The 61,949-nt window shown below is 40.6% G+C and overlaps 6 protein-coding genes across 6 annotated transcripts; 4 read left to right on the forward strand and 2 right to left on the reverse strand.

The window, feature by feature from the left end:
* Window positions 1-13,895: 13,895 nt before the first annotated feature.
* chn1 (chimerin 1) lies at window positions 13,896-22,914 on the forward strand (the record flags this gene model as incomplete). Its single annotated transcript, XM_079276352.1, has 7 exons — window positions 13,896-14,147; window positions 15,473-15,557; window positions 18,579-18,752; window positions 20,161-20,238; window positions 20,968-21,105; window positions 21,887-21,992; window positions 22,406-22,914. The coding sequence occupies 7 exons, from the start codon at window positions 13,896-13,898 to the stop codon at window positions 22,575-22,577; spliced, it is 1,005 nt and encodes a 334-aa protein (XP_079132478.1). The 3' UTR covers window positions 22,578-22,914.
* A 4,151-nt stretch (window positions 22,915-27,065) lies between these two features.
* On the forward strand, window positions 27,066-34,682 carry LOC306783145 (acetylcholine receptor subunit alpha). Its single transcript, XM_079276674.1, has 9 exons — window positions 27,066-27,242; window positions 28,399-28,541; window positions 28,625-28,669; window positions 29,405-29,514; window positions 29,926-30,121; window positions 30,993-31,230; window positions 33,437-33,660; window positions 33,864-34,103; window positions 34,199-34,682. Exons 1-9 carry the CDS (start codon window positions 27,200-27,202, stop codon window positions 34,325-34,327), a joined length of 1,368 nt encoding a protein of 455 aa, XP_079132800.1. The 5' UTR covers window positions 27,066-27,199; the 3' UTR covers window positions 34,328-34,682.
* Window positions 34,683-36,603: 1,921 nt separating this feature from the next.
* Window positions 36,604-45,133, forward strand: gpr155a (G protein-coupled receptor 155a). Its single transcript, XM_079276498.1, has 16 exons — window positions 36,604-36,786; window positions 36,919-37,438; window positions 38,263-38,662; window positions 39,122-39,290; window positions 39,398-39,553; window positions 40,074-40,157; window positions 40,265-40,385; window positions 40,484-40,568; window positions 40,716-40,806; window positions 40,917-41,112; window positions 41,689-41,769; window positions 41,880-42,010; window positions 42,653-42,748; window positions 42,837-42,901; window positions 43,060-43,197; window positions 43,423-45,133. The coding sequence occupies exons 2-16, from the start codon at window positions 37,003-37,005 to the stop codon at window positions 43,616-43,618; spliced, it is 2,445 nt and encodes an 814-aa protein (XP_079132624.1). The 5' UTR covers window positions 36,604-36,786; window positions 36,919-37,002; the 3' UTR covers window positions 43,619-45,133.
* Window positions 45,134-45,143: 10 nt separating this feature from the next.
* Window positions 45,144-48,191, reverse strand: scrn3 (secernin 3). Its single transcript, XM_079277201.1, has 8 exons — window positions 48,116-48,191; window positions 47,730-47,902; window positions 47,441-47,622; window positions 47,040-47,239; window positions 46,079-46,291; window positions 45,822-45,984; window positions 45,530-45,710; window positions 45,144-45,433 (listed from the first exon to the last, which is right to left on the reverse strand). The coding sequence occupies exons 2-8, from the start codon at window positions 47,883-47,885 to the stop codon at window positions 45,272-45,274; spliced, it is 1,257 nt and encodes a 418-aa protein (XP_079133327.1). The 5' UTR covers window positions 47,886-47,902; window positions 48,116-48,191; the 3' UTR covers window positions 45,144-45,271.
* A 346-nt stretch (window positions 48,192-48,537) lies between these two features.
* cirsr (corepressor of RBPJ and splicing regulator) lies at window positions 48,538-53,670 on the forward strand. Its single transcript, XM_079277622.1, has 10 exons — window positions 48,538-48,698; window positions 49,352-49,446; window positions 49,664-49,737; window positions 49,852-49,865; window positions 49,978-50,030; window positions 50,129-50,177; window positions 50,474-50,594; window positions 51,396-51,502; window positions 51,804-51,889; window positions 52,232-53,670. Exons 1-10 carry the CDS (start codon window positions 48,627-48,629, stop codon window positions 52,926-52,928), a joined length of 1,368 nt encoding a protein of 455 aa, XP_079133748.1. The 5' UTR covers window positions 48,538-48,626; the 3' UTR covers window positions 52,929-53,670.
* Window positions 53,671-55,003: 1,333 nt separating this feature from the next.
* On the reverse strand, window positions 55,004-57,172 carry sp9 (sp9 transcription factor). Its single transcript, XM_079276347.1, has 2 exons — window positions 57,038-57,172; window positions 55,004-56,576 (listed from the first exon to the last, which is right to left on the reverse strand). Exons 1-2 carry the CDS (start codon window positions 57,056-57,058, stop codon window positions 55,278-55,280), a joined length of 1,320 nt encoding a protein of 439 aa, XP_079132473.1. The 5' UTR covers window positions 57,059-57,172; the 3' UTR covers window positions 55,004-55,277.
* Window positions 57,173-61,949: the final 4,777 nt, after the last annotated feature.

Consider the following 61,949-nt stretch of genomic DNA (forward strand, 5'->3'; position numbering starts at 1 on the left):
GCTGTATATTCCAATTTCTTCAGCACTAATTTGAGTCAGTCACCCTTTAATGGGATTTCCATAAATCTCCTAAATGGGTTTAAAAACAGCCTCACCCTGATGTGGATTTCAAAAATCCTTAAGTGAACTTTAAAAATGTGATCAAGATGCACAAAGTTCTCGTGGTCTCGCACCCATTTTCGCAGTCGTGTCTGAGCTTGATGGAGTTAATGGGATTACAGAAGAGGCTCCTTACCCACGATTTAACTATCAAATGTTTAAGAGCGGTGCCGAGCTAATGAGGGCACTTCTCATCACGCATGAAGGGGAGTGGAATTACTGCGGTTTATCAGATGACCGGGGACTGTGAGGTCACCGCTTTTATTGACGGTATTAAAGTCTGTCTTGTGCTCATAAAGTGTATTATAGCGCGGTGAAACAGGGATCGTGTCTGCCTGACAGGCCAACAGAGACAACATAAAATCCTCAGCTCTGCTGTGCCAGCTGTTGACTAACCTGTGAATCCAAACACTGAGCTGTTAGAGGCACAGACGTGATTTCATCACATATATCGTCCTCGGTTGTCATGCAATGAGGATACACTGTAATCAGTGATGCCAAAGTCTAATATATTCTATTTCTTTATGCCATACAACTCCATTGTTGTCCATATAAATGAAGCACTGTTTCTTTATTGAACACTGAATGTGTATTAATCCACTGCTAAAAATAGTCCCCAACAAATTCACTATTTAGTCCTGTTTCAGCAACTTTCTTTATAAAAACTACAGAGCCCAGGTGTCTTAGGAAATGACTGAGCTTTTTTTAAAAAAAAACTACACTGCATATTTTGTGAGAGATTTACATTTTGTGTAAATCTTAAGTGTCACAGACAGAGTTGGGAAGTCAGGAAGTACTGAGAGACCAACCCCAACTTGGAGAGACTTTCATATTGTTGGTGTTGGTCTTTTTATGACAATGACAATGAAAATGATCCTTTAAGACTCACTCTTAAGTTAAATGTCCATTTACAGCAGACATTAAGGTGTTACTAACAACATTAACGGTGGCTTAATTTTATTTAAGTGCCACTGTGTCAGCGGGGACAATAGCAGGGCCCTGAAACTGGTACTTGTGAGTGGAATGAAGTCGTTATTGTTATTAACTGCACCACTGTTTTTCTTGCAATAACATGTCAACATGTCTGCTTTCACAGGACAGGAATGAAAATCAGAGAAAATGATGTACTGCGTTTTCTTCAGATTCTTTTTTAAATCAATATTACGGTCTCAAATTAATCGTTTTTCCTTTATTGATTCATCATCATAATATTGTCATGCAGATGAGAGCAACTGGGTCTGTTTACTCAGCTTTGTTAATTAGATCAGCCAGTATAAAGAGGAAAAATAACACCTTATCCACAGACATAAATTTGTGATCATGCACCATTTGTATTTGTTTACAAATAACATCTTGCACGCAAAATAAGAAGAACAAGAAGACACATTTTATGAATAATAATTGAAAATGTCTTTTGAGATGCTGGCAGTCGCAGAAACGCACACGTAGGAGCCTCAGCAGCTGCATCACGCTGTGGTTCGGAAGCTGCACCGCCTCCAACCGCAAGAGCCTGCAGCGCATTGTGAACTCTGCCCAGAGGATCATCGGAGTCTCACTCCCTACACTACAGGACATTTACAACACCCGCCTCACCCGCAAAGCACTCGGCATTGCGGGTGACCCCACCCACCCCTCCAACAGCCTCTTCAGCCTCCTGCCTTCAGGGAGAAGGTTCCGCAGTCTCCGTTCGAGCTCTACCCGGCTGAGGAACAGCTTCTTCCACCAGGCGGTCAGGATGCTGAACTCTCTCCCTCCCTCTCTCCTCTCGCTCCCCCTCTCTCCCCCCCTGCCATCTCTCCCCTGACCTCTCTACCCTCCCCCTCACCCACCTTTCCCCACTGCCTCAAATGGAACATACCAGGACATCTACTCCCCCTCACACCCCTTCCCTCATCCAGCACCAGTCACTTTTTCTATTTATTTATTTTAATTTTTTATTCTCTGCTGCTACGAACAAATACCCCCCTCACACACCCTTCCCTCATCCAGCACCAGTCACTTTTTATTCTCTGCTGCTACTTGTTAATCCTTTATCTAGGCCCTTATGTTCTTAACTTTATTCTATTTTATTCTATTATATGTTATATGTTCATGTCTATATTACACTGTGGGACTGCGAGAAACGGCATTTCGAATTTTCTGTATGCATAACACATGTGGAAACTTTGACAATAAAGTGAACTTTGAACTTGAACTTTGAACTCAGATTGTCCCCAAAGTGGTGACATGAATGGGTCCTTTGTTTTAAATGACACCAAAAGATGACATCTCTTTAAAGAGTAACAAAAAAATCTCTCATCAAATCCTTTAAAGTCTTTCAGGTCCTTCAAATTTGGAGGAGTAGGCGTATGAGGATTTGATGCGCAAAAACAAAACAAATCAGTTTATCAGATGCAGAATGACTCATCTTCTTCCTGTACTTTTACTCCTTTGACATCTTCCATTTCATTCCGTTCTTCGGATGTAATTGGATGTAACTTTTGAATAAATTATCCAGAATCTATGTGAGTCGGTCAAGCTGTGTAAAGCATAGAACAATCTAAGATTAAAATTTGAAAACAACAAAGACATCATCACCATTGCTGGCATATGGAAAAAACATATTGAATCACAGGTTTTTCTCTAATAAACCCTTTCAAATTCCGAGCTTTTGTCCTGAAATCATGATCGATAACCAGGCTGCTGTGAAGATTGCCTTGTTGTGATGATTGTTGCCACTGATTAGGAGACTTGCAGCTGCTTTCTTTCCAGCCAGTGAATTAATTAATCAAGACAACAAAGACGAGCTAATCACTGTTTTAACATTCCTCCATTACATTAAGTGAGGGCTAATTACTGCTTGTGCTTTAAGACGGGCTTTCGGGAAATTACGAATTGATTTGAAATCAGATATCATCTTTGTATGATTTCTAAAATATCTCCTATTTTAACATTGCACTGATGCTACAGCATCTTTTTTCTGCTGATGTGCACAGAAATACAATTCATTTAATGTGTCTTGCATAAAACTAAATTCTCCCATACAACATATACTTACAGTATGTCAGAGCTTTTGGCGTGTTCTAATGTTAGTTTACCTAAATTACAATAAAACATATTGTCCTGCTTCTGTTCTGTCTGGCCAGGCATATTGTTTTTTTAGTTTGTACAGGACATATTTTGCCTCTTACCCTTTATCTTTCAACAACAGTTTCTACATGAAACTGCTCACAACATGGTGTGTTGCTTATCTAGAGCAACCCGGTCATGAATTCTGGAAGGAGACATTGCTGTTGACTTTTTCAAATGTTTTTTAGTTTTTGTTTGGCGAGCCGAGTGCCATATAGTCTGCTAATATCAGACTATCTCTACGGCCGATACCTCCAAAACCAAAACAAATCTTCTTTTTTTTAATATTGTCGGGAAAAATGACCTTTTTAATTGATTATCAAACACAAACATTTATTTACTTACAGGCAATGTTGCACATTCTGAACTCCAGTCGTGTAAACATACGGCTCTGTCGGCCATGACAGATATTGATCGGTCCACACATGGTGATATCTTCACCCTTTTATTACATTTAGGTCTCTGTGCCAACAAACCGAATGCCTTTCTATTGTGTGTTGAATCTAAAATTGCAATTCTCCACTATTCCCTGGTCAGGGAAGCAATATTGGGGGATTTAGAGCGACTTCATCCACAATCTCTCTGAACCAGGCTTTGTAAAGACTTTGACATTGTATGCCACAGAGTACGGCCTGATCAGTGCACTCGACAGCAGCAAAATGATTCAAGGGAAATGCTGTATCTTTACTTTGCATGCATAACATTTTGTTTATCTGCTGTATTCCTCTATTTGAATCATTCATAATCAATTCAGCTCTCAAGCTTTCTGACTGGCTGGTTGGTAAACAATCAGAGTGTGATCAATGTCGGTCCTTTCTGTTCATCATGAGGAGAGGCTTACCCGAACAATCACAGAGAGAAGGCCCCGATAATCAAAATGAAAAATGCTTTCCACATCACTGCCTCCAAGTCAGTGGCTTCCCACCAGAGCGATGTCAGTTCACAAGATACAAAAGTCTTAAAAAAATGCTTTATTTGTGATTTGCTGCACAGTCGTACAGGGGTTGTATTCTCACACAGTAACATAACGTGTTTTGTCTTCACTTGCAAACTGGGACTGGATATGCAAAGCAAAAGAAGTTCTCTTGATGCATAATGAAAGTTATTTTGGGAAATGATGTAACAATGGCAACAGGGTATCCATTTATCCACATGAAAGATATTGTACAGATGTTCCAGATATTTGTGGACAAGTAAGACCGTAGCTTCTTTATCCTGAACCTTGACACTGACCTATCATGAGTTGAGTGCAAGTTGTTTACTCATCCGATGGATACAAAGGAGGATGAATTAGTTTGTACTCTCACAAAGTCAGGCCTCTGGAGAAAAATGCAGCCCTCTTAAAACAGACAACCAGCCAGAGGCAAGCAAGGCACCGTGTGGACAATGAGCGAGTTTGTCCTTGCTTAACGGCGCAGGAAGAGATTGCGTAGAAACTGACAATCTCACATCGCTTTGAAATAAATTCAGCGAATGGTTCAGGGCGGTACTTGGAGCTGAATTACCTCTGCAGCAACTCTCCCTTTCTTCTGTCGTGAGTGTTATGTATTCCCACAGTGCAGGGGACGCCTGAATAATAGTGGTGGTGGTGCTGGAGGGGAGTTCAACTTCAAAACAAAGAGAAACTCTGTTTGAAAATCCTGGCAGATTACATTCATTATCCCGCTGCTTGTGTAATGTCTTTCTGTGGGTATTATGTAAAGTGAAGGTGTGTTGGTGTGGACCAAAACCTCCAGACAAAAATACTTTTACAGCTCAAATGATTATTTTTGTCTTTGTCTGTCTGATACATTTTTTGTGTTTGATATGCTAACCAGCCGGTTGCATGGGGAGAGGATCATCCACAGACACCGGCTGACCAGATGTCCACCAGTCTCTCTCTGCTCTGGATCATTTTGAATGATTTGCTATTCATGGATGGCTGATTTGAAAACCGCTCAGAGCCAAATGCCTTGGATTGGACAGATAGAAATACATATATATTCATTCGTAACTGCTGGTTTGTTGTTTATTCAACAATCAATGTCAATCACTTAGCCTTTGGCAGCTGCCATGATAGCGCACGACTGCCATGCTGTTTGACTTTGGTACCTCTGTTAACAACATGTTCTTTTAAGAAAGGCTTTTGTCTTACTTTCATATATTTGGAGATTGTTTCTATTGGTTATTCAAAAATTACACTCAATTGTTTTTGAAAGCTGAAATCAAATGTATCTCGATCTGATTTACTTAGTTTTACAAGTCACATACACAGCATCCAGTGCACAACTCAGGAAGTCTCTGTATGTCGAAAAGACACATGCTGGTTTGAATGGTGTTTGCTTTTCCTGTCAGCACTTATTTGAAACGTGTGAAAACCAGAAACTGACAAACGATAATGAGAATCACACGCAGGGGCGTCATTTTACAGCTGATTATAGTGAAGAAAGCTGTCTAGTGTGAGCTTGATCTGATGTGTGAATATCACACAATGTAGCTGTCTGCGTTTCAGGATGAAGTATGACACGGTCCTGAGTTCAGCACCAAAGACTCCATAGAACAGTAAAGCGATCACATGTCAGATGTCAAAGGTCGATGCTTGTTCAGTGCTCCTCGGAGTCTGACACCAACACACCACACTTTCAAGTAACTCCAATGTAAACCCACCCGCGTCATTAATAGACGCTCAGAGCAAGAGCAGATATTTGACATTTCGTCTTGTGAGTTGTAATCACTTGTTAGTGACGTGAGTCGTCAAGTTAACTTGAACCACGCTCTTTTCCTAAACCTAACTGAGTGGTTTTGTTGCCTGACCCTAACTTCCTGTGACATCAGAAGTTTATTTTGAAAAGACACTGATTGGAAACTGACTCGCTGTCAGTCTCACGTCCTAAGCTGACGCCAGAGGGGTACGTAATGTGAACTCCATGAATTCAAGTTAACCACAGCCGCTGTTCTCTATGTTGGACAAAACTACCAGCAGCCTTTCGGCACACAGGGAATGAGTCATTAGAAGGCGGAGTTATTTTTACTCAACTGTCTGCCTCCTTCCTTACTCTGTCATTCACTGCAGAGGTGTTCGCGCTGCTGTTTCTAATACTGTCTGGCATTTTCATGAGCTTAGCACAAAATATTTTTCGGGATGATTTCGGCTGCAGGCTCCTTTGCCACAGTTTTGGAGGGCTCTGCGCTCTCATAAAATGACGTTATCAGGTCTCATTGTGCTCTCTGATTATTGACTTTTAATCTTTCCTCCTGGTGCTAGTTACAAATGAGAGAGGCATTTTATGAAGCACTCATTTGCAGAATGCAGTATGTTTGCAGTGCAGTGTAGTATAAAAAACACGAATCAAATTATTCATACATCAGCACCTCTAAAATATCTATTAACACTTCCTCCTCATGGGACCAGTCAGCTAATTTCAGCTGGTAGGATATCCAGGAGAGTATTAAAAAAGTCCACCGCCTCAGAAACATTGTTCTCATGGGAAGCTGGCACTGTAAACAGATGCTGCTCTTCTGCAGTAAGTGATACACAATAAGATACAATATGGTCAGCACTCCACAGGTTTGTGTCCTCCTCAGCGCAGAGCAGACAGCGAGCAGGTTACCGATCAGGAAGTCGAGCCCCGCAGCCACAATGTGACGCTGGGCCACCTGTCCGCAAACAAAGAAGCTCGAGAAGCAGATTATTTTTGAACGGAAACATACCTTTTTTACATTTCTTTTATGTTCTGGATGCTGTTTGAATGTGTGAACACAAGGGACTGTTCACAGGTCATCAGTCTGTATACAGTGTAGTACAGGTCATAGTCATGGTGCAAAACCAAAAGAATGAATGATGCAGCATTGAGACTACACATAAAGTAAAGCATGAAATAAGGTACTAAAAAGTAGTGCAACACGCAGGACAGCCAGTCTAGTTCTTCCACAACGAACGCACAAGACCATCCAGCTTTGTGTACATTTAACACAACAAAGGGTCGTTCCAATAAAATCAAATTTCAATCAGTGGCATTTCCCGTAGTTGAAACTTCTGGGCCTTGCCCACCATAAATAGAATGCTAATGCAAATTAATGATTTCTTGGAAGTTTTCTGGAAAGTCCTATGTCGTTTGGTGCTATATTTGCAGAGCCGAGAGAATAACACACGTGGTTGTGTTGTGCAAATCAAGTAAATAATCATTCATCTTTGATTATTATTGGAATCTTAATTCTTCATGTTGAATTTGTATGCTTACCTTTTGGTTACACTAGCTTTGCAAAACAATTTAATTAATTAATGTGTCTTAGTTGTCACTGTCACAATCTCTTTTTCAGCTGAATACATATATAGCACCAAACGACATTATTGTAAAAACTTGTAAAAAAATGATAGGGAATTAATTTGGAATCACCGTCACCAAGACAAGAGAACACAAAATGAACGAGTCAAATACTTTAGATCATAGAGTGTATGTGAATCTTTACTTTTGTTCTATAAATCATGTTTAAATCGTTCTGGTGTATCATATATGTGAATATTCCTTTGTCTTGATTCCTACACGATGAGGACATAGGACCACTGACCTGGTGTCTGTTATTGATGAGACTCAAACTGATCGTGCAAGAGCTCATTGTGGAGTCTCGCTGTCCTTCAGGAAGCCCCGGGGACTTCTGGCCTTATTCTCCTCAGGGATGTGGAGGAGTCAGGTGCAGTTACATAGCTGATATAGCTGCTCTATCCATCCATGGTTATCCATGGCCAGCGTGTGCACTCAGATATTCCAGCCTGGATGCTCACACAGGGAGCTTCTCAATCATTTATAAACCATTAATACATTCGAAGGGCTTATTTGCAGATATCATGATGTTTTTCTCTCTCTTTTTCAGGGTGAATGACTGTATTTGACACCAGGCGGCTGTCTGCCACTCTAAAGTTTATACAGTTCAACATTAAAAAAAAATACTTATTAACTCTTGGAAAGATACAGAATACCCCAAAATGTTAAACTATTCCTTTTAAGAATACGTGTGAAAAGCTGTTCCGTTTAAAAAGTAAACGACCCCTTTACAGATCAGGCATTCCTTTGCTGTTCTGTTAAAACACCCAAAGACTGTCCAAATACTTCAGGCATTAACACAATCATCCTATCCTGTTATCGTCACCCTGTTGCCAAAATAGCAGAGGCACAAGGAGCCATTCATCATGCTCTGAAGCACTGTTGTTGTGGAAAACTGCCTCACCGCAGAACCACACAGAGATATAAGACCATTCAAGCCTTTTAATTATTCTCCACAGCCATTTGTCATTCCATATAATACAGTCGTTCTTTATAAAAGTAGGTGATTCCCAAAGTAGATGGCTTTGTGGCAACTAAATTGATTCTCAAGACAGGATTAATGACAGCATTTGTACATGGCTGCCTGCATTTACTTTTTGTTATGGGACCTCCACGGTTTTCTTCTTTTCTTCATCAGGAGCAAAGGCAGACATTCCTGGCTCAGACAAACATAGAGGAGATTTTCTTTTTTTAAGCCAGTTGATAATATAATGACTAAAATCTGTACATCATTTGGGAAAAAACATGAAAAGCTGCCAAGGAAAAATAAATCATCCTGTAAAGACTAGATTTTATTTTGTATCTGACTGTTCTCTCACTGTATTTGTCATTCTGAAATCACAACACAACTAATGTTGAGGATTCCACTCCTGCCACCAGGAAAGAGGCCACATTTGTCTGATGTTACTATTTTTAAGTTACATAACATACATAGAGGTAGAGTAGGAATTTGACGGAAAAAGCATCACTAATCTTGAAACCTATTTTTGTTCTACTATTTTCTATATTTCCCATTAATAGAACATTTGCACGATTGATTGCCCGTCAAAGAGACTGAGGGGGAATAACACAAAGTTGAAGGTATTTTCAAAACCTAAAAGACTTCTTTTTTTTTTACCAGCTAAGTATGAGCAGAAACTACAACTTTTAAAGGATTTGCTGCTCATTGTGAGTGTGAAACGTGACAGCAGTTACGTGATCACTGATTTGCACTGAGTCACGTTATGTTCAGTTGCTGATATTTTCAGACACCACTGTTACTGTTAAGAATTAGAATCAGCAGTGGTTTATTGCCAAGTAGGTTTTCACATGTATTTGTGTGCATAACAATGCATGCATCTATCAGGACTGGCTCACTGAGAAAATATTCCTCTATTTAAATGGTCCGGTGGCTCGTGTAGGTTTTTGCTTAAAAACCACACATTGAAGATTGTAAATCTACAGTTTGAAACGCAGCTATGACTATAACCACACACTGTATTGTTACTATTGCAAAGAGTGTGTCGTACGTATGCTCTGACCTTGCTGTGTGAATCGCGAAGCGTGATAGCAGCCTCCCATACATCACTGTCAAAACGCAGACTGTTCCAGCCACATCCAGGTAATCTATTTATCCTGGTAATTTGTTCCACGTTTCTAGCAAGCTCAGCAAAAAAAAAAAAAAAGCAAAGAGCTGCATATATCCTATGCTTATAATGTGGTATTTCCCAGTGCTGGTGGTCGAAAAATATATCGCCTTTCTTTGCCAGGGATTCACATTGTCGTCTTACCTTTAGGTCCAATGATGGATGATTGTAGAATGAACGTGCTAGGTGTTGTTTGCTTCACTATAAATGGCAACAAAATGTTAAAGTACGGATACTCCTGTCACAGTGTGAACAGCTACAATGCATGACAAGATTCAAATTGCTTTGTTTAACAGCTTGCACCGAAAGCTTTCAGTGTGGAGGCGCCGTCATTCTGACATCAGTCCTCTGTGTTTTTTAACTCTGCTGTAACATCCTGGCTCTCACTCTCGCCATCATGCTGTAGCTTGCTGTAGCTTTACTCAAGGATGAGGTTGGTGGATCTTTTACATTCATTTGAAGCCTTTCAGCATTGGATATGACTAAAACGACATCTCTTTATTTTGTCATTTGCTTATGGTTATGAATTCTGATTTATGGATTTAAGATGAAGACAACTGTTATGTATCTCAAATGAAGAGTGTTACGTGAGTGATAGAAATCATAGCCCTGAGAGTTCACAGATCACCGGAGTGAATATTGCTGTCCTCTTAATGGGTCTTTATGCCGATGCTGGGTCAGCAGTGCATTACAGGAACATTTCCTTATGTAACAACCTTCCTAACCCACATAAGTAGTCATACCAACAGCTTAAGGGCTTACAAGAGAGGGGGAGAGGTTGAAGAAATAATGTTTTAACAAAGAACAGTTTGAGATCTGAGATCAAAATCAAGTTAAATAGCAAGATTGAATTGTTTGAATCCTAGATCCTTTTATTATTCATCATGTTACAGTATGACAGAGTGCTTATTATTGGTGATTTTAATACCCATGTTTGTTGCCCCTTTTTTATATCTAATTTTATTAAACTTTTAGATTTTTTAAATTTGAACCTGATTTGTGAAGCAACTGAGCCGTGACAAAGGACACTAGACCTTGTGCTCTGCATGGTTTTTGTGTGGATGATGTGAACTTAACTGATTTTGCAGTATCTGATCATAAGACAGTGCTTTTCCAGGTTGCAGTCATCTCTCCTACACCCCCCCCCCCCCACAGTGATTTGCCCCTTAAATTATCTCTGTTTTTGCTTCTGCCATACTTTTACCGAATCACACAAACCTTTTAATATCAGTGAACAGTTTTCATTCCTTTCATAATAAAATAGAATCTCCGCAGCAGTTTGATACTGAACTTGTGGAGCCTGATGCTGACTCCTGCCCACCTTCAACACTAACCCACTTTACAAAATCTCTCTGTCACCCTTGGAATGCACTGTTGCACTTTCAAAATCATCCACTTGCCGGTTAGTCTGCATTCCCACTTGGTTTTTAAAAGCTGTATTTCAGACGGTTGGTCCAGACATTTGAGCCATTATTAACTGCTGTCTGTCAACCGGTAACTCAACTCTAATTTTAAACATGCTACTGTTTACCCCCTTTAAAGAAGCCCTCCTTAGATCCCTCGGTTTTAATTGTAGACCCATCTCCAAGCAGTCATTTTTATCAAAGATTTCAGAAAAGACAACTCAATTGATTTCTTTTCTGAACAACAATGAAATATTTGAGAAATGTCAGTCTGGCTTTCCCTCCCGACACAGCAATGAGATTGCTCTGGTCACAAATGTCCTTCTGCTGTATTGCACTTGAATTCTTCTGGACCTCAGATCAGCCTTTGACATAGTGGACCACCAAGTCTGAATCAGCCATCTGAAGAACTATATGTGAACATCAGTGACGTATAGGGCTGGATTGGTTGATGTCTTATCTGTCGAACAGGTCTTTTTCTGTAGTGCTTGGAGATGCTGCTCTCTTCAGTGGGGTCCCCCAGGGGTCAATATTGGGTCCCCTCCTGTTTACCTATGTTACTTCTGGGACACATCTTGTCTGACTGCTGCCCGAGATCATCCGGCAGGGACGTATTAACAGTTGTTTCTGGATCTTATTTGCTTTTATGTTTTTATTGTGAAGCACTTTGTTTTGAAGGTGCTGTATAAATAAAGTTATTTTTATTATTATTAGTAGTAGTAGTAGTATTAATCAATGTGGCTGGATCGAAACATTCAGAGAAACTCACTTTTGCTGGCTGGACACGGATGGACATCACAGAGATACAAAAGATAGGATACTGTATACTTCCATCCTCAAGAGTCCCATCCCTGGACATGTTTGGGAAACAAGCAAATCAATCAGAGTCAATTAGAGCTGCGTTCAAAGTAAACCACATCCTGGGACTCAGACTCTAGTTCTGCACTTAACAGCAGGCAACGCAATTATGCTGCAAAACCCTCTAAAGTGCTCAGGGTCTGAGAGGATGAACGGGTGCATATAAAAGACTCTTACTGTCTTTTATCTGTACCACTCCCAGGTACCCTCCTGAGCAGAGACTTTTGCCAGAGCATGAGAGAGTAGAGCTGCACACATCTGTTTCATGTGTTTCATGTTGTGATCTGAACTCCTTCATACACCACAGTTTGGGCCGCCATTTCACATAAGTACACTGATCTTCAAAGGCTCCTTTTCTGCTCCCCTCCTCTGTTCATACTCTCATTTTGATACCTCTCTGCTGAGGGGGCATGGGGGTCCTTATTGATTTCCATAGGAGAGTCTGTACAGTCACTTCCTGCAGCTGCCCTCTGTTAAAAGGTGAGAACGCTGCACTTTAATAGCTGAGTCTGAATTACACTCCGAGCCGTGGGAGCATAATCACATTTGACTTGCAGTGTGAATCACAGAGGCAGGTTGCGGGTCCTTTCTCCCACCTTGCTGTCTTGATGCTATATTTGATACTTCATTTGCATGCACACAACACAACGCTCGCGTCAGTGTAAACCTCAAGGAAACAAACATTCAGACAAAGACTGCAAAGAAAAAGAGAGAAGGCTCCCAGCTTCCAGACAGACGTTGTTAAATTCTTTATTGTATATTTTATCATAATGTAAGAAGATGCAGTATGCTGCTGGTAACGAGGAACATTGATACGATTCATCATACAAATGATTAAACTGGATAAGATTTCATACAATTTAAAATGTCTTGTTTAATTCCTTTAAGGTGATTTTTGTATTGTTTATTTGTAAGACAAGGCAAGTTTATTGATATAGCATATAAGGCAATTTAATGTCCTTCACATGATGCACAAAATACATGAAATACAACATTTAAAGACATAACATTCCAAAGCTGTTTCATCATGTGTGGAGGATTAAAAACAAGGCTCAAACTGATTTTGAGTTGCTACATATTTCTGTTTATTCCTCACCATTTTGATTTATCATTGATATATTTGGATTTTCTTTTAATTTGTAGATCATCACTTTGTATCAAAGCGTGCATTCAAATCAATGATCCCATTTCTTTTTTTGCTTGGTGCTTTTGTGTTTGTGCTCGTCGTGGTCCCAGCCATGACCGGTTTCTGTGGCAACATGATTTTGAAAATAGCTCCTCTCTAACGGCCCACTGCTGTCGCACGTTCTGCAGGCAGTATCCCGCTCTTGATGCATGACTCATTCATTGCTCATTATCATCCCACCCTCATTTCATCCTACCCAAGGTCCCCATGCTTGGATATCTGATGGAGACGGTTGTGTGGGGGCGGGGTATAGTGCCTACCATAGAAGCTGGTGTGTCCATGCTGTGATTGGCTGGTGGGATCCCTTTAATCTGCTGTGACTACTACAGGGTCCGCCCCCGTACTCCTCCCCCTCGCTCTCCCGCCCTGACGGCATCCATACACAATAGTGTGCTGTTTCTGTTCCAGGGAGAATATCAGCTCTGCACAGGGAGGAGAGGATTAGCACGACCACTCAGCTCATCTGCATACACGTTCCCAGAGAACCACATGAGCACCCAAGGCTGCACCTCTTTTGTATAAAACCTGGCACTCCTATCACAGAGGCTCCACTTCATCTACTGTCATAGCTGTGAGAGGATTTAATAAGGACCACAGCTTTTTCCCTTTTGGATTCTTTAAAAAACACTTCAGGATCTTTTTTACCATTTAAATTTGCAATTTGTTGTCTGTGATGTCTCTCTATAATTGGGACAATGCAAGCAATATCATTTGATATTGTCTTGCTCTGAGCATCACACAGTTTTCCCCTCCTTTTTGGGACTTTTCTACTGAGGCTGTTCCTTCCTCTGGTTTGGGAGACTGTAGCACCAGAATGCCATCTAGAGAGTCCTATGAGGTTCACAAGGAAGAGAAGTCCCTGGTGCAGAAGGCCAAGCGAGAGGCCAATCAGGAGGATGTTCTGGCGGCAGCTCTGGGGATGAGGATGGGGCCACAGAAACCTCCAGCCACTTTCTGGCAGCCACTTAAACTATTTGCCTATTCACAGCTCACCTCACTGGTTCGCAGAGCCACTCTGAAGGAGAGCGAGCGGACACCCAAATCTGAGAAAGTCCACAACTTCAAGGTGAGACTTAAATACTTCTTATCAGATGTTGCCAGAGGGCTGCTTGGTGTGAGAGATGGGAGGAGGAAGAGGGGGGAGAGTTACAGAGTGGGAGAGATGGGATGAAAAACAGAGCTGTTTTGGTCTGTCTAATGAGGCTTTATCAAAAGAAAAATCTGTTGGGTGGTCTGTGGACCACTGCTGTTAGTTTGAGCTCCAGATGGAGAGATTAGGCCGATGGAGAGGGCAAACAGTGGAGGAGTGTCTCCCTATTTGGCTCAGGCTCACTCAGCTAGTTTGGCTGGTTAATGGGATGAGAGCAGCAGGTGAAATATTACCTTCAAAGCATTCAAACCAATCTATTTCTGCTGCTTTGTTCGTTAGAATTAATGAATGTTGCATTTCAACATTTTAACAGTGTATAGTTCCTGTGATCAAAGCTCCCACAACTAAAGGATGATGTAATGAGGTGAGTATCAACAACATCTGTGTGCTAAAAGAAGTCTCTGAATTTTAAACTCTCTAAATTAAGCCCCCTGGCAGTTAAACGTCACTTTTATCAAATAAACTACAGTTTTACTCCGACATTTTCATAACCTTCTGCCTCTAAAATGAATTACTCGAAATAAATACATTCACCGCCTGCTTGTAGATGTTTTTCTTGCCAGTAAACCGAAAAGGAAGACGTGATGCAATACGTATCACAAACCAAACAAAGAACAATCATATGGTCATATAAACAGCACAGATTGGCTAGAGACAAATTGTAATGCCAATATTCTTTAAACATGAAAAGAAATGTCACATGATTGAGATAACCATCAGTTAATATTCATTTAGACATTGATCAAACTGCACCGTGTTATGCCAGTCAGAAACTAGCAGTTCTTTATCAAAGCGGCTTGTTTGTCTGCTGTATCTGCTGTTGACTTAATCGGAAAACAGGGAGAGCTGTGGCTTGCTCGGGCTCCCAGAGGCCTCCCTGATTGGATGGGCTGTTGCAGCCTGGTGGATTGTTGGGACTTCCTTTCCTTCACCAGTGAGGTGGCCTCCCACTGTTTCCATGGCAGGCTTCCCTGACACCTTGCACCTTCAGTCTGATTAAAAGTCAAATCCTACTGTGCCATGATGGCAAAAAGCCTGAGTATTGTCAGTTTGAGGGTCTGTTTGAACAACAAACCTCCTCCTCCTCCTCCTCCTCTGCCTCATTTAAAGTGGCAGCACCTACAGGTCTCCTGACTACAGAAGGCGATGTGGTATCTATGGAGCGAACGGCTGAAACTCCCCACTGTTTTCTCACTGCGCTTCATTACTAATGTCTGTCACTGTCCTCCTCTCTGTTGTAGGTCCATACCTTCCGAGGGCCTCACTGGTGTGAACACTGTGCCAGCTTCATGTGGGGACTGATGGCTCAGGGGGTCAAATGTGCAGGTACATCTTGTTCTCAGGCTTATATAAACTGCCTTCATGGCACATTCATGGTATACAAAGGGGGCATTGCTGTATATGGGTTACTTGATTATTAGTGCAACTGGAGCTGGATTATTGAGTTTCAATCGAAAATCCCAAAAGTGGTTTTATGGATTAGTTGTATAATAGAGTGAAATGAGAGCTTTATATGATGTAACATGTACTTTACACTATGTTAAAACCTGATTTTGACCTACTTTTTTCCCACTGCTTTGTGAATGGATTATCTATACAAACCAGCAGAAGAATCAGTTTTAGCACCGTCAGCCATCACTGACTGCTTATTTAAAAGAAATCTAAAAGTAGCTCTTTAGTCTTTAAATAATAACTACGTTTTTTAGTTCAGGACTTGGGTTGTTCTCCTTGTCATTATTACAATAACAAAGGCACTCTGTGTTTCCACTTCCATGGCTTTAATGGTTAAACATTTTCTGCATCATAAACTAATAAACACACAACAGTAGGCTCGCTACAGTAGCAGACAAAAGTAATGCGATTAAAGGTATTTGTATTTTTCAAAATGCATTTTGTCATTATATGCTCCACAGTGTAAGCATATTTTGAAAAATATTCACCTTCAATCTGTAATAATGTTCACACTTTGTGTATGTAACATTCACACGTTGTTATTGTGAGGTGAATGCGTCTGTTGAATTTGCCCGTTTGCTTGTCAAATGCTCTGACGTGGTTTCTGTTTCACCATAGCTGTTGTTGGAATTCGTTTCACATCCCAGAATAGTGCCGTAATATAGTCTGAAGTGTGTCTTTGATGTTTTATTGATGAAACAAAGTATGTCACACAAATCTGTGGGAGCTCTGGCGTTAATTATTAACGTCCTGATTTTGAACACTGGCAATAACAAAAAAGAAGGCGGATGTGTTTGGAGCTAATCTTCACAAACTCTTATGTTGCCATTTCTTCAGTCTCCACCACAGCTACCAGAATCTAGGGTAGCGAAGTCTCACATGATGCTCAAATTTGCATGCCAAAAAAAAAAAGTTCTCCCACCCCCTTTTCTTTTTTTGTGTGTGTGTGTGTGTGTGTGTGTGTGTGTGTGTGTGTGTGTGTGTGTGTGTGTGTGTGTGTGTGTGTGTGTGTGTGTGTGTGTGTGTGTGTGTGTGTGTGTGTGTGTGTGTGTGTGTGTGTGTGAACTGTTTTGGCCGTGTGCCAGGAAGCCAGCCTCTGCTTGTGCTTGTTGTGCCACATTTCCTCATCAGAGTACGCCCCCCCCCCCCCCCCCCAGCCTCATCCCATCACGCCCATGAAGGAAAACAAAGCTGGCATGTCTCTTTAATGAGGAGCAGAGCTCGGAGCGTGGGGAAGGACCTCTGTTTCCACACACATTAAAATTCAGCGGGTTCAACCAAAGATAGGTCAAGCAGCTCAACCTCTATTTAACTTAAAAAAAGAAAAAGACACAGACCATCCAACAAACACGGTTGGTACATTTTGCTTTCAGTTCCAGTCAGAAAAGGACCGGTTTTAACTGGTCGACATGGTGATAGTGTGCTGATTAGAAATGAGCAACCAGCCACCATTAAACCTTTTCTCAGAGCCCTTTAGCCAAAACGGAGCTGCAGTCTCCTCTCCATAGCAACGGAGACGGAGCTGACAGTGCAGTAATGCAGCATCCCCTGTCGCTTGGCTCCCAGTGTCCCTCGGGCCCCCTTCTCACCCTCACCCGGCCCACCTGGGACCCGGGGCCGTCAGTGGGCTCACATGGCCACCAGGAGCTCAGTGTCTGATGACAGGCCGTCCTCCATTACACTGCCTGTCTCATATCCTTAAGAGAATCATCTCTTAAAGTAATTACATTTCTGCATCAATGCATATAAATGCAGGCGTTTCTCCAGGGATCCATATTAATCTCAATATTGTCTATGGTCCTCCAGAAGCATATAGGTTATTTGCTCTCAGATGTATTTTTTATCTAAAATTTTAAAAAGTAGCGATTCTTCAGAGGGATTAAAATGCAATTTTTTATGTTTTTGGAATCAAAAAGCAGACAGCATTTGTCAAAAAACCCTATCAGTGCTTGGAAACGACTCAAAAGATCAAAGAGCATGAAGAGCTGCCCTATTTCAGTCTCGGAAACTAGGTCTAGTGTAGCCCGCAGCGCCTCAATTGCTGCTTCCACAGCCATTGTGCGTGAGCTTGGATTTGGAAAAGAATAGAGCACACAGCAGCAGCGCCCTCCTCCAGGCCACAGCGTTTTCAGTGTTCCTCTAATTCCCTCCATGCGCGTCTCTGTTACAAAGCAGAGCTGCAGTCTCTCTCTCTCTCTCTGCATCTGCTCTCCACGGGCTCCTCTGTTCCCGACAAGGTGAATCCTGCCCTGAAACAGCTGTGCCTCAGGCCCCGTCCGCTGTGACTGAAGACAAGACGCAATGTGGGATACTTAAACTGACATCATGACTAATATGCCATTTAAACACCCAGTGTGGTGTATCCTGCGCCTGGAAATATCATGTAGGGAAAAAAACTATAGAATGCCCCCACTTTTGATGATTCTCTAATGCATTTGTTTGAATGCAGTGAATGCTTTCGTACAAATTGAAATTAGACACACACAAACATTTAACAGATTACTGTCTTGTGGTTAATCATTGTTTTATTTTACTGTTCTTAATAAACTCTGGAGGTGACTTTGGATCTGTCCGGCTTCTCAAAGCCGTGTGTGGTGGAGAGAGAGAGGAGCTCTCCAGTGGTCATGTGACATTTAGGGGGCAAACATTGATCAAGGGAATTAACACTCCTCTGCAAGCCAAAACACACACCAAACCAGCCGACCAAATCCAAATGAACCTGATGTTGAATGTGAATTTGTACTGTAGTCCTCCGTTTAGAGATAAAATGGCTGACCTAGGAGAAATAACTGATTTGACTTTGTATTGGCGTTGACAAATGTTTAAATGAAATAACTCTTTTCAAGCTACAGACATTCATGAACTACACCTGCTGCTGTATGTCTCTTTCTGTAGATTGTGGTTTAAACGTCCACAAACAATGTTCATCTCTGGTGCCCGACGACTGCAAACCGGACCTGAGACACATCCGTAAAATCTACAGCTGTGACCTCACGACCCTGGTGAAAGCTTATAATACAGCGCGGCCCATGGTGGTGGACATGTGCATACGAGAGATCGAGTCTAGAGGTCAGTTTAAGATGTGTGTGTGTGTGTGTGTGTGTGTTTCATATGTATACCTCAATATAACACCATTTTCCCCCAAGATGTAGATATGCAGTTTAGTTTATATACGAATTGAATACATTTTAAGCCCTAACAGCTGTAAAGCTAGACTAGTTACTGACAATAATTGGCTGATTGGAGGCTTTCTATTGAAGGATTGTAGCTGACAAACAAACAAAGAAAGGCGATAATAATTGAAGTCACCATTGCATACTTAATCTTTATTCTCATTTTCAATGCAGCCTAATTTATAATGTATATAAAACCAATATTTACATCTATATCCATAAGAAAACATCTTGTGATTTCTCTGAAATTTTTTAATTCAATTTCAAGTTTTGGAATTTGGAAATTCACATAAAACAATGAAATGTTGAGCATTTCACAAATTCACAACTTAGATTTCAGAAAATGTATTTTTTGACACAACTAAAGTTTAGATCCTAACAAACATAGCCAATTTAACTGAAGGACTTTGACATTGGACACTTACATTTTCTATCTGTGAAACCAAAAAAATGTAAACATCAATTAATATACAGTTATGGAAAATACATAAATCACCCCCTCGAAATGTCTACATGCAGACGGATAGTTTTCAAAGTACTGTTAGTGTTTCAAAGCCATGAATTAAGTAGCATTTCAATATTAAGCATTTAGTAGTGATTCAACTTCATAAAAAGGTATTCTATTTCTCATGAGATCCAAACCTGTACCGCCTTTCTTTGCTTCCATGAAGACAATTCAATTACTTTTAACGATCCCTTTAATAAAATACCATTTGAAATAAAGTGTATGGATGCTGTTTACTGTATTCATGGTGTTCATAGGTATTCATAGCTTTCCTCTCATTTTAAAGATGCGATCTACAATATATACTATTGTTTGAGGTGCTTAAAGTCTGCCTACATTACTAACTGAGGTAATGTTTTTTGGGCGGGGGGGGGGAATGACTGAGAGGAGTGATGAGTGTTCTGGTAGTAATTGTGAACGCGTAATGAGGAATACATTACTCTGTTTCCTGCTGCCTTATTTGATTGCATTTCAGTTAAATCATTCAACTATGTAGGAAACTCATTGCTCCCTCATTGTCTGCCCGCTAATATATGTCTGCAGCTAAGTTTGATTTATGTCTTTATTATTTTGCCCAGTGATGCAGAAAAGTATTGGCATGAGCCCATGTTGTTCTATTGTGTGACATTGTGGACATTTTATCCTTCATTTCATATGCATATTTAAGGGTGTTTAATGGGATTTCTTAAATTACCCAAGGGGATATATATGCTGGTGAATTCCTCTACATTACTCATGACAGCCCTGATGATGTCTAAAATGCTGTTTTTTTTAATTGTTAATATGTTTGTTTCTCAAGGACTGATGTCTGAAGGCCTTTACAGAATATCTGGATTCAGCGATTTGTTGGAAGAAGTCAAGATGGCGTTTGACAAAGGTATGTGTTCCTTTATTGATTTCTGTCAGCCTATTCCATGACGGTTGACATAGCGTGCTTTCATATGTTTACATAGAACACACAGAACACTTCAGATTAATGGGAAAGTGACACATTTGTGGAGGATTACTGTCCATCTGGGAGTGCAGATCCCATCCTGACATGTCCCTCTCACGCAGGCTTTCACAGTGTGGACAGACAGCGAGACCTCAGGGGATACAAACCATGGATGTACTCTCACTGCCTCAAACATAGCTGTAAAAACACACACACAAAAAGACTTCCGCTGTGTTGGGATTCAGCAGTAGACTTAGTGAGAATGAGCCTGTCTTTGTCCAGTGCAGTGTGAATTTTAACTGTAAGAAGAACCCTGCAGCAGTGGGCTAAACTCTCCACCAGATCCGCATGTGGGAGATCATCCATGACCGAGTGTCACTCCAGCTCATAGCGCTGTGATGTTCAGTCTGCCAGCACAAGTAGGCCATGGCCCGCTCTGGAAGGCATGCATAACTGAAGGAAAGTCAGAATAAAACAGGCCAGGCGGATGATAGCTGCTACTTTGCAAAATATGAAGCGAGAGAAGATTTGTTTTTTTCTTTCCACCCACAGTAACACAATCTCTTTACTCTTCAATTCACACGATGATGTGAAAGTGTTGATGTCAACCATTTTTACAGCGTGAAAACACACTTCTTCTCATCTCCCTTATTCCATCACACATCCTCACAGATGGCGAGAAGACAGACATCTCAGTGAATGCCTATGAAGACATCAATATCATCACGGGTGCACTGAAACTTTACCTCAGGGATTTGCCTGTTCCCATCATCTCATACGACGCTTACCCCAGGTTCATCGAGGCTGCAAGTAAGTCACAACGAGACAAATTAGTCACAAACACACCTGTTTTACTGTGTCAGATGTTGCTGCAGTTAACAGTCACTGTTAAGCTTCATGTCGTTGGCTTCAGGTGGTCACACAGCGAGTCACATTACAGACAATAGCTGCAATAGAGTTTTATCTTTAAAATCTTTATTTGCAGAAAATGACAGATGACAGACACATGTCAGCTCTAGTATATTGGCTTCATTATGTAAAAAAAACAACATCTGTATGTGAGGGAATCTAATTAAATGACTTGCAGTAAATACTAATGTTTGATTTCTGTTGAGACTGATGCCATGAATATGTTTATAATGCATATATTCTGTAGTTTGCAGGGTTGTTGTGTTAGACTGTTGGTGTGCTGCCAGCACACCAACAGTCCTTTGCTGTTATTTAAAACTTTGCTTACACAGATTGTATGGTTGTTATTGAGAAAAGGGTCATTTTCCTCAGTTGCATTTGGAACAGAATTGTTAAAATGCAGCTTTATACAGCTCACGTAGAAGAAGTTGAAAACTTTAAAAGCTGAACAAGTATTCAACTCCAATTGTGCTCCTAATTTGCAAAACACGACAGTCAAGGACACATTCACAATGTTAATCTGCATTAGCCATCTTAAGCAGCCCCAGACTTCCTCTCAGAGACTAATGGCTTTTATTACCCCACAGGAAATAACTACATTGATTTCTGCTTGTGTCCTCTGAGGTCAGAGAGTGTGTAGTCTGGCCTCTCTAACTACACGCGCCTCTCTGTTTCTGTGCAGAGCTCACAGACCCAGAGAAGAAGCTGGAAGCTTTCCGCGAGGCTCTTGCTTTGCTGCCGCCATCGCACAGTGAAACATTAAAGTACCTCATGGCGCACTTAAAAAGGTGAGCAATGCAGTCGAACGCTGCAAGAGCTAAGGGACTGTGTGAAAATAGACAAGAGCAAGGGCTTCTGGAAGAGGGGGATGATTATTGTTTTGTTTTTGATGAAGGAGAGTAATATACATTGTATTTTATGATTTAAATTGGAGGACACTCAAATTCTTTGCACACTTTTAACTACGGGTGGCTAAATACCAAGATCAAAAGTGTTACATTATTTAGAGATTTTGTGGGGAGAGTGTTTCAAAAAGGTGAAGGTCTAATATTAGAAACACTGGGAGGGCCTTGCTCAATAAAATAAAAACATGATGCCCAGTCCTCAGCACAAAACAGATTTACATACAGTCCCTTAAACTGTTTATTTCCAGAATATGTCATTGTTTTATAATTTTCCTTCTTTTCATACATATTCGCAGGGTGACACAGAATGAGAAATTCAACCTGATGAACGCAGAGAACCTCGCCATCATTTTCGGACCCACCCTCATGCGCGCACCAGACCTGGACGCCATAACATCACTCAACGACATCCGCTACCAGAGACAGGTGGTGGAGGTGCTCATTAAAAATGAAGATGTGCTCTTCTAAACACAGATCAGGACTTTTACAGAACGGCTATCTAATCATTCTTTTGTGTAAAGACTTGAATGACTGTTTGTAGTACATTGATTGATACATGTTTTTTAAATGCCCTTTGTATGGACTAGTGCTGCCCTAACATCTCTCCTTTCCTGTATCGGGTGTGGACAATGAACTTTACACTTTTAAGTACTTTATGTCTCCCCATTTTTGTCGGGGGATTTTCAGAAGCTGACAGGTCAGCATGCATGGTGCAAGGTCTTTGTTGCTTTGTAGTCGTAACCCAGCATGTGTTAAGATCGTGTAGTGCTGAGATTTCGCTTTTGTCTGTTTTGTAGTAGTTATAGTCCACATTCCCAGCTGCCTGCTGTGCGTTTTCCTTTCTGTCACACATTGTATAGCTGGGTGTAAAAATATGCTACTGATATTTCTGGGGTAATTTCTATGATGCTGTATTTTTTTTGATCTTTGTAAGTGACCTGAATACCTGTAGTTGAATGCGCCTTTCCTGTTAACGTGTACACACTGGTGCATCTGCCTGACCGTAACATTTTAATGTGTTTACATTTTTTATTGTAATGTTTTTGTACGCAACTTGTGCATGATCACTTTAATTTATTAAACCTTACTCTGAGAAATGATGTGCTTAATGTGTCATCTCACTTAGCAGAATAAAGATCTACATCAAATTGTGTGTTCAAACTACTTTTTACGGCCACTTTTGGGCAGTAGAAACAAGCTGTAAACACAACTTCAAAGTTGATATGGTAAACATGTGAGCCTCATTGTAAATGAGAAATGGTTCTCAACCAAATCACTGATTCACGTGTGTTTGCCCTGAAGGATAAGTCCGGCAATGTAAAATATACGACATATTGTCATAAAGACTAAAACCAGAAATGTATTTATAATATTGACTGTAAAGCCAAAATGATGTTCTTTGAGCCATCGGCCTCCATTGTTCCACGAAACACGTCAATGCGCTGGCTGATGTTTTCCATTATCATCGTGGACAATTTCGGGTCAATCCGTAACACTCCATCCTCCTGCCATACATTCTCACTAGAGCACCAAACGTGTATTAACAAATGTACTATTTATTCCTGTTTGAGTAATGTTAGCTACAAACAGCAGTTCCCAGCTATTTTAGGTAATTAGCCTAATTAAAAAAATCTGTAGAATCTGATGGGCTTGGGGCTGAGTGCCACGGACAGCAAGGGGAAATCAGAAATGATCAAGATACAGACTCTTGTCTTTTCATGGGATTTGTTGGCAATAGTAAAAATATATAATAACAGCATCTGTATCCTTGAAAAGACTGATATATAAACATTTGATGCTGCTTAAAACATTTGAACTGAGCAACATTGTGGCTGCAGATATGACCAGTCTTCCATTCTGTATATTCAGAATGACATGTGCATAAAAGCCTCACGTCATGTGACTTCACTGTACATAAACCCCTCTAACAACACATCAGTCACACTGATTCATGGTGAGATTAAAACCAAACACACAACACCTAAGGCAACACCACTCGAGAGACTGTTAATTACTGGATATATGTGCAAACAATGCCACATCAAATTTATGCATTTTAGGTTTAATCACCCACAGGTTATGTCTTTCCAAGCAATTTCTATAAACCAGCCAGGCACAGCTATCAGTGACTCATTACACGACCACTGTTTCAAACTGTTTAGGCTCCAATATGAGTTATTTGGATAGTATCTTCATTTTACATTGCGTATAAATTATTTTTCTTTCTGTGGACACGTGAGGTGTCAGGTGTGATTATTATTGACAGATATAACAGCTGACGTAACCACAGTGTTTGTGTTGTTCGAAGCTTTACGTTCAGCTTTTCCCCGTGTTTAGGTTTTTGTGCTTTAAATATCACCACAAAGCATCTGAGAAGGAATCGCTGCTTGACATTTAATCACTGGGGTGTTGTGACCACATCACATTGAGTTAATGTAAGCCAAATTCAGACTTGTCTCTGGTGATTGTGTGGCAAAATTGGATTTTCATCCGACCGTTTATCCTCCCCCGCCATTATCAGCCATTTTAGATATATCATACCTTCATCTACATCAGGCACTGACTGTGAAAGGAGGTAAGCCACACCAATAAAGCTATCGAGCTTTTTCACCCTTCAGTCGGATGCTGTGATAACACCGTGTTGGAGTAATGTCTGCCAAATGCATTGTGCGGTGGATTTGCCTCATTCACAGTAATGAGACTATATGTGAAAGTCTGTGATCCATGAAAACTGACTTTTCACTGTTGACTGGATGCTAATGCTTTCCTCCAGCTGACCTGCATATTCAAATGCAGCAATATAAAGAAATAATCAGTTCACCAATGTGAAGTATTTGAAATCAAAGCATTTTATAGATATAATCACGATTTTTTTGTATTTCATATCGAATTATAGAACAGAGTAATAATCATATAAAAGGGTGAATTATGAATGTTGCTGTGCTTGAGTTTTATATGCAATGCTAATTTATATGAAGGGTGATTTTACCTTTTAACAAACCAGCTCCGTCAAAATAAGACTTGCATACTTAGCAACAGTGAAACCATATAATGGTTGATGATAATGTAAAGATGTGTCTTCCAAGGACTGTTACCAATGCTGTTCAATGTCAAACGTTGCTATATTTATGTTGGAATATCATGTAAAAAAAACAAACATTCAACACACATCATAATCTCTTTGTCTCAAATCTCTCTGTGAACACATTAATCCTCTTAATCTTCATCGAGGCATAAAGATCCAGCATGTTGTCCAGTTTTCATTCACCTCCCTGCAGATATTACATGGACGCTTTCATTCAGATTCAATGAACATTTAATCACACAGCGCAGTTATATACACACAGCTTATAGTCCTCCAGAGACTGGAATTCAAGGTGTTTTAATTAACAGTTGACAGAGAACCAAAACGCCGGGGACTACAGGTTGGCTGAGCAGATACAATGCTGGCTTGTCCCGTGTTACATGACAGACTTGGAGAAAGGCAAAGCGGTGCTTACATGGTGTAAGTTCAGGTTGCTTGAGTGATAGGAGATAGAGAGAGGGGGTGGGTTGAGACAAATCTCTCACAATTCAGACATTGCCAAAATGGTCATTGGTCCTTAAGTAAGATGAATGAGGCGGGCGGTTGAGTGACTGGCTGATTGAACGGATTTGGGGTGTGAGGAAATTGAGTTGCCTGACCCCTCACGGGCCGGCAGGGTGGGGTAGTGCAGAGCAGAGGAGGGAAACATGCGTTACACCTGCCCCCCCCAGGAAACACACAATGCTGTTTGAACATCTGAATCATCTGAGATTATAATATCATGAATTGTGGGGCAACTGGACATGAGAGACGCTGCCTTTCATTCAACGACTATTAACTAAATCACGAAACAATGAGCAGTATATAGTCATTTAAATGGTTTATAACACATTATAATGTTGTCAGCAGATATACATTTGTCAGACTAACCATGTAGTGTATTACATGTTATCACACAAAATTAAATAATGAATAATAATACAACTCAAATCACAGACTAATCATTCAACTTCACTAAAACTCTTATTAAGTTTATTAAGTAAAAGTATAAGTTCAAGGTTCAGCATTAATGTTCAAGGGAGCCTTTTATGAATATATATGAATATATTAAAAATGTACATATAAAGCATCCATTTCATATCATGTTTTTTCTGAAATTGCATACAGTTTCAAGAAATTCTTGATTTATTTTTATTTATTGACAGATATAATATCTGACGTAACCTAATATCTGACGTAACCACAGTGTTTGGCACACCATGTTGTTCGAAGCTTGACGTTCAGCTTTTCCCCGTGTTTAGGTTTTTGCGCTTTCAATATCACCACAAAGCATCTGAGAAGCAATCACTGCTTGACATTAAATTTGACTTTCAAAATTCATCACATGATCTTCCTCAGCAGATGGATATTGATCATGTGTGACAATTTAACTGCTACTAAATGGCCCCTGTGGAGGGATCATATTGTCATGTTTGCAATGTCAAAAATGAACTTGACAGAGCTTTATTTTTTAATTCTAGTTGAAATCCAAAGCTTTACAATTATACTAAATATGACATATGTCACCAAAATGAATTGGTCCATCACTCATAGAGAGAGCTTTCTTTGGGACAAACAGATACGGACTAAACATATGAAATCATTACTCAGTGTTTCAAGGGGCTAAACATTATGGATCTGTGGAAACAGATTTGAAAACAGACGGATAGTACCGGTACATCACTGTTACAAGAAAAAGAAACCGCAAGCAGCTGCCTCTCATCTCGAGGTTGTATTTAGTCCAGTTCACTATGGGATATTTCAGTGGTGGATTACTCCGGCATGTTGATCTTATAACAGATGACAAAGAATGTGGCCCTCTCAAATGACAAGCATTGGCAGCCAGTCAGCTGTCAGACAATAACAACGAGGCTGCCAGTGGAGAGCTCGGAGCTTGTACAGCGAGTCATTTGCCAGTGCTGAAGGAATGTTTTAGGTGGGTCAAACCTTTTCAATTCTCAAGTGGTCAACGGGCAGCGTGCGGAAGTTGGATCTTGGTTTTGGAAGCCTGCATTTATTGGAAAGAATGAATACTGTATTTTTCATTTTTCATCTGGTCATTCTAGCAGGTAAGAACGTATTTAAAACTGAAAATGTCTGTTTACTTTGCTTGAATTACTTTGAGTGGTTAAAGCATAAAAAGTCTATAAAGTCTACAAAAACAATCAGTTAACTCTGTTTGCGTTTATTATGTTTATTGAGACTCTTATTTTCGTGAAAGCAACAAAACTAATGAGCAAATTTAAATTCTGCGCAAACCAGCTATTTGATTGACAAGGGCATGTGTGCTGTTTACGTTTTGCCTTTCAACCTTCTGTTTGTCTGCCACTTCATGAAGTCACCTGCATAATTATATTGATGTGATTTGTTAGTTTACTGAGTTGACTGTGTGGAGAATCATTCAACCATTCAAACAACATGTTGCTGTAAAATCACCTTCGTTTCAAGGCCAGCTGCTAAATGAAAGGGGATCTCGCTCTCTGGCTTGTGACAGATATGCAGTGGAAAGAGCATAAGAGCATCGCTTTTAACAACCTCACTGGGGTGCTATTGCATGTTATCGCTACTAAATATCTTGGAACTCCATTTAAGTAAGTAAACAAACATTTTCACTTTTTTAAATCACCAAAATGTATTTAAAGCCCAACGTTTTGGAGCTTTTCTCCGTCCGCACAAGTAAGTGGGTCAGTTTGAGTTTGAGTTTACAACCGAGTGCATGCACATGTATTCACTTTACACCATAGTATGACCACATCTATTTTCAACTCATATTAAATTAAGTCACCTCAAGTATCAGATGTTCTTAAAGCGACATTCTACTTTGGCACAGCATGATAATGTTTCAACACACACTGCTTCACTGTTGTTTGCTGGAGTTGTCTTTTGCATTACTGTTCTTCACCTAGTCAGAAAATTCAACACCATTCTATTTCATTGTATATACTGTGCATTTTTGTTGCTTTATTTTATATATTCTATATTCTGATATTTTAATTTGTCCTACTCTGTTATTCTATTGTGCATTTTTTAATACTTAATATTTTGGTTACTCTGCTACTTTGCTAATTGGTGCGTCTTGCTGCTGTAACATACAAATTTCCCCCTGGGGATGAATAAAGTACATATCTATCTTTCTATCTTGTAGCTTGAGGAGTAAAGAAATATTGTATTGCCTTAACTAGAGTAACTGTAAGCAACAATGAGTGTGTACGGTGTGTTTTTTAGGTGCTGCCTGGGCCTCTTCTGATGAAACACGTCTGGTTAAAACCCTCTTCACTGGTTACAATAAGGTGGTCCGTCCTGTCAATCACTTCAAGGACCCGGTGGTCGTTACTGTGGGCCTTCAGCTCATCCAGCTCATCAGTGTGGTGAGGGCTCATGTATCACATCACCATCTGTATTAAGATTTTACTGTCATCAACTGTCTAAACACATTTATCTGGATTCACAGGACGAGGTCAACCAGATCGTCAGCAGCAATGTGCGAGTGAAACAGGTTTGATACATGTTGTTGTTTTTATGTCGATGAGATATTATGAAAGAAGAAGAGACTTATGCTTCTTTAGAATGCTTCTTTAGCTACAAATTAAAAAATGTCCCAAATGTGAAAAAAAGAAATCCTTACGCCAAGAAATTTAAGTATATGAACAAATATTTGATTTAGGAAATGTGGAAAATACACTATTAAGAAATAATGTCTCGATGAGTAAACCATAAAGACAAACCAACGGATTGACCACAATAATAGGCAAGCTATACAATAAGTGTACTGACAAGAATACTTGCTGGTACCATCGTCACAGAGTGATTACGGTACGGCACTCATTTTGTTCAGTTATTTCTGCAGTGCCAAAGGGAATCCTGATTGAATCAATTCACATACAGTTGCTCTATATATGAAGACACACCTCTTCAAACTGATTCTAAGTTTAGAATGGTAAGTGGGAAATATATGAGGTGTATCATTCTTCTATGAATTAATACAATATAATAATATCACTGATGAAATATAGGAAATAAAACTATGTAGCAATTAATGGAACCCTTTATGTAGAAAATTTAATTTTCCCTTAAAATGTTTTTCTGAACAAAATGTGTCTCCACTGTGAAAATGTAGTATTACATATTTGCTCATATTTGCTTCTTCTCAGAAAATAAAACATTAATAATGGATATCATTAAAGAAGCGCTGTCCATTGTTCTGGGTGTTTTCCGTTTGTTTCTTTTTCAGCAATGGAAAGATGTGAACTTGCAGTGGAACCCGGAGGATTACAGTGGAATCAAAAAGATCAGAGTTCCCTCCACTGACATTTGGCGGCCTGATCTGGTTCTCTACAACAAGTAGGTTATGTTATCAGGCTATATCTGATCCATGCCACATCTCTTTTCTATGAAACCTGTTTTTTCTTCAGTACAATAAGCTTTACATGACTGGAAGCATCCATACCTCTAGAAACAATTACCAATTTCAAAACTTTCCTATACTCCAGTATGCAGCATGTGAAAGCTCAGATTTCATTGGGCTAAATCTGGACTCTGCATTAACTCCCCCTCTCACCATATGCTGCGTCTAACATGCTGCTTCCCCCCCGACAACCAGCTCCGATGTCACAACTTGTGCCAAGCTGAGCGCTGGTTGGCTGGGGTGCGACACCAGCACTGACCCCACCTCAGGCACCGATGTCCCCTTGTGTTAACATTTAACTCATTATCTCCCATGTTGATGCTGCCTGGGGTTTTCTGTGCCCGCAGTGCTGACGGAGAGTTTGCCATCGTTCACGAGACCAAAGTGCTGCTGGAGCACACAGGAATGATCATATGGAACCCACCTGCCATCTTCAAGAGCTACTGTGAAATCATCGTGCTGCATTTCCCCTTTGACCTCCAGAACTGCAGCATGAAGCTGGGTACCTGGACCTACGATGGAAACTTGGTCGTCGTCAATCCTGTAATTTCATTCAGGCCATTTCTCAAGAGGAATAGTTCTATATTTTGCGAAATGTGCTTCTTTGCTTTCTTCCAAAGAATACCACTCTCATATGTCTACATGCGTATAATATAAGGTTGTAGACAGCAGCCAGTTAGCTTAGCTTAGCATATGCATTAAGAAGAAATAGCAAGTCTGGCTCTGTCCAAAGGTAAAAATCGGCCTGCCAGCACCTCTAAATCTCACTGTGTAGCACAGTACATCTAGTTTGTTTCATGAGCACAGAAACTGAAAGGGGGAAAACTACATATTACAGTTTTATGAGGTCTTTTGTGTCAGACCATTTCTTGGCCAGCAGCAGTGACTTTTTTGTGGTCCCATAAAAACACACAAACAGTACAGTTTCTGGACAGTTCCAACAAAAGAGATGTAACGTGTTAATTCATGCTGCTCTCCTTCATTGGTCGTACGTATACCAACAAAAAGTTCACTTAATTTAGCTTAACTTTTATTACATAACTTACTTAACACGTAAAATACCTAACAAACATAACCTATTTTAATAATGTTATCCTAAACCAATGTAGTTTTCTCGCCTAAACAGGTGCACTGAACGCTCGAGTTCCTGGGCATTTGTAGGACAATGCACAAAAAATTGCTTTTTGTAAGATATACCATTGAGGTTAAGTTGGTTAATTAATGAGCTTGTACCTTTCGGCCAGGCCAGAGTAGCTGTTACACCCTGCTTTCAGGCTTCACGCTAAACTAAGTTAAGCTAAGCTAACTGTCTCCTGTCTGTAGATTCATACCATACCATCAAAGAGTGGTATTGATCTTCTCGTCAACTCTAAATCATCCTTTACTCACCCTGTTTATTGTCTCTCTTCACCAGGACAGTGACCGCCCTGATCTGAGTAACTTTATGGAAAGTGGGGAGTGGGTAATGAAGGATTTCCGCAGCTGGAAGCACTACGTGTACTACGCTTGCTGCCCAGAAACACCTTACCTGGACATCACCTACCACTTCCTCATGCTGCGGCTCCCGCTGTACTTCATCGTCAACGTCATCATCCCCTGCATGCTCTTCTCCTTCCTGACTGGTCTTGTCTTCTATCTTCCTACAGACTCTGGTATGTTGACACGGATTCCACATCGTTGATTTTCACTGGAATCTAACCTGAAGTATTAGTTAACACCAAAATGACATTAATACAAAAATATATATATATATAGACATATATATGTATAGTTAAAAGCAATATCTCTGGCATTATAGCACTACACATTGTCCCAAGATTGATACCACTCTCATATCTCTACGCCAAATATGAAGCTTAACCCAGGAGATGTTTATTGTAGCACAAAGACTGGAAACGGGGGAAACAATAGCCTTGCTTGGTCCAACTGTTATTCACTGTTTAACATGCTAAATCTTTTTTGTTCAATCTGACATCTCCATGTCAGGGTTAATACCCCAGTAAAGACCCACACGCTGCCTTTTTCCTCTTGTTGCAATTCATTTTATATAAGAAATTGATTTTTAAATGATTTTATTGATTTTAAAATGATTTTATTGATTTAAGAATTACTTTATTGCTTCGACTAAAACAGAATAGTCCACTCACTGTGTAAGTCATATCAGTCCGCTATGAAAAAAATAGCAGACTGTAGAATGCAGTAATTGACCAATCAGAGTTGAGTATTCAACACAGCTAAGTAATTAGCTAAGCTAACAGTTTCTTCGTTGTAGTTTCATGTTCAGCCCACAGACATGGAAGATGTATTTTCTTATCTAACGCTCAGTAGGAAAGCAACTTATTTCCCAAAATGTAAAACTAGTTCTTGAACACGGAGGACAGTAAATGTCATTCACATCTGAAATGTGCCGTCAAGTACAGTAGTAGTGATGTACTACGACACGCTCAACTGATGCACTTAGATGCACACTGAATATTTATTATAAGGGGTATGCGAAAACAATATGTGCAAATTGTTAAGAACATTCTGTAAAAATTCTACACTTTTTTTGAATTGTCTTCGCTTTCATGATATGTGATGAAAACACAGATATGATATGATATGATAACCAACATGACAAAACCTTGTCCCTTATTCTGAGCCATCAGCTGCCGCAGGAACTGCACCGCATGTGTGCACATCTGGATATGTTCCCAGTGTGTAGGTCTGCCTCATTACCCAGGGTCCCTCTGTGTTGTCAAGTCTGAAAGCAGGCCTTTGCTTTAATGTATAATAGATCACTTGATCTCAGTTTCTGATACGACTGCTGACAGGAAAGTGTGGAGGAGGAGCTGGTGCCAAAAGATGCCCTCTCTGGGATAACTGCTCGTACTGAACAACAAAAACATGTCTTGCATTTTACTCGTGAAATGGTGTCAGAATCTGTTTACTTGTGCTATTGTTGGGTGAAAGAAACAACAACGACAAAATTGCTCACACTCTTTGGAATGTGATTTGCTGGTTTGGTTGATCATTGCAGTTTTTGTGTAGTTGTGTAACTATCCTGATTGGATGGGAAGGGAAGTGAAGTATTTACTCATAGCAACAGCCCTCCCCTGTGGCACTGTATTAAGATTGCATGTTATGGGTATCATGAGCTAACAAGCTGTTTAAAGTGGCAGCTCCACAATTCCCACACTGGTTTCAGAGTTATTTTCAATGTTTCTTTTAAAGTATAGGATGTGTTCAAACAACACAGAATGCGTTATTGTATATTCAATTTCTCACTGAAAAGACATCATGTCCTCTTTAACTAAAACTATTTTCTATTCGAAACATTTTGGGACGGACGTTGTGGTCTAAAGTTAACCCATCACAATTAAGGAATGATGATTTGTGAACCATCGTCCTTGCTTTCGTATTTGCCACAAGTTCAACTGAAGAACTATTTATTTTTGAAGGATTTTTCGAGTCTTCAAGTAATATTATCCAGAAATTGACAACAAGAAAAAACAAACATTATTAATAAGGTATTGTTATGCATTTTGTTTTCTGAGTTTATTTTAGTTAATCTGTGACCTTATGAACAATGCTTGAAAAACAATCACACGTCAAGGTAATTTCAGTGGCTGTTTTAAAGCTTTTTATCATATCACATATCACAAATGCTACGAAAAGAACCTTACGGTGAGATTGTTTGTTCAAATGTTACTCATCTGAACCCTTCAGCTTAATCCGACCCTTCTGATCATGTCCTGACCTCCTCACTGAGAAACACCGGTCTAAATGTTGATGGAATATTTCTTAGAACTGCATATTGCATGACGTCCTCTTGCGACTAATTAAAGAGCAGTGAGGATGTTATGTTGTGTCTCATAGGTGAGAAGATGACTCTCAGCATATCTGTCCTGCTGTCTCTGACTGTGTTCCTGCTGGTCATTGTTGAGCTGATCCCCTCCACCTCCAGTGCTGTACCGCTCATTGGGAAGTACATGCTCTTCACCATGGTCTTCGTCATTGCCTCCATCATCATCACTGTCATTGTCATCAACACCCACCACCGCTCCCCGAGCACTCACACAATGCCGGACTGGGTCCGCACGGTGAGCACAACAGCATTAATTGAATAGAAATCCATTGGTCCCATTCCCAAGCATGGCAAGCTTTGGAGAAGAATCCGTAATCATTTTTTTGACTGTGTTATTGTGCCATCTAGTGGGAGGAGATGGAAATAAATGTTTCCTCCAACTCCTCAGATGTTGTATGTCCCTTGACATTGTGCATATATTTTGTCTTTCTATGACAGGTCTTTATTGAAACCATTCCCAACATCATGTTCTTCTCAACAATGAAACGCCCAGGAAAAGAAAAGCAGACCAAATCTAGCATCTATGGTGCTGATTTTGACATCTCAGACATCTCTGGCAACCAGACCTCTTCCGTTACCTACCAGTCACCCATCACCAAGAACCCTGACGTCCGCAGTGCCATTGAAGGAGTCAAGTACATCGCAGAAACCATGAAATCAGATGAGGAATCCAACAATGTAATCTCTCTCACACAGAAAGAGGCACTAATATGGTCCTTTCAGGATTTTTGCTTTTGTGTATAAGTGACACGTTGTCCCTTTTCTCTTTCCAGGCGGCTGAAGAGTGGAAGTTTGTGGCCATGGTGTTGGATCATATTCTGCTGTGTGTGTTCATGGCTGTGTGTCTCATCGGCACATTAGGCGTGTTCGCAGGCCGTCTCATTGAGCTGAGCATGCTCTAAAGGCTTGCACCTTCTCAGATTTGTTGCTCAATATGAAACTTCTGACCTTTGTTTTTGAATCTACTCTATGTTGCACAGCAGCACTCACGCTGCATGTGGAAATCTCTGTTTGCTCTTTAGAGTATCGGTCCTATTTGGGATTGTGATAAAGCATGGTGTTTACAGTGTCCTCAGCATATTTTATGACACAACTGTTGTTTTTCTGCTTTTTTAGGGAATATATGTGTGCAATTTAAATGTTGAATTCATTCAAAAGAAAACTTCCTTGACATGTTTATAGGGAACAACTGAATTAAAGTTTTTTTTTGTCAGTTTTTAAGGTGATAAGTACAATAAAGCTATACATTAACTCTGATATGGAGTTTGGACTTTTCCCTGATATTGCTTTTGCACTTGCCCCTGATTTGTCAGGTCTGGTGGAAAAAACTATTCAATAGTACCGAGTGAGTCCTATGATACGGAAATTAAGAAACATTGAGGAAAGAAGTTTGTCTTTAAAGTCTTTATTCTCTGTGAAGAGAAGGTTCAATCGTCATACAGAATGCAATGCGGTCTGAAGGCGGAAGAACCAGAGTGTTGGTTGTGAACGACTTATAAAGGCTTTGAGCACATGGTGGGATAGGAGGAGCTCATCACCAGGACATCTGGACAACAGTGATCATTCACTGGTTAACCATTGAATGGTTAATCACTGAGTGGTCCACTGATTGCATCCCCATTCAGCCCCCTATCTAAGTTGACAGTAGCATGCCCTTGATTAAGACACACACCTAATATTACTCAACCTGAGAGGACCCCTACTGACCATGTCTGACATTGATTATTAACTTTGTGAATACAAAAAGGGCCAAAACACTGAGTGGTCAGACAATAAAAACATAGCTAAGTCATAGTGGAAATTAGCCATCACACAGGACATGCAGGCTTTGTTGGCCAATAGAAACACAAGCTTTCTGGAGCACTTATGCCTCTCTAATTATGCCTTTCTTCATGGAGCATTCTCCACGGTTTTCCACTGCACTCTTTAGATGTGTTTATTTTGCTCCATTTCACATTCAAATACAAATGCAAATTATGTTCTCTTGTATGTTCTCTTGAGTTATAGCTCAACATTTATATTTGCCTATTCACACAGCCTTGGGCTGTTTTGGATCTGTCACTTTGCTCTCATAAACATACATGTTTATGAGATGTTCATGAGAGCAAAGTGACAGATCCAAAACAGTTAAAGTTGCAGGCTGCAAAACTAAAACAATGAATTATTAAGATTAAAGATGAAGCACAGTGCAGACTTAGTTATAGTTCTCTGTGAACATATCCCGAAAAATGATCCCACATTAATGTCACAGTCATCTATTTTTAATACAGATATTGAATACTGCAGATTTAACTGATTTAACTTAATACATGAATGATAATGATACATAAATGTATGACCTGTTTCGAACTTACTTTTTGTTGGTTGCATTTGTGAATATTTAGATTTTGCGATCTGATTAGAAGCCTCAGTCTTGTCTACAAGTCTGTTTCCCTGACGATTTGTGTTTCCCCAAAAACTTAAAATAACTTTTGTTTAACAATATCGGTACATATACAGACATCTTTCACCTGCCAATTACATGCTTCTTTTTGTGCAAGCTTTCAATAAAAGTGACAATAAAACATATGTTTATAAAACTACAATACACATACACTACAATAATAGTATGTAACATTACTCAAATAAACAACTTTCCAAGCAACTCTTCACAATACAATGAGCATAAATGTTTTTGGTAATTCTATGGATAGATATAAAAGCCAAATACATTAAAATTGAAAAATGTTGCTTTTTGAAAAGTTGATTATAGCAATAAAATACAAATTTAGTTATTTCTTTACCCAAAATTGACTGCCCAGTTTAATTCAGTTTGATTACTATATTGTATATTTGTATGTGATGAGAGGCAATCAAGACCAAGTGTGCAACAGCTTCCAGCTTGTTAATAAAAATGCATATTATATATTTATATACATATCTAGATTAATATTCAATATTCAATATTCAATATTCAATATTGTATTGATATTAATATTAATATTAATATTAATATTAATATTGTATTCCATATTCAATATTGTTTCTTTAAGGCAGCAGAGATGAGGGTCTAAGCCCCGCCCCCTCCCACTGTCTGGCTAATGTGATTGGTTAAACCGTTGTTGAGAATCAGAGATTATAAAAGTTGCTGGGTGGGAACTAAACTACTGTTAAAGCCTATGTAACATACGCAGTTTGAGCAGCAAACATTGGCGAGTGAAGAATTATGTAAACAGTTTCCTAACAGTGGCTTTACAAGCTACACCTTTTCGACGACACCCTTACTCTCGGTTCACCGCTTTAGCTTAGCTGGCTAACCGCTCCTCCTGTGTCCATGTGACCGTAACAGCAGCGTTACTTGAGGGGGGACAACGCAAAGCAGGTGAGTGACTGTCATGCTCACACTGACATTGAAACAACGCTCGTTGGATATGGCAACAGTTTTAACATACGGATATGATGTTGTTTCGGTTAACTAACGCAGTTGTCGGGTCATCTTTGCACCGACCCGTAGCTCGTTTCCCTCTTTCAGTACCGCGGACATTGACATGACTTCAAACCAGGCGTGACAGGTCGCCCTGGAGGGAACGTTGGCATAATGGAGGCACCGGAAAGAGCCAACAACTTCAATTTTTCACACGAGGAGGGGGACGACGGGGACTCCTCTGCGCTCTCATCCAGCATGTCCATTGACAAACTCTTACCGGCTCTGCTGGAGTGCTTTGGGATCATATTGTGTGGGTACATCGCAGGGAGGGCGAACATCATCACGTCCACCCAGGCCAAAGGTTTGGGGAATTTTGTGTCCAAGTTTGCTCTCCCAGCGCTGCTGTTCAAGAACATGGTGCTGTTGGACTTTGGGAATGTCATCTGGCCGTTCCTGTGGAGCATCCTCATTGCCAAAGTGGCTGTGTTTTTCATCGTGTGCGTCCTCACGCTGATAGTTGCCAGTCCCGAGGGCCGCTACAGTAAAGCTGGGCTATTCTCAATATTTGCCACCCAAAGCAATGACTTTGCGTTGGGCTATCCCATTGGTAAGTATGATGACTTTAAGCCTATACCCACAGTGCCTTTTGTTCACTGCTGCAAATGTAAACATGCATGTTTGCCCAGCCGTCAATCCAACCTGATATTATCTTTACGTTGCACTGTAAACTACCTCAGCAAACACAATGAGATGGCTTTCAGGGCCCTCCCTTATTAACATTCATACAAAACAAATACAGAGGTTGTGATCTTTTCATCATCCTATACTTGCAGAAAACACATCTTTGATCATGCGTCTGCACAGCTACCTTTATTTTATTTGGAAAAGTTCACATTAAATCTGCCAAAACTGGCCCAATGATTAAAAAACCCTGTGCTTTATGGTCTGTTTGCATGTTTTAATAGTCTCAGGCTGTTATCAAATGAATAAACGAACCCATTTAAGCTTGACCGAATAACTGACAATTATGCAAATTTAAAATAGAGTGGATGGTAATTCCCGCAGTTCTTCATTCAAGTGAAGCAGAATTTCTAGCAGCATCAACTTGCTCCTAAGCCTTTCTCCCCCATTTGGTATGTTAGTGGTGACATTTCCAAAACGTATCCTTTGTTTGCTTTCACTGAACATTTGTTCCAATTCCACAAACTTCCAATTATCTGCTTCATTTTTCTCCCACTCTCACAGAGAATAAACATGTATCTAGGGTCATTTGTTTACACGAGGCGTCCTGTACACAAGGATCGTGAGTGTGAAATCTAGGCCGAGTTTTATACATTACTTTATTTCCTACTTTTTGTGACTCATGCCCCAACAAGTCAGATGTGCCAAGCAGGTTTTGTTGATGTTGAGCCATTTTGTCTTCATCCACAGTTAAGGCCCTGTACCAGAGCACGTACCCAGAGTACCTCCAGTACATCTACCTGGTTGCACCCGTGTCCCTGATGCTTCTGAATCCCATCGGCTTTGCCTTCTGCGAGATCCAGAAGTGGAAGAATGGGGCGTATCGCCAGCAGAGAAAACTCTTGATTGTGGGACTTGTAGTCTTACAGGTCCTGAAGAACCCTATAGTGTTCATGGTCGTCATCGGCATCATCGCCCACTTTGCCCTGCACCAGACTGTTCCTCCCTTCATGGCTGAATTTGTGGATGGCTTGGCCAACTCTTTCGGGGGAGCAGCTCTGTTCTACTTGGGTCTGTCCATGGTGGGACAGTTGGGGAAATTAACCAGATCCACAGTCGTGACACTGATATTACTCACTACAGCAAAACTGTGAGTGGGAGGAAAAAAAACCAACAACTTCACTGCTCCTGATGTTTGTGCAAGAGATGATTTAGTGTTATCAGATGACCTCTTTCTAATGAGACATGCTCTAATGGTGCGTTCACACCAAACGCGGTGCCAATAATTCGCGCGAGTAGATTACAGACAAAGTCTATGCACAGACGTGAATTTGTTGTGAACACGGCATTAGAAGTGTGGCGAGTCAGCAGTTGGAGCTCTGTAAAGTGCTCCCAACATGTTGTTTTGTGCTGATGGTTTTGGTGACTCGGACATCTCCCGCACCACAAAGCCTTTTACCACATGACATGCAAAGAGGTCTTAGGACGAGGAGAGTGTATCATGATAATAGCTCTGTAAATATTTTACTAGAACTGCATTTTCCAGTGTAGTGTTAACTAAACCCTCAAACAATGGTTCATGACGCCAGTCTTTGGATTTGACTTTCAGGTTGCTGATGCCGCTGATTTGTAAGGAAATGGTGGATCTGTTGGACAACAGCAACACCAGCTCTATGAACCACTCGAGCCTCTCCAATTACGCTTTTCTTTATGGCGTGTTTCCCACCGCACCAAGCGTGGCCATCTATGCTGTCTATTATAACGCAGAGCTAGAAGTTGTGAGTTCTATACATCTACCTGCCAACCTCTTGTGTGCCGTACAGGTTCTGAGCTGTTCATTTCTTTGTGTCGTACCTCCGTGATTGTGATTTGTGCTTCCTAACAGGTCACCTCTGGGATGGTGATCAGCACTTTTCTCTCGGCTCCAATCATGTTTGTTTCTGCCTGGTTACTTACAATGCGTTGGATGGATCCTCAGCGATTGATGAATTCACTGCAGAATGTCAGCTTTAACATCAGCATAGTGTCCCTGGTTGCACTGGTGAGTCGTGCGCTTTAGTGTGACATGTGTGAACTTGTTGTTAGCGAGTATTTTATAACTGACTTGATCAGCTGGTTCTTTTTTCTCAGTATGTGGAAACTGAGGTCAAAGTTAATGAAGTTTGTTCTAGCATGCTCCACTTCTTAACTGAAGGCAGTTTGCCCTTTTATGATTTCAGTTAGTTAGTTCCATAACATGGCACAAATCACCATTGGTATTACACGGACCATCTTTTTGAAAATACAAAACAATATGGCCTGTTGTTGGATGTTTTTAACCACCGTCATTCAGAGGATGTGTGGCCAAACAGATGCTTTACTGAATTATGGACCTACTTCCTCTTAATTTCTACTTAAGGAACCTGCAACGTATTGCTGTAAACAATGTCTCTTCTTAGTTGTGGTGAAACGTGTTCACATTTGAGTTTGTAGTCTTCTACAGTAATTGTTCATCTTTAGTGTTTTATTTAGCATCTCTGCAAAGGTTTTTATGAAGGTAAATATATATTTCTCTCTTCCAGGTGTGGACAATTACTGTCATGTTTTTAAGCAAGAAATTCAAGAGGCTACCTCACGTGTTTACAGTCAACCTTTTCTTTGCACAGGTGAGCACACTTGCACATACTCACTAAATTGATTTGATTATCCGTTAATTGAATTGACAAGACATCGACCAGTAAGTTGAACTTCACATCATGTGTCTGTTCTCTAGTTTCTTACTTGTATCGGGATGATATTGTGGAACTTTGTGGTGAAAGAAGACGACTTCATCGGGCAAAACCTGACATTCTCGTTGTTATGTACCTCCCTCTACAGTACCTTTGTTTGGCCAGGTATGCACACAATCATCCAGCCACATTAACCCCACGTTCATTCATCTTGGTGAGCTCTGAAATCTGAAGTTTGAGTGCTAATTCTGTTGTCGTTTTAGGTTTAATAGCACTTTCTCTTGTGCTCATAAAAAGGTATGAGGATGTGAAAGTTGCACCGGGCTTGTTCGTCATTGCTGGCTGGGGGTGAGTCATTTTAAAAAGGAAGACGGACCTCAGAAATGAAACTAAGCTAGTTTTGTCTGGTCTTTTAAAACAACAATCAGAATAACTGCCCTAAATTATAGTTCACATTTTGTCAGTGATTTCTTCATTTTTGTCTTTAATTAACAGGGTTCCAGCCTTAGTAACTGCTGTGTTGCTCCTTTCTGGGGTAAGAATGCCAGACACTATTGACTCGGCATTCTTTTACGGCAAACCACAGGTAACAACATGAGTGGAAATCATTGCTTTTTCTGCCATTTAGGAACTGCTATTGAACCCCCCCCCCCCAACGAATTACCTAAAAGTCTGCATGTGTGCCTTCTTTGACAGATCATCTGCACTACAGTTGTAGTTGCCTTCAGTATACTGCTGGGTGGGATCTCTCTTGTGTGTCTCAGTAGAGGAAGCTGGTCCCACAGTGACCAAAGCCAAGAGGGAAACTCTGCAGAGGATCTAGTGACTGAGATTGAAGCAGAAAACCAGACTCTGATTGAGCCAGTCAGCCCATCGGGAGATCTCAACAGAGGTACTTTCTCTAATGGAGACTATTTAACAGAAACATTTGTCTGATTGGGTAACCTTGATGGCACTGAATAAATACCAGGTTGCCAAGTACAGCAGTTATGATCACAGCGTATTATAATCACTTGATCATACAGAGGAAGTTCTGTTGTCGAAGCCCAAGTTAAAAGGAAAGGAAGAGCACAATCAGTCACGACTAATGCTTATCTTTAAGACGTCCACAGAAAACTGCCACGTAGGCAACGCAGCGTGTGTCCGATGTGCGTCCCTCCACAGATCATTCTCTATTACCTGATTAGAAAAAAAAGCTTCTGCAGTTACAAAATCATAAACTAAACTGTAAAAAAAAAAAGAAGAAGGAACACAACTTTCTGCACGTCATTATCTGGAGAACCACGATATCTGGAGTTCCTCCTAAGTTAAGTTAGTTATTTAAAGTAAGCAATGAACAGCAACACTCAACGGATCATCTCTCCATAAGTGGTGCTATTGAATGTGCTTTTTGCTTCCAGTGTGAATTGTGAGGATATGATAGTAATGTGGTAAACTAGCCCTCCCACTCTTATCACTTTGTTATCAGCGTGCCTCGTATGTGACTGTGCACCAGCCCAGCCCATGCCTGACATGATCACCAGCATAAACACTCCAACAACACTCGCAGGTAGTGTGACCAGCAACACAATTTAGAATGCATTAAACCCCAATAAGTAAAACATATCAGCACAGAACAACCATGACACTTGACTAACGTTCAGCTTTTAACCCCCCCAGGTCAATGTGAGAACAGCTGTGCGTCCTCAGACTGCCTGCTTGTCCAAGTGGAGGAGCTCAAACAGGGTGCAGATAGACAAGTGGCCCGTCATGCGCTCTTATGTCTGCTTCTGACTGTCAGCTCGCTTGCTGTGAGTAAACCACCACCTTTCACTGCTGCAGCGACATGAAGTCGGCCTTACTGCCTGCATCATTATATTTAGTGCATCACAAACCAAATCGGACACAAATGGCTGAGCCGTGCAATTTCCACCTCACTCACTCGGCATCGGAGGAAGCCTTCTCCGAAGAAACACCATTAGAAGATTCTTGTGTTGTGATTGGTATTTATTGGTCACAACAGATAGGAAGTATATTAAATATGACGAGTAAATACGAGTACAGTGTGTGTATTGTGGTTAACTGTTTCTGTGAAAAATGAAAAACGTGTAAATACACATTTTTCTTAAATGTGTATTTAAAAGGTACAGTGTGCAGCCTTAAGGGGGCTCTATTGGCAGAAATGTAAATAATAATAATTTTGTATTATTTCTTTAGAAAATAAGAACCGATGATCAGTTCATATCTCCATGTAGAGATTGTCCTCTTGACACACTTGACTCACGGGAGAAGTTTCAGTTGTAATCTGCAACCTCACCGCTGGATGCTGCGCACTAGACCGTTAAGGCAGTTCAGTACATATAGTCTTCTGTAACTCAACGTGTTCTATCTGCAGGATTTGCTACTTTTACACGTCACATAAACACAGTGACCCTCTGAACTCTCTCTGACAGAACCTGTCCAGCTGCTTGTGGCTGCTCTTGAATCAGGATCCTGGTCGACTCTACTTGGAGCTGCAGTTCTTTTGTGCTGTGGCCAACTATGGACAGGTTGGTGTTCCAGACAGACACTGTTGTACCAAGATTGTGAGCATTTGTTCTCACACAGCACCAGTCATGACATGTTTTCTGCCTCCAGGGTTTTCTCTCCTTTGCTCTGTTTGGGCTGGACAAGCATTTGATTATATTGCCATTTAAGAAGAGGTAAACTACATTCATCTTACGAAACTACTGCCGCACTCTGAAGCACTTTTGAAGTTGTTTCTACACATGGCATACTGTATGTATACCATATGTATACACACACACACTACACTGTACTCTATGCTTGTTTATATTTCATTTTTGTGAATGGTGTTTAGGTTGTACAGTCTGTGGTATGGAAAGAAGAAAGAAGAGCAGCCGCAGACTGATTTACCTGAGGAAGTCACGATGACCTGCACCCAGTTCACCAAATACCACAAGGACCAGTGTTTTCATGACATTGTGAAAAGGAGAAGGTGAGAGCACATCGTCTCGCTCACTGCTCCTCTTGTCAGAGGTTAATGAGAGAATGTCTGAATAAACATGTTCTCTGATGTGTGGGGAAGTCCTGGTAGTCATTCACATACAACATACCATTATTTATATTACTATTTCATAGTTCTGATGCATGTGGGCTCAGTTTGCGTCCACTCTAAAGAATCCATAGACCTTTGAGTGAATGCTTCTTTTAACTCTTTAAGGTGTGGGAAGAGGACTGTGGTGGACTGTTTTCTTGGCTGTGAACTGGTGGAGTGGCTCCAGCTGGTGGGCTTGGCTCAGGACCCTGGTGAGGCGGTACTCTATGGGACGCGGTTACAGCAGGGTGGCGCGCTCGAGCACATCAAGCAGGAACACGGCTTCCAAGACAGTCGCCTCTATTACCGCTTCCTGGCGTAAGACACAAGGGTCTTTTTTTTTTTTTTTTACCAAATGGCATTTGAATTGAGATAAAATGATATAAATACATCTTGAGGATGTAGAACTTCAAGAACAATACCGGCCTTTGCAAAAATACCTGAACATTGTGGCTGCACTGCCATGTGCTGAGCACATCCTGTACAGTGCAGCACTGCAACAGACATGACCATTTCAAACCTAAAATGCCAGCGCACAATGCATTGTGTGGAGTTGGTCTGGAAGGGAATTTTTTTTAATTTTTTATTAACGTTATTTTTTAGATCTTGTATTGCTGCAACAGTCAATCAGGACATTACCTGAGCTGTCAGATGATCGTACATGTACAGGGAATCCCCCGTTTAGCCTTCTTATCGTAACTATTTATTTCTAGGTAAAATGAGAATACCTGAAATGGCAGTTTTAATCCCTCAATGGCTGGAAAACTTACTACACAGCCACCACTTAGTACTGTAGATTAGAGTTTAGTCAGGAAGTCCTGTCTACAACAGACAGTATCATTTTAAGATTTGCCAGTTTCCCTGCTTGTTCATTTACATGTCAAATAGTCTGTCCTTGTGCTGTTTGACTCAGTTGTATTAATGTCACTGCAGCCTTTAATCTGCAACAAAGCCGGTGAATATAATAATAGCATAACTGAATAGGACTGATGGCCAAAACTATAAAATGAACAGCCACTCTTAAAGGGCGAGCCAAGACTTTGCTGATTTTTGTAAGAATTTTAATTTCAACATGATTTTAATTTTGTTTCATTTGGGGAGTGACAATGCACTGTCCCCATGAAGCAAATGATAGGTGCAGGCAAAAACACCACTCTTCAGCTGAATGTATCATTTCCTCCTCTGGGAAACTTTAGAGTGAATTATCACTCTTCACCCAAAGCACTTTCCAAGAAGGGAAGATGTGGTTAAATCTGCATCCATTTGTAGTCTGTCTTACTGAGGATTAAGTTAGTTTTACCAGTTAACTGGTTATAGAGCATGAAGCGCGAGTATTGTAGCTTTGACAGCCTGCAGTTTAACATGACTTTGCACTGATGTGAAGTAGTGGTTACACTGTTTACCAGGGCTGTTAGTGGGATCACAATTTCAACAAACAAAAGCAAACTGCCGCTTAAAAAAATTTAAGTTATTATTAATAAATGAGTGTCAGTACTTGGTGTTGTGTTTTCTGGAAAGTGTTGACGTTGGGAAAATACGATAATTCCATTTCTTCTCTCAGGAATAAAGTAATATAAGTAGAAAACTGCTTAATTAAACATCTTTATAATTAAGTGCAAAGTTTTGTGTTTATTATTACCTCACTTCATGTTGAGAACGTTTTAATAAAAACATACTTTAATAGTGTGTAGCACTGGCTGCAAATTTATGGTATGAATTTGTGTTAAAATAAATGTTTACCGAACCCTCAAATCATGTCTCGCATAATGAATTTATTCTTTCCTCTGCTTCTGGTCAATGATTCGATCCATAAAAGTCAACAGTATCCTCTGCTGCTTAGTTCTTTGCACAATAATTTTACTAGTCTGTTGTGTATTCAGGATTTATTATGCAAGCATGTTTGTACTTCTACCTGATAAAAAGTTAAAATGCAGAAGCTACTGCTACTTTCACCCTGGATACACGTTTTGTGGTTTCAGCTTTTTCCGTACACTGCCATCTCCTCCCGAACACAGCTCGAGAACAGATCCGCCAAAAAATCTGGATCCGTAATCCCGTTTGAAAGATTCTTCTCCATCTCTGTCATCTTTTCCTTCTCCAGCTTCCTCAAACTTTCTGTGATCTTCTTTCCTCTGTCCTATAGACAAAAAACACAAATATATATACTAAAAATATAATACTCAGCCAAGTGAGAAAGTTAAGTCAACAGCCGGCTGGAATTAAATAGTTAAACCTCGTAGGATTGAATGATGGCAGCCACCAGCTCATGTTTGACAAACAACACGTGTTTGCGATCAGGCTTGCTCTGGAAGCGCGGTTTCTTCTTTACAGGGTCATCGGCACCGTAACTGGGAGAAGACGTCTCCTTCAGCTCATTAACGTTCTTCACGAAGATGAAAGGCTTGAATACAGACCTGTTGTACAAAAACAAAATCTTTTTTTAAATGTAATCAAATCATTATTAGCTGCTGTCGTAATCAATTTAAAGGATGCAATATCAGCTGAAGTGAGATCAGGCGCTGCACCTTTCAGGGTCTGGAGTTGCTGTGAAATAGTGAACCCCGGGCAGAGCGGGATTCATGGGTATCACAGACACCATACTTCCTGTTGTCATGAACATGCCCTCCATGTTGATGCCACTATCTTTATCCCTCAGGATAGCCATCATCGTCTCAGCAGTGATGTGACCTGCAGTAAATACAATCAACACATGCATAAGCGGAGGTAAAAGTCATGGAACGTTTTCCTCCTGTGTGTCAATTCTCCACAGTGAAGTACCAACCGTTGCTCTTTTCCAGCAACTTCTTCCCCTCACAGTATCTGCTCCCAGAGGCTTCTATTCTGGCCGTAGTCGTGAAGGAGTAGACGGTGGCAAAGTTGAACTGAGTCTCTCCGTCCCACCAGCCCTGGCTTCGCGCATATTCCCTCATTTCTGGATGTTCCTTGTCGATCTTGGTCGTTATGCCGTACTGGTTCGAGATGTTCCGATGTCCAGCTAGAGAAGAGTAAAACAAGATGATAAGAACAGCTTCCTAAGAAGTGTAATGTGTTATTAGGAAACAAATAACGAATATAGTGTCCAAATGATTCTACATCCATCTATCGACTACTTCACATTGTTTTAAGCTGACTTTCGTTTTGAGTACAGTGAACAAAAAGGAGGGAAAACTTTGAATGTAGAAAACTGAAAACATTTAAAGGCATGACGATCATAATGAAGAATTGGACTGGAAGCTACTCGGAGAAGGACCTGGCTGCAGACAACCAGAACTATCATTCAATACGGGAAAGTATTTTACTTTGATTTTCTTCTTTTCTTTAGCTAAGAAATACCTGGAATGCTCTTAAATACAGTTTGTTAAAAATAATGATTTTCACTATAGCCCGACAAATACTGCTATTTTAGGCCAATACTATTATTGATATTTAACAGATTAAAAATCATTGTAACCAAAATGTTGTACTGATTGTACAGTTGAAAGAGTAACTTACCAGCGGCCTCTGGTGGACAAACCCGTTCATGGTAACACTGATTTTGAACTCCCTCAAACATATCTTTGGCATTTTATACAGCTAAACATTTCTAAGGGGGCATTTATACAGATACCAATATATCTGTGATGAAAAAAAATATTGAATATAATTAATCTGGCATTCTCTAATTTAAACATGTTTCAAATGTCCTCAGGTGCTTTCCCTTATATCAGATGTGCACCCAGTTTTAATACTATTTTCCCAATTACCTTCCACTCTCTCTGCTGCCCAGTGCTTCCCTGATGTTTCCAGCAGCCACGCCTCCTTCCGGTCTGAAATGAGGAAGCTGTTGTGATAGGTAAAGCTACACTCATCCTCCATGCAAGTTCCTCCCTGGCCATATTTCTCCAGCAACTCAGTGATCACATCTACAGCTTTCTCAGCTGCATTGGCTCTCTCAAGTCCAATCCTGGGAAATAAAAAAAATCATAGAGTCAGTTATGTTTTCCCTTGTCTTTGAGTGTTCCTCACAAATGTATTCTGAACTGACAACTTGAAGGGAAGAAAATGTACAAAATAGTTTCCGGTTAGTACGGTGTCACTAAAATCTCCCTTTTGCATCTCAAATTGGTGGTAGTTTAACAAGTAACAGAGGCTTAGGAAAACTAACCTGACAAGATCCATGCCAAGAAGAGCTTCGTCGCCATCTGCACTCTCTCTGCCCCACACTGCTTCATTTCCAATGCACACTTGATGCTCATTTGCACCCATTTCTGCACCCCACAGCCATGCTGGTTTGCTCAACACAACTGCATACGTGTGGGCAACCTGCTCAATCTCTATGTATGTGCACTGTTCACAAGAGGAGGAAAACACAGGGGCAAAAAAAACAGTAAATAGTTGTCCAACTGCCCTTTCACCAAGGAACAGTCACAATGTCATGTGGCTGTGTCAACTACCTCAACCCTCTCCCCTGCACCGTAGTCTCTGGCAGGAAAATAAACCACCTCCTGGACTTCATCACAAGGCCTGTCACTGTTTTTCCCAAAGATGATGCTTTGTCCCACCGTGGAGGGGGGCAGAGCCACGAAGGTGTCACAGGAGGATGGGTGCATTTTGAATCACAAACTCGCTGAGTTAACAGAAAGAACAATTGATTGGATGGGGAACAATATTCAACGAACAGAAGTTAAGATTTACTTGAGCATAAGCAGCCAAAACAACTTTACAATACTTCAAATTCACCCGATATGACATCAGATTTAGAGATATATGAATGTGTGCTGTTTAACACGTGTCATGTAATGATGTTACTATACTCAACATTACAATAAGTGAACCTTACCTGTCTGTAGGTCTGACGGAGTACTGTCACCGTAAGTTTCTGGTTTCATTTCTGTCTCCATATAACGTGACCTCATCGGTCAAAGGTCAGGTTCTCTGAAACGGAAACACTACAGTCACGTGACCGAGATGAAGTCAGTTTTATATTCGACGTTAAGCGTATGTCGGCGAAGGACTACCAATCAAATTACGTAGCATTTCGTTGATACAGTTAAAATAATATAACGTATGTAATTAATATTGTATTCCGTCTCTGGTGTGACACGGTGGTTTTGGCGTAAATACTTATGCATTTAAATTAATTTATTATCCAACTTTACTGACTTCCGTAGTTCAGAGGTCAAAACAGAAATGAGTCCTCCGGCTCCCCGTAGCACCATTATAGAGCTATCTTCATGCTGACGGACTTGTTTAACGTTATATGCGAAGGAAGCTACGCTATCGACTCTGTTAGCTAAACATAAACGCTACGATTTCCACTCAATTGACGTAACGTTAATAGGTGGGCAATCATGGGGAAGTCGTTTGCCAACTTCATGTGTAAGAAGGATTTCCACCCTGCGTCGAAGTCAAATATCAAAAAGGTGAGTGCTAGCTTCAGTTAGCGTCACTGCTTGAGGCTAGAACACATTGGATTAGCCTGCTAGCAAGCGAGCAATGCTAACTGTCATTTGCTTTTGCTTGCCTAGCTAGCTAATTAGTTAGAGCTGAATTTATGAAGTTAGTAGAGTATGTCCTTTTAATAACAACCCGAGCCACCTCTGGTAGGCTACACGTCACTTGTCTAAATTGATATTGTCCATACACGCTACAGCCTTTCAATTTTACTTAACACATAAATAAAATAATCAATTAATTCAATGGCTGAATGCTTTCAATAATTTTGTTTTTAGGCATGTCACCAACAATTCATTTTCTCGATTGATGAATGTTTGTGTCACCTCCTGATTGGTCTATAAGATGTAGATATTTTTTTTTCCACAATATCCAAGAACCTAAGTTGATGTCTTCAGTTTGCCATAATATTCAACTAGCAGTCCAAAATCCAAAGATATTACTAATTATGTATGTACAGGGCAGTAATTGCATAAAGTGCATTAAAACTGAACTTATTTGTAGTCAACTTGTTTACTACTTTATGCAGTTGTGTGTCAGGCAAGTAAGCTGTCCCAAAAAAAGGTTTTGGAAATGTATGAAGAAGTATGCGTGCAGTAATTCTCCTCACTTGATCTCACAGGTATGGATAGCAGAACAGAAACTGACCTTCGACAAGAAGAAGCAAGAAGATCTTATGCAGGCGTACATGAAAGAGCAAGACTGTTACAACAACAGGTCAGAGGTTACCTTGTACCTCCTAAAAAAACTGATTTTTTCATTATCAGTATTTTAAACATTTTAATTTTTTTTTTATTGATAAATACTTACTGTGTAAATGGCAAGGTTTTTATGAACAGTAACTTAAACATAATTTTCTAAATACCGCTGCTAACTTCACGTTGTGAATGTTGATAATCACCATTAAAATAACATGTTGTTTTCTCACCTCTAGGGTGTTGATGGGGGATGATCGTGTTAAAAATGGCCTCAATTTCATGTACGAGGCTCCGCCTGGAGCATCCAAAGGTAAATGATCGCTTGAGCAGCTCTGATCCCAAATAAATATTATGTTTAATCTGAAACACCTGATTCTTCAGTCAATTTTAACATTGTAATACTCTCTTGTCTTCTTTCCTGAAGAGGAAACAAAAGAGGTAAAGTAGAGCAAATTATGAATCTATACAATTCCACTTGCATTGTTTCCACTCATTTATATCCAGAGAGGTTGATGTACAAACATTGATCATGAAAATGTGTCTTTTTCAGGATGGGGAAGAAGAGTACAAATTTGAGTGGCAGAAGACGGCTCCTCGAGAGAAGTAAGTATTTTATTTTTATACACAATTCAATTTTTTTGCCATATTGTCCAGCACTCTTCCAGAATTTGCATTCCTTCTAATCCTTAACTTTCTCATAGATATGCGAAGGATGACATGAATATTAGAGATCAGCCATTTGGAATCCAGGTGATTATTTTTATTAGTTTGAAGCATATAGCCTTCACTAGTGGGGGAATAAATCTAAGGCGGTCACAAGTGGATTAAAAGAGACACTGATTTGTTTTTAGGGGTCAAAAGCTGAAAGGATAGGGAACCACTATATAAATAAATGTACTGTGTATGCATTGTTGTACATTCCAATGTTTCAAAAAGTAAATCGGTGTGCCATCATTTTAAACAACTATTTGAAGAGTTTTGTTGTGTTTAAATAATTATGCATACATTGCCACAATTTGTAGTAACGCCTGTTGTTAACTTCCCAGGTGCGCAACGTACGATGCATCAAATGTCACAAGTGGGGCCACGTGAACACAGACAGAGAGTGTCCTCTCTATGGGCTGTCGGGGATCAACGCCAGCTCTGTGGCCTCAGAGGAGGCACCAGGTATAGTACATGTACAATAATTGTCTAAAACTGACATATTAAATGCCTTCCCTGCAGTTCCTTTGTTTATGGATGTAATTAAATGCTAATTTGATGTCTGTTAACAAACCACTAGCATCATATACAGGTTTTATTTTGATGCTATTGAATTAAACAGGAGTGATTCATTAACTGAAATTAGCATCATCATATAAGTCCATGTTAACATTATAAATATAAAATTAAAAGTATGTGAGCCATCATCAAAAGTTTAATTGATATCTAGAGATTTTACTTGCTGTAATATATATTTCTGTTAAACATGGTTATTGTGGCATAATCATGGCAGCACAAAATGAACAAGGAGCCACGAAATGTTTGTGCTGCTTGATATTTGTGGCGAGTGTGTCCGCTTTAGTCCGTCACCGACTTTGCAGCAGGTGCACCGACTGTATCCTTCCTGTCGGGTTTCAGCTGGAGCTCCCAGTCTTGAGCTGATTCTGACTCCAGCAATCAGCGAGTTGAGTAAAGTGCTAATGTTTACCCCGGGAGAGTCCAGTCAGTGCACGGTGTTGATGGAGTGCTGTAATGGTCCCCTTCCTGTGGCGGGAGAAAGATATGTAATTATTGTGTATTCTGATTCCTCTAACTGCTGCTTTGGCAGAGGATGATATTGTATGATTTGCTCAGCCGGAAGTGGAGTGAGTTGATTCGATGTCCCATTCTGTTAACAAAGCCGCCCCTGAAATTCCCACTGTGGAGATAGTGGTTGGCTTGGGTTTGACATCAATGGGACTCTGAGGCTGTGATTTGTGCTAACAGGTCCGTCGATGCACCCCTCTGTGTTAATGGCGGAGATGCGAAACAGTGGGTTTGCCCTGAAAAAATGTGTTCTTGGTAGGAACGCGACTGTTTGTGATCCATCGCAGGTAATTGTCTTCTCGCACTCCCGTCTTTGCACACATAGCACGATATAAAAACACACATACAACTATTTAACTATTTATACCTTCAAGGGGGAAAGACAAACTATATTTCTTTGTGTCTCTAGCATACATTAATGCTGCAGAGCGGCCGGTTATTGGAGCGACTTGTCCAGTGAACAGATTAGATTCATTTAATTCGTTTTTAAAGGTGTTCAACTGATCTATTCAAATGTAGATTTGCTCAAATTTGTCTTCGAGAGTCGTATTTATTCGTATGTTTTCAATGTGCTCTGTGCTTCTGCAGGAATATGTTGCCAGTGATGAAGAGGAAGATCCCGAAGTGGAATTTCTGAAGTCATTAACGACCAAGCAAAAACGGAAGCTCCTTAGGTAAACAATGCAGCACAACTTACAAATGTTTATTCATGAAAAGCTTCAAGGAGTGGAGCAAAATTAATATTATTGAAACATTGTTTGAATATTTTGAAGGATATCCTTATGAATGATCAAGGAATTACAAGGTTACATTCATCTTTTTTTTATAAATCTATTTTAAATTTAAACAAAAAACTAATGTTTTGCCTTTCATTTTGATTAAGTATTTTAACTTGTATTTTAAGTTCCTTTGCTTAAAACATTAATGTGATTCATAGACGTTATGATGTTGATATTCTATTTTTTATCTGCTGCTTGGTTGAATGTTAATTGAACGTGTTTGCGCCTGTTTTACAGAAAACTCGATCGCCTGGATAAACAGAAGGCCAAGAAGAAGAACAGCAAAAAACAGAAGAAGAAGAGCAAAAGAAAACAAAAGAAAAAGCATGACAGTAGCGAGAGCTCGAGTGACTCCTCCGACAGTAGTGATAGTGGCTCAGATTCAGACAGTCACGGCAAGTTCAAGAGCCAAAAGAGAAAGAAGAACAAGAAAAAAGATTCCTGTCGGGATAACAGCTCTAAGAGCGAGCGGCGAGTCAAGAGTCAGAAAGGGGCCTCCTCTCCTCGAAGCAGGTCAGCGAGCCCTCACACTGGACACAAGCGGCGTGATGAGGAGTCCGGAGATTATAGACAAACAAGGACAGAGAGGGGACGGAGCGGCAGTCGAAATCGCAGCCCAGAGAACAAGATCAAGCTGGAGGGAGGTCAAGAGAGAATGAGACACAACAGCAGGGACGGGCAGAGACCTAGCAGCTCCAAGTCTTGCGTGGACAGAAGTAGGAGCCGCGACAAAGGCAGGGAGGACCGCGGTAGAGACGGGAGACACAGCAGAGATGGTGAGAGGAACAGAAGTAGCACAGATGGAAGGAGAGGCAGAACAGCAGATGGGAGGAGTAGAAGCAGGGAAAGGAGGAAGGAAAGGGAGGGCAGGGGAAGAAGTAAGAGTCTGGAGAGAAGAGAGAGAAGCCAAGACCGAGCAAACAGAAAGCACTGACTGTTTGTTTTCTTCCCTCTTATAATATTGTATACAATATTCCTCTTACAAAACGTGTTGACTGTTTTTTGCTGTGACTATTCTACGGTGTTCAAAGTGTCCCTGTTTTTAGAGTTGCAGATATTGTGCAGTAGGTCTCCCTTTTCTCCAGTAGAGGGAAGCAGTCCACATGAAATATGTAGACACAGCTCATGTTGTCCTGTACCTATGAAAGGGTCTAAATCATTGATTACCAGTCGAAGCAAGTTGCAGCTATGATCCGTTGGTGGGAAAATATTGGACTCATTTGTAATGGCTTCTAGAAAGACAAATTTCTGTTGCTGCAGTTTTTATTTATTTATTTTTTTTTTTAAATCTTTCTTTCATTATTGTGTCTTTTTGGAAATGTCGACATTGTAATGTGTAATGCTTAGGCGGCTGAAAAATCGGTTGAAAATGTAGAAATCTCTGGTGATTACCATCAGCGTATATACTCTAAGTATTTTAAAATTCTGCTCACTTGATGGCAAATTATTACTTTTACTGTGTTGTATTTTTCAGGCCGGTTTCCCTGAATGCCATGACACAATGTGTATTATCAATACGTCCTGCTGAGTTTTTGCTGGCGTCAAACTAAACCAATATGATTTCTGTCCAAATATACAGCATGTAAATACAGCCTATAGAAACTAAAGCTGCAGTATTTTTTTTTTCATTTCTGCACATCTATTATTTTAATTTGGAGGAAACTAGAATTTATTAATAAATAAATTATTATACCTCGATTGGACAATTCTTTCTTATTCACTTTTGTTTTGGCCGATATTTACACCTCTTTTGTTTAACAGTCTCTACAATGTAGACTCGGAAAAAACAATTTATTTTGAAATAAAAAAAACAATTTCATTTGATCTCAAAAGTTTAAATTTCCACATTTTTTACTTAAGTGTTAGCTTTTATATTTTGATGAAATTAAAATTGGCTATCTAATCGTTTTCACTATTTGGCCGTTTACTTGTAGCCGCTGTTGCACAAAAGGAAATGAAAATAATTCCCCTCTATTGCCTTCTGGTCAATTTAACATCCTCTTAAAAAAAAAGAAGAGGGTGTCTGGATGAGACGCTTTTCCTTGACGTATTCCCAGTCCTGGACTCGCGCTGTAATTATTCCCCGGCTTTTTTTCTTTGAGAGTCGGACGCTGCAGTGGGTAAGCACAAAGAAGTCGGAGAGCATCCTTGAACCCTTTCAATACGGGGCCACTGATATTCAAATAACATGCATGCACCGTTTGCCTGCGCTGAGCAAAGAGCATTTCTAATTCAAACATTTGCATGCGACTCTTCGCCCCTTCTTTTTCTCAAGTTTAAAAAACTGTTCCCATAACATCTATGTGGCTTCTGGCCAAAAGAACGACGCCGTATCCTTATTCTCGGTCCATCGATTGGTATGCAAATGAAAGCAGTTAATTTGGACAATTAGAATAAATATTCAGGGCCCTTTGTCGTCAAACCCCCCTGGAAACCCCCCGATAAAGTGAAACCGAACAAAAGATGTCTCGGAGATTAATTAGATATTTGATAAGACACGAATCCCTAATCGCAAATACAAGACACATGGGGCTGCCATGTGCTCCAAGTCATAAATACCATTTAACAAGATTTTCATTTGGCCATGAAATGTTTTTTTCCGGTGCATTAAACATTGATTTATTCCATAGGGGAAAGTCAAGGTATTATAGGTGATTTTAAGAAAAATAGCCGAAAAGCATCACTCTAAATTAAATGAAACTATTTTTGAAATGTAAACCTCATGTAAATAATTAAACCAAAAGAAATATATAAAATCTACATCACACAATTACAGCCTTTTTTAAAGATGTTTTAATTACGATAAAATGAAAGTCTTATACGTGTGACTTTATACAGGTAAACATTTATATATAGTTTTTTTTTTAGCAAAGAAATAAAATGGTTAACCAAAGTTGAAGAAGCTGTATACATACATATCCACAAAGTGCGTCGAAAGTAAACTCCCTGATTTCCAGGATACCAACACGAATAAAACAATCATAGCCTAACATTTACATGAAAATAACACATCGTTTAGTCGTCAATATACAAGATGTAACTCACATTGTCCAACCAAAGTTCAACAGGTTTCGCGCCACCTCAAACATCCATTTCATTTTGAAGTGTCCTGTGTTTTCTTTTGATGGATTTACGAATGAAATACTCGTTACGCCTGTGGAGAATACATTGTTTAGACTTTTCAATCGCTTCTGGAAATATTTTTTCTCCTTTTATTGTCAAATTAGACCCGTTTTCAATGCTGTGCAGTTTTGAATCTGGTTTCATTTTGGGTGAAGCCTCATTAGGGCTCGTCTTGAGGAGACTGATCCTTATTAACAGTGATTCTGGGATTCACCCCGTCCAACATAAGTTCTGGGGACTCGGACCTCGGGGTCTCCAGGTTACTGGTGTCGGTGTCACTGTCGCTGCCCCGTTTGCCTCCTCCACCGGCCGTGTGCGTTTTGATGTGCTTGCTCAAATGGTCACTCCGCATAAAGCGCTTGTTACAAACCGGGCAAGCAAACCTTTTCTCGCCGGTGTGGGTGCGAAGGTGTCTCTGGAGCTCATCGGACCGAGTGAACCTTTTGCCACAGAAAAGCCAGTTGCAGACAAAAGGCCGCTCGCCGGTGTGCCATCGCAGATGCGCTTTGAGGTGAGATGTCTTTCCGTACACTTTACCGCAGCCGGGAATGTGGCAGCTGTGGAGTCCCTTCCTGCGCAGGCTGGCCCCGGCGGGTCCCAGTCGCTCAGCCTCCTGGCAGTTTGGACAGTCACACGTTGCTCTGCCGGAGTACCGCCGGGACGACCTCGAGGAGCTACTTATTCCTGAACTGCCCCCAGAAATCATGGCGTTGGCGGCAGAAGCGTCTGTGTAGGTGGGGATGACCGTTTTGAACCCGTCCTGCGTTAACAGGTGCTGACCAGTGGACAGTAGATGGGACGCGGTGGGGTTGATTCCAGTGGAGCTAAACGCAGAGTGCGTCAGCGAGGAGAAGTCCGGGTTGTAGCCACTCAGCTGGGAGTGGATAGCTTGAGGCGTCCCGGTGTGCAGTGAGGTCTGGAGGGTGCTTGCAGGGTTCTGGACATCGAGCCACGACCCGGGATTGGTGTGGACATCCCACCACGAGGACGCGCCGTTGGCAACATCGCCAGAGATGGTCGAGTGGAAACCGGACTTGTACCACGATTCGTATGGGTGCGCCATCCCCACCCGGGGGTAAAGAGTCTCTGCTGATGTGTGGACTTTGGATATAAAAGCTGACTGTCCGGACTCTTGGGACGTGACTCCCGCAGAGTTGGAAAACAGACCGCTGTAGTCTGTGGAAAATGCAGACGAGGTCGGGGAGGTGGAGGCTAAGCAAAAGGCGCTGTTGCCTGTGCCACTGGGCGTTAGTCCTGTCGACGCGCGGCTTGTTGCTACTGTGAAACCGGGCAGACTGGATCCCAAGTTGCAGCTCGAGGAGGATCTTTTCCACGGATGAAATCCACCTTTTGAGAAAGCGCTCGAGTCAGGTAAAGTTGTAAGAGGACTGGTGTTACCAATTTTGTTGCAAGTTGCAGCCAGCATAGCTAGAGGTGTAGTTCCAAACCGTGGCTCTTCCTGAAAAACACACACAAATGTTGGAGTTAAAACAAATGTTGCTGAACGATTTTCGTTTAATCTGGATATTTGGGAAGCAGACAAAACAGGTCTTAAATAAATAGCCTAAATTACAACAACCGTTAAAATTGAAAGTGTCATTTGAGCTCAGATAAATGTGCTTGTAGAGAAAGCAGTAGCGTGTTTTAAAAAGCAAACATTTTTTGACAAACTTTCTCAGATTATGAACTGCGTCAGACATTCAGATAGTGACTATACAGTGAGCAAAAACACTGATCTAGATGCCTTTATCGTCCCTTAACTGTTTGTTTTTAATAATACACGAGTAGGCAATCGTAATTAATACAGTATGAAATAACAACAGCAAACTTGAAAGCAAGCATGTTTATGAAAGCTGCAAACAGCAGCAGGCTACGATAACTTTACGCACAACTTGTTCGCAGAAACAAAGTCGGACTCACCCCAAGTACAGACGTTGCCATATCCAGGTATGTGCTGTGATGAGAGTGTTCGCGATTTCAATGCTGTAGGGCTCCAATTTGATTGAGACTCACCGTGTTTGACTCAGGTCACACGGTTTCTCTCTTGGCTCGCAGCTCCCAACAACTACCTAGTTGTAGAGAGCGTGTTCTTTGAAGTACAGCTGGCGAGGACGCGCAGCCAATCTGATAGCCGCATGCATGGCTGTGGACGAAGTCAGCCAATGAGAGCCCCGACCGCAGACAGAAACACCACAAACCCCGCCGTCAATCATCTGTTTTGCAGCCTCTGCTCAGACTGTCATGCAAGACACGATTTGGCATTTTTTTTTGAATGCATACAGTTATTTTTATGTCGTGTATTCTCATACGAAAGCTCAATGTCTCCTTTCATTGCAGAATTGAGTTCTCCAAGAGGTAAGCTTTTCAATCATTTGAAAGCGTTTGTGGATTGTGGTGACACCGTGTAGTTCCAGGTTTCCCTTCTGATTTTCAATATTCAGATCATGCGCAACACGTCATTGAGAATCGTTGCCGTTTAAGCACAGAGTATCCTGAAGGAGGTGAGGGACGCTGTTGTTGCCGATGCCTTATTCAGAACAGTGTGTGTTAGGCACGGTACAGTTAATGCTCGTGGGGGAAACAACTGGGGCTATATGTTCTATCCTAAATCCTTAATGTGCTGGGGTTCATAATGCAAAATCACAGATGGATTAAGTTTAGTGCAGAAGTCCAGGCACAGGCCTGACAGCACGCACCTCACTTCTCCAACCACGGTTATGAGCTAACGACTTGTCCCTGAATACACGAAGGAACAACAAAGTATGTGCTCGCTGTGGATCAATAACCTACAGTTTGTTTACCTGCAGTCAAAAATATACGCGCGTCTGCGCTCGTGCTTGTGGTCGAGTTCACGCGCGGCCATTCCTTACGAGCGTACCCCCCTCCCTGCTTATACTTTTTGGGGGAGTGCAGGTGAGGGGTTAATTAAAAATGACAGCTTGCTTTATCAGGGCGTGTAGTGCATGTGTTTAAAAAGAGAAGTATTTTATGGGCGAGAAAAAGTTTCATCGTCCAGGTGATGCTGTAAGGCCGCCAGTCATCTCCATCAAACTGCTTTAACAGGACGCACGGTGCCTGTCTTGTAGAATTAAAACGGTATGCTTCTCGAATTTATTAAATTGTGGACAATTAAGAGGATGCCGTGTTTCAACTATTTTCCTTAACTCGCGACTTTTTTCCCTTTTAATGTCACAATTCAATAAGCCCACATATCCCATAAGCTTGTTAAAACGCCCAGGGATAATGGCATAATGTAAAAGTGACCTGCTCTTACGTGAACCATCATCCTTTTAAAAGTTAAAGCAATTTTCCAGAGAAAGCTTGACCGAAAGATGTGCATTACAGTATTCAAAACGGGCAAATAATGCTCCATTATAGAGTATGAATGCTGCCAGTCAACACACGCGCAATTTGTTCAAATCCTCTTTTTGCTTTAAAACCACCACCTTTGGAAGGGTGAATAAAATCATCCTCATCAAATACAGAGCGCTGGCAAGAAAATTGAATCATTTTTGCAATCATGACAATTTGGCTGAGTGCTGTTAACAGTATTAAATGTCTGTTCCACATAAATACAGTTCATTGTTGCTAAAGAAGTCATATTAATTCGAGCGTTAAATGAGAATGGACGCAGTATGGAAGAGCTTTTTTTCCCCATTATGCTTTCATCATATACAAAATTCCGAAAATAAATCAACCCTTTAATTAAGTTAACATTTATTTAAAAAAACATTATTTCAAGTCTTCTGTCCGTTTGTTCAAATGTTAATTTTCTTGCGTGGGTATTTGTGTAGCAGGCTGTGATATCTCAATAAGGAGCTGTGTGACCGTTCAGACTGGAATAATGATCCTAACAAAGAAATATGCCTAGGAATCACTCTTTATGCACCAATACGTGTGTGAAATGTAAACCTTAAATTTATTTAGAAGTAAATATGTTTGTCAGATTAAGCTATAATGAAATAATAGGGATTTTTCAGTCGATGTTTGCTTGGACAAAAGGGGAGAACAGGATCTCGCCTTGTCATTCAAGTGAGAATTTTGAGTCGGATCTGTAATTCTGGACTCCACTCGTGGGCACTTCTCTGTGGCAATTAGAAGCCCATTACAAGCCATTAGATTGATCAATGTACCTTAAACAATGGGAATGATTTATTTGGTCGAACAAAACGCTCTGCATCTATTGTGATGAGTCTAAGTGGGGGTGCATCCATCAACAAAAGACAAATGATTAATTCAGACCTATTCATTTGAATTCTTTCTACAAAACCAGCCTCACTTGCCTCAAATCCAGATTATTAGAGCCTCATTTTCTGCGTGTTAAACCAGACAGGCTGCTGGATTGGCCGATGTTTTTTTTTGGTTGTGCCCCTGTGTGCTTTAATTTGTATTTCTGCTGAGGGAAGTTTATTTGAGGACATTTAACTAATTGTTGTAATTTTGTGTGCTCATGTGGCTACACCTGTTCCTCTCAAAGGGGGGGTTGACGGAAACTATGAGTGCGAGGATGTTTCACTTTGTTTCTGTGGCGCTGAAGCTGTACACTGTTGTCTGACCATTACACTTGTATCAGTAAAATCTCATTGAATGTAAACAAAAGTGACACAAGTACAACGAGTGGAGTGCAGAATTACAGGTCCGACTCCCTTTTCTTTCAGATATTTTTGGGTTGTCTCAGCAGCTCATCAACCAAACATCGATACTATCGTCAGCTAAATGTGGAAGTTCAGGTCAGCTTGCCGGCTTGCAGTGTCAACTTTCATATCCAGAGGCTGCATGTTCTATTTTGAGTGCGGGGGAGCGAGCCAGTTGAAGTGCAGTCGACTGGTTACATTTGAGGACTTAGCTGAGCACATTTCCCTCTCAATGAATGTGATGTTTTCTCTGATTTGGTGAGCTTTTGTGGAAGCGTAATTGTGGGAAATGGCTCCAAAAAAGGTGCAGGTTATGAGAAGTAGCTCCATTCAAAAATGAGCACGCATTGTAGATTATGTAATGGTATTTGGCTGGCTTTGACTGCAGACATCTCCACATTGTCGTTATTAGGGAAAGGGAGAGGACGCAGCAAAGACGCCACTGATTGGAAGGTTTGGCACTTCATTGAAAATAGGAGTTGTTGGCCTGCCCAATGTTGGGTAAGTAAAGTTTTTATTTCGTTTTTCATAGATATTTTCACTTTCCTACCATCCACACTGCATGCAGCAGCATGTGTTCTGTCTACATCTGAACTATGCATGCTCCATGATACCATAAATATAAATGCATGTAAGCCGAGTACAGTAGAATGCATGACTAAAGATTAGAAATTAAATGTAAAGAGATGTTTTAAATTTACATTTATTTACATCGAATTTATACAAACAAGATATACAGACAACTTCAGACTTTGAGTTGTGCTGTTGTTTCTCCTGAAGGAGCTTTCTCACCTTTTGCATGTCACACTTTATACTGAAACAAGCGAAACGCTATGCTGCATGATGTACACGATTTGGATGTATTTAATAGCCAGAGAGCCAAAAACTCCTGACTTACACGTGGATGACTGTCTGAGTAAAATTGTTCAGTGTTCCTCAGGCTGTTAAGTGTCTGGAACCACTTGTTCGCTATACTAGCCTGATCAAATCCCACAAGAGCGTTGTCTTTCTCTACATATTTTTTGTCTGAACAAAAGTGTATGAGCTGCTCAAACTTTACAAAATGCTTCAAACAATACGTTTTGAGTGTGTTACAGCAGATACGTGTTATGAGTGAGGGTAAAGCTGTGACTTCAAAGAGTTGTAGCACTTCAAAAATCATAGTTTTGATAGTTAAAACATTTTACAATTTATTATAAGTGTGCATCCTGTGTTGTTTTCATGATCGTGGGTTTTATGATCACGGCAGCATATTGTCAATTCGAGAAAACAGCTTAATTCTATGTGACATTTTATTGATGAGTATGTGTCATGACACATCTACATTTGTATAAAACCGGCATAGCAAACATGGACCATACCACGCTATAGCTGTGAATACAGAGAAGGTGGTTAAATTAATGAAAAGCATTAACAAAACCTATTGTGCGTTGGTGTTAAATACCCACTTATCACTCATGCACCGGTCAAAGGTCGGGGTACATTCTTGACATCTCTCCGCTCCACCACATACTACATACAGTCACTATCACATTCATATATCTGGTCATTTGGCGTTTCCAGGTCACCTGACCTGCATGTCTCTCACTGAGCCACCTTGCAGACCAGTCTTGCTGCAACAAAGCATAGAACTCTAATATAAGTATTTACTACCAGTGGCGGCTGGTCAATAGAGGGCCATGGGGCATGGCCCCACCATGAGCCACACAAAAAAAAAAAAAAAAATTATAATAATTGTCAATATTTGTGTTTTTGAACTATGGAATGTACCCAGCAATGTGTGTAAAATATGATATCTGCGCAAAATATATGCTTTTCCTGCTCGCCCTCTCCGTCTGTGTGCTTGTCTGCGCGTGCTCTCTGTCTGTGTGCACGACACTCTGAGAACGCGCAGCTTGGGGGGCCTGATCGTTTTGGCCCAAAAGAGACGGGTCTATGAAGCAGTTTAGCCATTTGCTGATTCAAGATATAAATGAGTGACACACAATTTAGCCAATCAGCGCCCTCAAATAGATTCAGCTTGGGGCCAGAACGATCAGGCCCCCCTCGCTGCGCGTTCTCGTCAGGAGAAGTCTCTACGCGCGAGCGCCAGCGCGAGCACTCCTCCTCCAAGACCAAGAGTGAGGAGATAAGGGAACATGAGAACACCAGGACACACATGGAGAACTCTGTCAAGCTACATATTCGGCAAAGTGAAC

Source organism: Melanostigma gelatinosum, assembly GCF_949748355.1.
Source record: "Melanostigma gelatinosum genome assembly, chromosome: 10".
Classification (NCBI taxonomy): Eukaryota; Metazoa; Chordata; class Actinopteri; order Perciformes; family Zoarcidae; genus Melanostigma; species Melanostigma gelatinosum.

Bases quoted from the DNA above. Each gene is read 5' to 3' on its own strand.
- scrn3 (XM_079277201.1), bottom strand. From the start codon at position 47,885: ATGCACCCATCCTCCTGTGACACCTTCGTGGCTCTGCCCCCCTCCACG. The intron at 47,623-47,729 runs GTAGTTGACACA...TCTTGTGAACAG, and splicing joins GTGCAGGGGAGAGGGTTGAG to TGCACATACATAGAGATTGA. The intron at 45,711-45,821 runs GTGCAGCGCCTG...TTTGTACAACAG, and splicing joins GCAACTCCAGACCCTGAAAG to GTCTGTATTCAAGCCTTTCA.
- gpr155a (XM_079276498.1), top strand. From the start codon at position 37,003: ATGGAGGCACCGGAAAGAGCCAACAACTTCAATTTTTCACACGAGGAG. The intron at 40,807-40,916 runs GTAACAACATGA...CTTCTTTGACAG, and splicing joins TCTTTTACGGCAAACCACAG to ATCATCTGCACTACAGTTGT. The intron at 42,749-42,836 runs GTTGGTGTTCCA...TTCTGCCTCCAG, and splicing joins CTGTGGCCAACTATGGACAG to GGTTTTCTCTCCTTTGCTCT.
- cirsr (XM_079277622.1), top strand. From the start codon at position 48,627: ATGGGGAAGTCGTTTGCCAACTTCATGTGTAAGAAGGATTTCCACCCT. The intron at 51,503-51,803 runs GTAATTGTCTTC...GTGCTTCTGCAG, and splicing joins CTGTTTGTGATCCATCGCAG to GAATATGTTGCCAGTGATGA. The intron at 51,890-52,231 runs GTAAACAATGCA...CCTGTTTTACAG, and splicing joins CAAAAACGGAAGCTCCTTAG to AAAACTCGATCGCCTGGATA.
- sp9 (XM_079276347.1), bottom strand. From the start codon at position 57,058: ATGGCAACGTCTGTACTTGGG. The intron at 56,577-57,037 runs GTGAGTCCGACT...TGTGTTTTTCAG, and splicing joins TGGCAACGTCTGTACTTGGG to GAAGAGCCACGGTTTGGAAC.
- LOC306783145 (XM_079276674.1), top strand. From the start codon at position 27,200: ATGAATACTGTATTTTTCATTTTTCATCTGGTCATTCTAGCAG. The intron at 30,122-30,992 runs GTAATTTCATTC...TCTCTTCACCAG, and splicing joins ACTTGGTCGTCGTCAATCCT to GACAGTGACCGCCCTGATCT. The intron at 31,231-33,436 runs GTATGTTGACAC...TGTGTCTCATAG, and splicing joins CTATCTTCCTACAGACTCTG to GTGAGAAGATGACTCTCAGC.